Source organism: Ruditapes philippinarum, unplaced genomic scaffold (genome assembly GCF_026571515.1).
Source record: "Ruditapes philippinarum isolate M1 unplaced genomic scaffold, ASM2657151v2 ctg4398_1_1_1_1, whole genome shotgun sequence".
NCBI lineage: Eukaryota > Metazoa > Mollusca > Bivalvia > Venerida > Veneridae > Ruditapes > Ruditapes philippinarum.
Genome location: NW_026860344.1, coordinates 1 through 69,009, shown reverse-complemented (window position 1 = coordinate 69,009; position 69,009 = coordinate 1). Strand labels below are relative to the sequence as shown.

General features: G+C 33.2%; 5 protein-coding genes across 7 annotated transcripts; 3 read left to right on the top strand and 2 right to left on the bottom strand.

The window, feature by feature from the left end:
- Positions 1-1,953: 1,953 nt before the first annotated feature.
- LOC132759710 (nuclear pore complex protein Nup133-like) lies at positions 1,954-15,774 on the top strand (the record flags this gene model as incomplete). The annotated part of the gene is given in 13 exon segments (XM_060751530.1): positions 1,954-2,097; positions 2,491-2,704; positions 3,482-3,615; positions 4,076-4,115; positions 6,268-6,392; positions 9,126-9,185; positions 11,066-11,141; positions 11,438-11,499; positions 11,976-12,032; positions 12,469-12,549; positions 13,344-13,417; positions 14,069-14,154; positions 14,605-15,774. Coding segments are annotated over 13 exon segments (1,287 nt in total), but the record flags the coding sequence as incomplete, so codon positions are not given.
- On the bottom strand, positions 15,638-27,546 carry LOC132759709 (uncharacterized). Its single transcript, XM_060751529.1, has 13 exons — positions 27,431-27,546; positions 24,929-25,047; positions 24,359-24,503; positions 23,619-23,725; positions 22,974-23,071; positions 20,807-21,943; positions 20,299-20,402; positions 19,847-19,972; positions 19,458-19,549; positions 19,118-19,176; positions 18,472-18,532; positions 17,567-17,676; positions 15,638-16,097 (listed from the first exon to the last, which is right to left on the bottom strand). The coding sequence occupies exons 1-13, from the start codon at positions 27,488-27,490 to the stop codon at positions 16,042-16,044; spliced, it is 2,274 nt and encodes a 757-aa protein (XP_060607512.1). The 5' UTR covers positions 27,491-27,546; the 3' UTR covers positions 15,638-16,041.
- A 7,867-nt stretch (positions 27,547-35,413) lies between these two features.
- Positions 35,414-48,620, top strand: LOC132759708 (calmodulin-lysine N-methyltransferase-like). Its single transcript, XM_060751528.1, has 10 exons — positions 35,414-35,621; positions 35,984-36,045; positions 37,081-37,141; positions 38,146-38,200; positions 39,768-39,831; positions 40,499-40,559; positions 41,111-41,188; positions 47,080-47,143; positions 47,758-47,886; positions 48,519-48,620. Exons 1-10 carry the CDS (start codon positions 35,611-35,613, stop codon positions 48,606-48,608), a joined length of 675 nt encoding a protein of 224 aa, XP_060607511.1. The 5' UTR covers positions 35,414-35,610; the 3' UTR covers positions 48,609-48,620.
- A 2,790-nt stretch (positions 48,621-51,410) lies between these two features.
- On the top strand, positions 51,411-59,373 carry LOC132759707 (uncharacterized). Of its 3 annotated transcripts, none has more exons than XM_060751527.1 (2): positions 51,411-51,593; positions 56,663-59,373. In XM_060751527.1, the coding sequence occupies exon 2, from the start codon at positions 56,676-56,678 to the stop codon at positions 58,638-58,640; it is 1,965 nt and encodes a 654-aa protein (XP_060607510.1). In that variant the 5' UTR covers positions 51,411-51,593; positions 56,663-56,675; the 3' UTR covers positions 58,641-59,373. The 3 variants fall into 3 exon arrangements, with proteins under 3 accessions (XP_060607510.1, XP_060607508.1, XP_060607509.1); XM_060751525.1 differs by lacking the exon at positions 51,411-51,593 and adding an exon at positions 52,314-52,504; XM_060751526.1 differs by lacking the exon at positions 51,411-51,593 and adding an exon at positions 52,679-52,847.
- A 5,788-nt stretch (positions 59,374-65,161) lies between these two features.
- Positions 65,162-68,394, bottom strand: LOC132759706 (syntaxin-5-like; the record flags this gene model as incomplete). Its single annotated transcript, XM_060751523.1, is given in 3 exon segments — positions 65,162-66,950; positions 67,446-67,567; positions 68,327-68,394. Coding segments are annotated over 3 exon segments (350 nt in total), but the record flags the coding sequence as incomplete, so codon positions are not given.
- Positions 68,395-69,009: the final 615 nt, after the last annotated feature.

The window sequence follows — 69,009 nt, the reverse complement described above, 5'->3', positions numbered from 1 at the left end:
GACAATCGTTATTTTCCAAATCTAATCTCTATTGACAGTGGCACCTACCTGGGCACCGGCAATGAACTTGTATCAACAGTAACAACCAGGGGACCGATAATAATCTTCCTGCAGTGTTTAACAACTATGTAAACTTTAAGAAAACAACCAACTGAGCACCGGCAGCAAAAACTATCTATTCAACTATTACATACACTTTTATGAATAAATCACCCACTGAACATCGGTTATAAACTTTAATCAACTACTGATGTTTATAACCTCAACAAATTATAAGTTATATCTTTATCATCGATATAAACCTTTTAACACAATGATTCAAACTATCGAAACAAATGTCTCCCAAAAACCATTTAATTCTATCACCGTATAAACAGTATTCAACAAAGGGTGCTCTCCTGCTAAAATGTAATAACTTCTTCAGTATAAATAAACTTTAAACACAGCCCGTCACCGCTTCTATACATATAACTCTCTACTTAAACTCTATTGTACAGAGAGTTTACTTGTATAACACTACAACAGATTTATCGATTTTTGCCTAACAGCATTTTACACTGCTACATTTTACCAACAGATCGTAAATGATTTAAAGTTTAACAAAATTTTTATCAAAGTTTAACAAACAATATTTTGCCAGAAAAGATTCCAACTTAAAGAGAATATCCCGGACGAGCCCCCAAATTGTCAGGAGAAATGTCTGCCTTGATGTTATTTAATCTAAGAAAAGATTTAGTAATAAATACTAGAACCAATTTCCAAGATATGGAGGCTGGGCAGCACCGCCTGACATAAAAGTGAAATATTCTCAGTTGGAAAACTAGCATGTAATTGTTTAGTTAACACTATTTTTTTAGGTATTTTTATCTTTTCTATTTCAAATCAATATATACATGTAAACAATAAACTCTGATTATTATTTACACCCAAAACAAAGAACTCTGATCATTATTTACACCCAAAACAAACACACATCATTTATCAGCCACTTATATGAAATATCTTTTCACGTATACGTCTTTTACACGAAACAAGACACCTGGCGAGCCCAAGCTCTAAACAACTTATGATCAAACAACAATAAAATCACCACAAAATGAAGAACACAAAAAATGAATATTTTTACAACTCTAAGATACGGTATAAACCACAAACATTCATCCAACAATATTAACTTCACTCAATCAGCATCAGAAAACAACTTAAACTAAAGCACCCAATATTTACATATATCCTCAAAACAAAGCAGCAACTAATATAATCTTGATATAATACCAAACATTCAACCAATATCAACCAATTATATCTTCACAAACAGATATAACTCAACAACCAAAACAACTAATTACAACCAATAAACCCTGATCAATTATGATCACCACAATTATATTCAACCACTTCAACAAACCAACAAAACTGACTTCAAAACAACAAAATTCTCTTCAAAACAACAAAATTCTCTTCCCAATAAAAAAATAACCCCTCACACTATAAGCGTGTGTCTCCTAACTGATATAAAATCTCTCTCTAAACGCGCATATTTGCTAGCTAAACGATCTGACCTTTAAACATGTATACATACAGCGACTGGTTTAAACATGATATTTACACTCTACTAAAAACAATGTATCACTGTAAAGAAATATTAACTCGTTGTTTCATCTACAACAATATATCACTGTAGGGAAATATTAACTCGTTGTAAGATACATATCTACATATAAACTTCATGATTATTCTGACAGGCAGTCTTGTTTTATTTAAATTTAAATCGTGAAACTACAGATTTATGGGGTGCAAGGCATTATGGTTAGTAAGTAGGATCTAGAACCATTTGAATATGAATTATTTTTAGACTTGCAACTTTTTTATGATAATGAATTTTTTTTATTCTGCCTTTTGCTCTCTACTTCTGCAAATTTCTATTGATTTCCAAACATTTCAATATTTCAGGGAATGTTGCATGCAGCCATAGATTACCGTCAGAGTAAAGCATTATCATATGGAACCGGAATGGAACTTACGCGTACACCGGAATTTATGCCGTGGACATCCACGTCTGGAACATCTGGGGTCAGAACACTTATTCATAAACAGGTACGATCACTTTCTAACAACAGAACTCTTAGTGAATAAACCAAATCCAAACAAACAATTTACTTCATGGTAGCATCCACATTTAATAATGCATCTTGCTGCACTTCCCTGCCATTGAAAGTACCAGTATTAATTCTATCATATTGTTCAAATGGGTTGTATTGATTTATTATAACCGCTGTGGGTTAAAATCTTGCCAGACCCTGCCAGCTTATCAAATGTTGATGGCTCTACTTGGGGTGCCTACGTATGCCTGAAATAATACAAAGAGAGGCACCTGAGGTCTTGCTCCACCAGAAAAGCTAGAAAGTGGCCAAAGAATCACAACTTTGTTAGTGCGACAGAAAAACCCAACAACAACAAAAAAATTGATTGATATTACATAATTTTCAGTTCATGTTGACATTAGACTCAGCCATACCAGAGGTTAGAGATTTAGAAACACGTGAACAGCTGTTTCAGCATATGATAGCATTAGCTGACAATATTCTAGATGGTTACAACAGTCAGATAGCCTCAATATGTAACAATGAAGATATGGTAGAATACACAATGCAGGTTGAGGAACAATATAGACAAGAGAGACATAATCTGATTGGTCCTTTCTGTAAGTATATTATAATTTTACCAGTGTCCAATTATGTCAGTCTGTCGTGTTTTTGCTATAATACTAAGATATATAGGGTTTGTTGAGAAACAATATCAGTTTGCGGCAAACACTTGCAAATGATTGTTATAAGTTGTTGAAGCAATTGGGGGTTAAATCTTACGGCCAGCAATTTGGGTAAAATCTGTAAGCCAGCAATTTGGGCAAAATCTTATGAGCAATTGGGGTAAAATCTTATAAGCTAATGAGGTAAAATGTCATATATGATTAAGGGATATCTTATAAGCCATTGAATCTTGAGCAATAATTGATATATACATAATTCAATTTTAGGAAATCAATTGAAACAAAATCTTATATATGATAAAAAAATCTAAAATATAGCTGAATGAGTTAAATATTTTGTAAATGATTGGGGTAAAATCCTATTAGTAATTAAAATCTTATATGATAATCAGGCAAAATGTTATCAGAGATAGAGATAAAATGTTATGAGCAATAATTGATATATGCATAATTTAATTACATGTTAGAGGAACAAATATTGATCAGTTATTTTGTGTACTTGTCTGATTTAGCAGTAAGATGACATGATGGACATTACCATTACTGAACTGTAGAAATCTGGAAATAAATTCTATATCTAAATCCCTTAGATTTTTGCTAGACTGAAAGCATTTGAAATCGTAAATCCTATCTTGATTAAGTTTGTTATGTCAAGATGCGTCACAAATGAAATATCTGATCTACATGTCCTAAATAAACTTCATTTTTCAGTGGAACATAAACAGTATGAGAGGGCTGGTTCCCTGGCAGAGAAATACTGTGACTTTGAGATGTTGATAAGAATATGTGAGGAGACCGGAAACCAGGAAAGGATACAAAGATACCAGCAACAGTTTGCTGACAAAGTAAGATTATAGTGGTCATTGGTTGATATTGACATAAAATATGGGCAACCGTAACTTATAGGCCAAATTTGATAAAGCAGTTGGCTTTAAATTTTAAGCTTGCTAACAGTTATAATAACTTTTTCATGGCACCAGTATATCCCCAGGTAAACCTGTACATCTACACACACTGAGACAGTTCTATATTCTAGTTCGGCAATATTATTGAAACATACGAAGTGACAATGGACAAGTCTGAATTCATGAAGTTAACTTCACAGTTTTCTGTAGGGTAAGGGTTTACAAGTCACAGTAATGTTTCTAATTAACAGGTTTGACTTCAAAGCATGAAACCTTTTATTACACAAATTTAGCAAGGTAGTGGTAAAATCGTATCACTACAAAATTGATAATCTGTCATATGTTATATGACTACATTACTGAGTACCATTTATCTACCTCTTGTTTATTTTTGTTTCAGGGTTTCTCAGATTTCCTCTTCTCATGGTACATGAAAGAAGGTAATTATTTAGGTTCATTATATTTTACTATTTCAAATATCGCACTTCAATAAATTCAGTTCTAAGGGGTAATTTTTGTAGGTATATCTATATCAAAACCTTTTAAGTACACTTGTCTCTTCATACATGTTGTACATGGACAGTTTTTATACCCCCGCACAACAAAGTTGTAAGGGGGGTATACTGGAATCAGCTTGTCCGTCTGGCGTCCGTCGTTTTTTTTCTTGTCTGCCAAATAACTTAAGAATCCTTTGACCCACAGTCTTCATAATTGGCATGGAGGTTAGTCATAATTAGCATACATGACCCCTATTGATTTTGAGGTCAAAGGTCAAGGTCACAGGGGCCTTGACTTCAAAAAGCTTGTCCGCCCAATAACTTAAATATCCTATGACCCACAGTCTTCATATTTGGCATGGAGGTTAGTCATGATTAGTAGATGACCCCTATTGATTTTGAGGTCATCAGGTCAAAGGTCAAGGTCACAGGGGCCTTGACTTCAAAAAGCTTGTCCGCCCAATAACTTAAGAATCCTTTGACCCACAGTCTTCATATTTGGCATGGAGGTTAGTCATGATTAGTAGATGATCCCTATTGATTTTGTGGTCACCAGGTCAAAGGTCACAGGGGCCTTGACTTCAAAAAGCTTGTCCGCCCAATAACTTAAGAATCCTTTGACTCACATTCTTCTTATTTGGCATGGAGGTTAGTCATGATTAATACATGACCCCTATTGATTTTGAGGTCAAAGGTCAAGGTCACAGGGGCCTTGACTTCAAAAAGCTTGTCCGCCCAATAACTTAAGAATCCTTTGACCCACAGTCTTCATATTTGGCATGGAGGTTAGTCATGATTAGTACATGACCCCTATTGATTTTGAGGTCAAAGGTCAAGGTCACAGGGGCCTTGACTAAAAAAAGCTTGTCCACTCAATTGCTTAAGAAGGCTATGGTCAACAGTCTTCATATTTGGTATTGAGGTTATTTATTACTAGTAGATGACTCCTTTTGATTTTTAAGGTGACTGTGTCAAAGGTCAAGGTCACATGGATTTTACTATAATAAGCTTGTCTGCTCAAATGCTTAAGAATGCCTGTCTGCAGTGTATTGATTTTGACATTTGAAGCATGTAGAATACATAACTTAGCAATGCACTGGCTTAGTAACCTCAGATTTTGCAGGGAGGTTGTCCTTGGGCTCTAAATGGCCAGTGTTGATTCTGACAAAGTGGTAGGCGGGGGTATTCACGCCATGACAGTGGCAGTTCTAGTTTGTTTTGTTTCATTTTACGGCACACCAATACAATTTATGTAATATGGTGCCAAAACAGGAAAGATGATTTTGGCTAAAAACAACTTAAATAAATATTATATTAAAGATTGTTTTTAAGATGTTTTTTACACGATAGTAAGTTTTTTTTGTATCTATCTGATAATGTAAAAGCCTTAGAATTTTAGCAACAATAATTAATTGTTTATGCCACCAGTATATAACCAGGCCAGTCTGCACATCCTTGCAATCTGACAATACTGAGTACTTGTACTTCTCCACTCAAATTGAATATTTCAATCTTTAAATCTGTAAATGAATAATGCATACATGAAGATGTCAGCATGACCCTGATCTTTCTAATTTAAATTATCAGATTATTGGATTACAGAAAGAATTTCACCACAATATATTTGTTAACTAAAGAACATGCTTCAATGTTAGTGGTTAAATCAAATAAAAGCTCAGTGTACGTATCTGTGTACCGATCTATCTCATATGAAGTTGATGTTCTTAATGTATTACATTAGAATGGGAGATAAATATTTGTGGGCTAGTGGTATAGATAATCGTAGCCACATTGGTGGTTCTACTAAGGTACCCATTTGTGCCTGGAATAATGTACAGAAGGGCACCTGAGGTCTTACTCCACCAATAAAGCTTGAAAGTTGTCATGAGACCTATAAAAAAAATAATTAAAAACTTAGGGGAAAATTAGATCATCCCAAGTCCAGTTAGTCTGGTACTTGGATTAGTTGAGTAGAGGGTAAATGCTGACAAGATTTGTCTACGAAGGGAAATTGGCTGAGATTTTTTAAGGCATAAATGCTTAAGTGATTTACCTTTCTGGATATGTTGTTACATTTCGTTTCTTATTCTTTCAGGGAAACAAGGGCGACTTTTATCTTTACCAACACCCCAGCAAACACAGCTAAATAGTTTTCTTCAAAAAGACGAATTTGGCTATCTTAAATGGTTACATGACATCGAGTGTAAAGATTTTTTATCAGTATGTAATTCATTGCATTGAATTATCTTGTTTTCTGTATGTGTTTATAGAGTCAAAGATAATATTAAGTTATTGAATATATATGTGCACAAGCGTTGTAGATAAACAAGGAAAATATTAGTAGTTCAATTTATTTTTGAATTCTCCATTTATTTCTGTGAAATGTGTCATTTTCTTTAATTTTTTTCTAGATAAACATTTTTTATGCCCCCAGGCATATAGTAATTGAACCGTCTGTCTGTCCGTCCATACAAGGTTAACCTAGAACGGCAAGTTGGATTTTTCTTAAGTTCTACCTGTACCAATGGCTTCTAAGTTTACACACTTACTAATCAATACAAAGTACATGATCTGGGCAAGTTACATAACTCTGGCTTTCATATTTACCAAGTTATTGCCCTTTTCAGCACTTAGAAAATGAATAATGGTTAACCTAAAACGGCAAGTTGGAAATATCTTAAGTTCTATCTATACTAATGGCTTTATAATTTCCACACTTACTTATCAATACAAAGTACATGATATTGCCAAGTAATATAACTGTGTCATCCCTATTTCCCAGTTATTTCCCTTTTTAGTCCCCTACCGGTTTACCTGAGGGGACTTTAGGTTTACCCTCCGTCCGTCTGTCCGTCCGTCTGTCTGTCAGTCCGCACTCACAGGACAGTAATTATGTGGCTAGAGGGACAATAGGTAACTGTTCTTTCTCTTTGATGTCATTCATTCCGTAATGCTTTTATGTGGCTATTTTCTTTTGTGTGGCTAAAAAGAACAATAGAGAGAACAATAGATAGCCACATAATTACTCTCCTGTTAGAACGTCCGTCCACAAAACTGGATCCCCCGATAACTTGAAAAGTACTGAAAGTATTTTTATGAAACTTGATATATGGATAGATGGCAGTATGGAGATTATGCATGTCTTTTCTTTTCTTCCTATGTTGAAAATTCTGGTTGCTATGGCAACAAATAGGCTGAAAATATGGCAAATTTTACACATAAACTGGATCCAGTGATAACCCAAAAAGTACTGGAAATATTTTTATGAAACTTGAAATATGGGTAGATGGCAGTCTGGAGATTATGCATGTCTTTTTCTTTTCTTCCTATGTTGAAAATTCTGGTTGCTATGGCAACAAATAGACTGAAAATATGGCAAATTTTACACATAAACTGGATCCAGTGTTAACGCAAAAAGTAAGGGAAATATTTTTATGAAACTTGTAATATGGGTAGATGGCAGTCTGGAGATTATGCACGTCTTTTTCTGTTCTTCCTATGTTGAAAATTCTGGTTGCTATGGCAACACATAGACTGAAAATATGGCAAATTTAACACATAAACTAAATCAAGTGATAACTCAAAAAGTACTGGAAATATTTTTATGAAACTTGACATATGGGTAGATGGCAGTCTGGAGATTATGCATGTCTTATCTTTTCTTCCTATTTTGAAAAAATATTGGTTGCCTTGGCAACAAATAGGCTTAAAACATGGCAAATATAACAATATTTGTGATTAGTCAAAAAGAGCTGAACATTTTTATGAAATTGCATCTTTAATTCAAGAGTTATCTCCTCTTTAAGAATTTTGCTTTTAAAAATGTTATATTTTGGTAACAGGGATGTTTCAAATATTAACTTTAGAGTGTCCTTCAGTCCGTCTGTCTGTCTGTTCATAAAAACTGTTTCCTGTGATCACTTTTAAAGAACTTTTCCAACAAATTTACTTAAAATAGAGAAAAATTGAAACATTAGTGAATGGCCAATGGCCCTTCAGAATGTTGATGGGGTTCTAACCGGTAGGGGACTTATGGATTGCTTGCAATACTATGATAATTGCTTGTTTCACTTTGAAAATAGGACCTTGTCTGGTTAACCTATTTCGGCAAGTTGTATTTATCTTAAATTTCTCCTAATTGCTTAATTTCTTTAATGATATCTTTCATATTTAGTAGGTGGATACCTTTGTTGGTCCTATAATAATAATTTTTGTGGAGTAAGCAGTCTCTAGGGTCAAGGTCACTGGTTTAAAAAATAAATAAAAACATTTTTGCTCATACAGCCTTTATTTTTTAGTTGATGTCTTAGTTTAATACAAACATGCCATGGGAGGTCCTCCTTCTTTGGGTGTAGTAAGGGGTCATTTGGGTCAAGGTTAATGTTACCAATGTCAAGGTCACCAATGTTATTTATTGACATGTATTTCATATTTGGTAGGTAGATAACTTACATGGTATTCTTCTTTGGGATAGAGTTAGGGGTCAGTTTGGTCAAGGTCACCAGTGCTCAAAATAGATTTTTACACTTTTGCCCATACAGCCTTTATTAAATGACAGATGTATTTCATATTTGGTAGGAAGATAACTTGCATGAAGTTGAATATTTTTCAACTTCACAAGTCAGAGCAATGACTTGGCAACTTATATTTTTCACAATTACAAAATGCCATGACTTTGTCAAGCTATATAACTTGTGTTTACAATTTTTTGGCAATTTTTCTGTCCATGACTGAGTGAATGGGTAAACTTTTTTTTGAAATATTGCTACTGACAAAAATCTGAGCCGGGGTCATTTGTGTTTAACAAACACGTTCTTGTTTAACACAGAAGTAATTCTACAATCATGATGTAAAGTTGTCCTATGAAATGAAAGAAAGCTGTAAAGGTACACATACTAAGGACGTGGAATTAATTAAGCAGTATATAACATGTTTATGTTTTTATTTTTTCAGGCTCACAATACATTATTAAATCTTGGTAGGAATGAAGAAGAATATCTAGCTAAAAAGAAGGTAATTCTTTATTGAGAAATCAATAGCTTTCACAGTTCAAATCATAGTTTTTCACAACTATGGATTTTTGTTTTTATCTGATGGAATTTTTTGATCAATATAGGGAAGTATTTGTCAGTTTTCAGCAGGTGTTATTTGGGTGATAATTATTGAACATAACATGTACAGTACAACATATGCAGTGCAACACTCGATAGGAGACCAAAAAAAATGATTGCTGTTGAGTGATGTAGCTCTAGATTATTAGCTCGACTATACGAAGTATATGGAGAGCTGTCCTACTCGCCCCGGCGTCGGCATCCGCGTCCAGATTTCAGATTAAAGTTTTGGTGCAGTAAAATATTTTTCACTATAACTTTGTCATTTCTTAAGGTATCAACTTCAAACTTCAAATATATGTTCCTTATCATCAACCACATCTTATGTGACAAGGTTCTTAACTCTAGCACCAATATTTTCAGATTTATCTCCCCTTGAACTTAGAATTTTCCTCAAAAAATACTATTTTTTACTGTTACTTCTTTATTTGTTAAGGGATCAACCTCATACTTCAAATATATGTATCTTATCATCATCCCCATCTTATGTGACAAGGTTCATAACTCTAGCACCAATACTTTCAGATTTATCTCCCCTTGAACTTAGAATTTTCCTCAAAAAAATACTATTTTTTACTGTTACTTCTTTATTTGTTAAAGGATCAACCTCATACTTCAAATATATGTACCTTGTCATCATCCCCATCTTATGTGACAAGGTTCATAACTCTAGCACCAATATTTTCAGATTTATCTCCCCTTGAACTTAGAATTTTTCTTAAAAAATATTATTTTTTACTATAACTTTTTTAGATTTAAAGGTACATTTGTATCTACCTCAAACTTCAAATACTTATTCTTTATCATCAATTACATTTTATGTGACAATGTTCATAATTCTTGAAGCAATATTTAAAGATTTAACTTAGGATTTTCTTTAAGAAATATTATAACTTATTTACTTTTTAAGGTATCTACTTCAAACTTCAAATATATATTTCTTATCATTACACACATGTTGTGTGACAAGGTTCATAACTCTAGTGTGACTATTTCTAGAATTATTCCCCTTGATCTTGGAATTTATGTTAACAATTTTTTTTTTACTATAACTCAATACATAATTATACATAATTGATTTTTCTTTCATAGTTTTGTCCTCCTTACTGCGTCCAGTATTTTATTAGTCGAGCTTCGCTGTCTCCTGTGACAGCTCTTGTTTTGAATTTATTGTAAAGGTTCACTATTACTTTTGTTGTTAAGAGATAAATGCTCCACAGAGATCTCTGCCATTGTTATACTGTAAAATACAAATTAAAGTAGGGCTGGCAGAGAAATGTTTATAATATACTGAAAAAAATAACAGAAACTGCATAATATGTGAATGATTATGGAAGTTGTAGAACTATGATAGTTCAATGTTTGATGATGATAATTAAATGACTTACTGTATTTACATTTTTAAAGCAGCATGCCTCCAGATTCATGCTAATTCATATAAAAATTTATTTATAACTATAATATTGTGAAGTGGAAAAAAGTAATTAACACTTTACAAACGGCACTTCCAGTGCACATAAGTTACCAAAAATTGGTCAAAATATACAAAAATAGCCCTTACTGTGTTTGTCACGCAGTAGCAATATGGTGAATCACTGCAAAATCAGTTAATAATTGCACATAACATGAAAATTTCATTAACTTGAATCTTGGGACTTTTTTTTTAAAATCTTGGAACAATTTTCCCAAGTTTGATTGTCTTGAAATATTTTGGATCATCTGGAGGCATGCAGCTTTAACTTTTATCTGTAAAGTTTGTTTATTGTTCCTTTAATATTTCAGACCCTGTTAAGTCTTGCTAAGCTTGCAGCGTTGGCTCATGGTGATGCAGACGAGCAGCTTAAAACTAATATAAGTGGTAAATGTCTTTGTCTTTTAGAATTTTAAACCAGTTGCCCTAAAATGTGAAGTATAAGTACAACTTTTTTGTTCTTTATTCTTCTTCTCTTTTTTGACATTTGAACTGAGATGCTGTGTATCTGTGACTTAATCTTTTTTTTTTCTTCATGTTTTAAGGTAATGCAAAAGATTTTATAGCTCTCTATTGGATAAGAATGATTTGGAAAATTTAAAATTAGGTTGTGTTGGATAAAAGAAACTAAATTGAAGAGAAATATTGTTGATAAAAATGTGTGTTATTATTGTCATTTTCAGATATAGATGATGAACAAGAACTGATATTAAATCAAGAGTTACTTCCTACAGAGTTATTACAGGTAATACCTCTACTCTTGACAGAAACACACTTAAATTCACACTTTGTTTAATTTTATAGACAAAATAATGGTTTCTCAATTCTATGATTAATGAGGCTTAGGGATCACTGTATGTCAACAAAACACAAGATGTGTGTGTATGCCTAATGTTAACCACTTGCCCCTCACCACTTGGGGTTTGAATCCCAACAAGGACTTGAAAAAAAATTTCATGTGAGGAAGCTAGCTTACAGAACATTGTTGTTTCTACTCAGATGCACATTCATGCCTAAAATAAAGCACAGAAAGGCACCCAAGGTCTTTGCTCTACCAGTAAAGCTGGAAAGTCGCCTTATGTACTATACTGTGTTGGTACAATGTAATACCTTACCAAAAAAATAAACTCATTAAACACTCTCGAACCAACCAGCATAGAAAACATATGCTTAATTTTGTAAGAAAGGATTTTTCATGCTTATATGTATTGTTTTTTGTAGACAATGAATGTTGATGCTGATCATATGAAAGTTTTAACTCCATTAGAGTTATTACAGGTATGTTGTGTTTGATGTTATGATGTAAAAATGACAAATTAGATTATCTTGCTCTTTTTAAAGTGAGATTTTATTCTCATGCAGATACACAAAGAATTTACTAACCTTGAAAGAATGTTTGTAGAAGCACATCATTGTGTACATGTGTGTTAAGATAAATAACTTCCCTCTGTAGTATTATTTAAATATTGTACATTATAGGTTGAAAATTAATTAGTTAAGATGCAAAATGTATAATTTAATGTTGTTTTTTTTTTCAAAGTGTAGAATGCTTTGTTAGTATTTTTGAATTTAAACCTTGCAGTGTTAATTTTGTGCAAGGGACATGACCTACTATGAAATTGGGCCTGTCCGTTCTTTCTTAGTAATATTTCAAGCTATGGCATGGCTGGTAGCATTAAAACCAACAGTTGAACAATTTATTTTAATCCTTCAGTTATACATCTGTGACGAAAACACTTCAGCAACAGAATATGACTTCAAGAAAGCCCTTGATCTCTTGCAGTTTCTCAATCAAGTCAGTATATTTTCTCTAGCCTGTTCTGTTAGTCAAGATTATAGATGATTCATTTCAGTTTGATTGCGTCGGTAGCTATCAGCTTATTGAAACACCTTGAACCAACCAATGATTAGCAATGAGTGTTAAGTTTCTTGCTCAAGGAAGCAACAGCTTGCCCCTGACACGGGTTTGTATCATGTGGCCAGCAGCCTTTACATTATTAGTCTGACATGTTAACCACTTGGCTAGGCTGCCACTTGTTAGTTTAGACATTAAATATTCAGCAAATATTTGCTCCTCAATACATGATGTTGCACAATAATTACTATTAAAATGTAAGGTTTACATTAAAATGACTTACTTTATGTATTTGGAAAAAAAAATTCTCATAGTTGATATATTTTGTAAAATATAAATATATAGAAGCATGAAAACAAACAATTCAGTAAAAGTTGAAGCCCCATTGTCTTAAAAAACATTTTAGTAAAATTTCAGAGGGGCAAGCATTGTTACATATTTTAATCTAGAGATATATGGCGGTGTGGCCGAGTGGTCAACGCGTTGGACTAGTAATCTAAGGATTGCTGACCACGTGGGTTCAACCCTGTCAAGGGGCAAGCCGTTGTTTCCTTGAGCAAGAAACTTTACATTCATTGCTTAGTACTGGTTGGTTTCAGGAGTGTTTCAATAAGCTTATTTATAGCTTCCAACACAATCGAACTAAAATAAATTTGTATAAACTAATCTAGAGATAACTTGTCAGTTTTGCCCCTTGTTACCATCCCTATTTAAGTTCATTACCTTTCTTACAGGATGATCCAGCCATTGACTATGAAACTATTAGAATAAGTATATGGTGTAAAGCTATTCTTAGAGACAAAGCAATGTAAGTACAATCATTATTGTTTATATACTTAACAGCAATTTGTTTAAGTAGATAGATATTTATGTAGTTGTTTTCATTAAAATAATTTATTTTGGAGTTGCACACTGCCAGTTATTATAATCGTCCAAATAAGAATTCCAGAAAAGATATAAAAAGAAAGAAAAATAATAAATACTCTGAAATAATTCCCAATCTAAGTTACACTTGCAAAACAAGAGCTATTTTTGCATGGTTTTACATATTGGATTGTGGATTTCTAGTGCATAAGACTTGTTTAAATTATTTTATGTATATACTAGACAAAGGTTATGATAGCTAGAACTCGGACTTTCATAAAAATATGAGCATGTATTTAGGGGCTTGCTAATCTGTATGTGTTGCAAGGATTAAACTTCTAGCATAATTTCCATCAGGGACTTGATTCTTTATTATGGGGAAACTATTCAGCTAGCTTACAGAGAGTTGGTAGTTCTAGTCATGTGCCACCTCATGCCTGAATAAAGCATAGAAGAGAACCCGAGGTTTTCCACCATTAATATAGCTTGAAAGTCAGTTTATGGCCTTCTTAATGTCAGATTGACTTAAACACAACAAATACTTTTATTGGAAATATGAATGGACATGATCTGAAGTTATTATCATGTATTACAGATGGACACACACTGCGACAGGTGATCCTATAGACAGTATAAGAGATACAATATTCTTCAAGACAATTGAACTTGCTGTAACAGATGGTAATACTCTTGTTCTAAATTATTGTATTAACATGTATTGTTAAATACGTTAGAATGGATAAATGTGAATCTATGTTTTATGTTCAGTGTTAACATTTAAAAAAAAAACACACAACAAAAAGCGCATATATTTAAAATATTGTTTTCAGCTTATAGACATACACTAGAATCTGTTCCTGGAACCAGCAAGTTCTAAGCAATGAGTTTAAAGTTTCTTGCTAAAGGAAACAACAGCTTTCTCTCCCAGTAACAGGGTTTGTACCCATACAGCTAACCATCTTTAAAGTATTTAGCCTCTGCCACCAGTATAGAGCCAGGCCAGACTGCACATTCAAGTAGTCTGACCAGGCTCTATATTAATGGTAGCTCAAATTTTGTGTATTGATACCGAAGTTCATTACATAAAAACAGGTTAAGGGAGATTAAATTAAATTATTTTTGTTATTTCAGGTTGCGAACCTTCATCTCTTCTACCAGACTTCCAATCAATGCTCACATGTGACACACTATCTCCAGTATCTACAGATAAACAATTACAGTTCCTACTTGGTGCTGTGTACGAGATGGCAAACAATTACACATAAGAACTTGCAATAACTTTTACCATAGATACAAGTTTGATCTTGCTTTGAAAGAATATGGATGGAAATGGTCGTTGCTAAAAGGACGTTCAATAGCTACTTGTTCTACTTAGAATCTAGCAGTGTTGTTTAAAGATATTTGTTACGTTAGTGACACTGTTTTTGTTGAAACCACCATATTTGTTTCATGTTACTTTGACCCAGCGTGTAGGCAAATATGTTAACAATCTCCAATCACTGTTCAACTACTAAATCAACTTTAATTGCACACAGTACAAAATTAAATTAGTTTATAAGACTTTTATAAAGTGTGGTAGATTCTTCTGTGTAATTCTTAGCAGTTTATTTATTTATTGTAAAAGAACCAGTTGACTGGAAGCTACTTACATCAGTCTTATTAAGATGTTCTGTAAGTAAAGGACATTTGAAACAATCGTTGTTTCTGAGTAAGTGGAAAATATAAAAAGTACATAGTACTTAATGACAGTTGTGCCATAGAGCATTAACTACACACAGGAATTAATGATATACAGTCTGTACATTAATTTGAAATATGTTTTTTAATTGGATCAATGAAATAAATTTTGTGACTTTGGAGGATATTGTAATATTAAATTTTATTGTGCATTTGTTGTAGAGATAACATATGCATTGCTATGCATTAGTTTGGAACTGAGCAATCATAGTATAAGGGATTTAATATAAAAAACATTTAAATCAAAGCAGCCACCAGGATTTGAGTCTTCTCAGACTTGCACAAATGTACCAATTTGTATGTTACCATAATGGTGGCATGAACAAGTTAATGGAACAATTGTGCATTTTTTTAACTGCGATAAATGTCATTTGTAGACATTGAATGCTTGCTAGGTTGTGTAAGACAATGTATTAAAAGACTTGCAGCGATTTCTTCGTTTTATTAAATAGTTTTTTACACAAGTCACTAAAAATTACAACTTTTAAAATTGTCGCACTATATCAAGAATTACGACCAACACAACAATAAATTGGATTCAGCTATAAATGAAGCTAAAGTTTATGATTTTTCTTATTTCTTTAAAGAACAGGCAGTTTTGGCTGACAACTTTCCATTCATCTGTACATGAAATTCATGCCAAAATTTCTTCATTATTACCGTTCATATTTCTTGAGGACTATTGCTTGCTGATTACATTTCTACAGTAAAATTTCTGTTCATATTTGTACAGAATAATGGCTGTCCATATTTCTACAGTATATTTGCCGTTAACATTTTCACAGTAACATTTCTGTTCATATTTCTACAGGATAATGGCTGTCCCTATTTCTACAGGATAATTGCTGTGTACTGCTCAGGAAAAAGAATCATCTGTAATGATTTACCTAAAAGAAAAGAAAAAAAAAAAATGTTAACTATCATTAAAACTTTTAAGCAAATCTGTACTTTCATCTCAATTACTCTAAATCACATTTTTAAGACAAAATGCTCCAACAAGTAGCTAAAATTTTCAAATAAAAGTCATGGTGTAAAAATTAATTTTGTTCCTCGAGTTATAATACCCCCACAAACGAAGTTTAGGGGGGGTATATAAGAGTCAGCTTGTCGGTCGGTCGGTCCACATCATGGTTTCCGGACGATAACTAAAGTTTGGAGTGAGGTATTGTAATCAAACTTGGTATATAGCAACCTTATGTGGAAACCTCCGGTTGGTATTGCATTTGGACCCCCTGGGGTCAAGGTCACCGTTACTAAAAATAGAAAAATGGTTTCCGGACAATAACTAAAGTTAGGAATGAGATGTTGTAATCAAACTTGGTATATAGATAGCTTACATGAATACCCCGGTTGGTATTGCATCTGGGGTCAAGGTCACTGTTACTAAACATAGAAAAATGGTTTCCGGACAATAACTAAAGCTAGGAATGAGATATTGTAATTAAACTTGGTATATAGCAAGCTTACATGAATACCCTGGTTGGTATTGCATCTAGACCCCCTGGAGTCAAGGTCACCGCTACTAAAAATAGAAAAATGGTTTCCGGAAAATAACTAGTTAGGAATGAGATATTGTAATCAAACTTGGTGTATAGCAAGCTTACATGAAGACAGCGAATGGTATTGCATTTGGGCCCTCTTGGGTCATGGTCATGATCACAGTTACTAAAAATAGGAAAATGGTTTCCGGACAATTACTAGTTAGGAATGAGATATTGGAATCAAACTTGGTGTATAGCAAGCTTATGTGGAGACCCGGTTGGTATTGCATTTGGCCCCCCTCAGGCCAAGGTCAAGGTCACCGTTTCTAAAAATAGAAAAATGGTTTCCGGACAATAACTAGAGTAGAGATAACCGTTTCTAAAAATAGAAAAATGGTTTCCGGACAATAACTAGAGTTAGGAATGAGATATTGTAATCAAACTTGGTGTTTAGCAAGCTAACATGAAGACCGCCCTTGGTAGTGCACTTGGATCCCCTGGGGTCAAGGTCATGGTTACTAAAAATGAAAAAATGGTTTCCGGACAATTACTAGGGTTAGGAATGAGATATTGTAATCAAACTTGGTGTATAGCAAGCTTATATCAAGATCCTGGTTGGGATTGCAATAAATTGAAATAATTCTTTGTACACAGTGCTGTTGATACTTTATTTACTGTAGATTGAGTTTAAATTTTTCTTCAGACCACTAATTTTTCAAAAGTCAAAGTTGTTGGTGGGGGTATTGATCACCTTCAGTGATAGGTCTAGTTTAGAGTTGAAATAATACAATAATAAGAAATGATGTCTAGTTGTCATCTACAGAAGTTGATCATCCAAATTTTCAAAAAAATATATACATAATGGTAAGACCTACCTTTGAACACAGACTCGTTGGAAAGAACATGTACACTTCTTGAAGACTGTGGAATATATCCATGCCGCCTTAACAATGCACACTCCTCAAATCCTGGCTTCCACTCCTTACTACAAGAAGGAATAATTTAATTTATAAACAAGAACTGTCCGCAAGACAAAACGCCAGACTATTCTCAGTGCTTGACAATAAGAAAAGGGGGCATAATGCTTGTCGTGTTAGAGAATAAATCGTAGAGAATAAGTTTGTGAATTTTCAACCAATTCCCTTCAGTGGTGTTTGAGATACCAACTTGCATACAAAACCTTAACCAAAGTGTGACGTCAATACAATAGCTCGTGTTATTCTTTAAAAAGTCAAACTAAAAAGGCCTGTTACAACAAAAAACATTTATGCACAGAATGAATGATTAAGATTTGTACAATAAAATAGATCAGAGTTAAAATAAATAAATTTCAAGAGCATTTGCAGCAAACAGGACATGTCTGTGTGACTGTCAACAGTGCCTTTTTATCTATGCAGTGACTGTTCAATTTTTGTATATGATTAAGAATCACCCAATAGGTGACAGGTACAAATTCACAGCAGCACATTACACTTGTATAAAAGAAAGACTTGAAGAGCAGAGTAGAAAAATATATCACATAATAATTCTTTGAATGCTTAAAAAAAATAACAGACTTGAGCTATCAATATAAAAAACATCCAAGCATGTACATTTGACCAAATACTTGTGCCTTCTCTATTATTTTATATTTTGATACAATGTCCTTGAAACTACTAATAGACTGTTCTAAAATTAAGGCAGAGTAAGTTCATACCAAAATTTCTACAGAGTTAGGGTCAACTAAATTTAAGCATCAAACACAATCATTAGTACTACAGTATATACATGTATCACTCACTTGCGTAGATATTTTTCATCCATTTCCTTTAGATCATCTATCAACAGTGTTTCATAAGCACCTGAAATTGAAAGACACTTTTGTCATTATTAATGCATTAGTGCAATTCACACAGGCTAGAGGAACTACTTTTTGCATAAAAGACAAAATTCTCTAGTGTTTACAACAGTGATGGAAATGTCAGCTATATTTATAGAACCAGTTGTATGCTTTGAATGATGTAACAGCCTTGTTACCACAGTTACCAGCCAATTAATACCATCTATACCAGCAACCAATTAGTATATAATTTCTTGACTCTGTTTGCACCTTTTCAGAAAGTTAGTATGCTTGTTACAGCACAGATACCATACAATTTAACTTTAAACCTTAATTTACTGAATTTCTTAATTTGACGTTTTGGGACTGTCCATTATCAATTTTAGGGATATCAAGATGAAACCTTACAGTTAGCCCACAGTATAGAACCTGATCAAATTACACAGATGTGCAGGATAACCTGGCTTTATACTGATGGAAAGCGCTAATTACTTATATTTCCATAAGCCTAAATGATTTCGAATTCTTCATTCAAAATATATGCTGTCTGTCTAATTTTCTGACTGTTGATAATTAAAATCGGACACTGTTTTAAATAACATCTTACCTGACTGAACATTTACTTCAAATATAAAACTGGTCTGATACATCTTCTCTTGTCCTTTACTAAAATATAATACAACAATTTCTTTAGAAAACATACTCAACCTTTTACCCTTCTACTAACTCAGGACTAAAAAAATTCAATTATGCATCAAAAAATGAACATAAACACATTACACATTTATTTAAATCCAATTGTCAGTCAATGGTTGAAACTTCATGTTTACCACTTGGAATTCCGAACTAAAACCTACATGCAATTTATCTCATATTGCAGCAAAGCAATGTATTAATTTAAGACATGTTGAAACTATTTTCAAAGAAGACAAATACATGTATGGTACCTTTTCCTGTAGAACTTCTTCTGTTTGTTGTCTTCCTTTGCAGAAATCAAAGCAAAAACCTTTGCTAAAACTTCAGGTCTATCGGTGTTTACCTGGAAAAAACCACAAAATGCCTGTTTATTTCAAAGGCAAAATAAATTGCATGATATCAATAATATTAATACTGCAAGATTTCTCAAGATTAAAGCTGAGCCAATTGAGTATCTTAACATGACTTGACCAGCTTTCATTTTTGGGACTGTCCATTATAAATTTTGAGAATAATCAATATTAGATGAAAATTTTAATGTTATATTCCAAACGTATATAGCCTGGTCTGACTGCACACTAGCTTATCACTCATAACATTTGGTTCCAGAATGGTAAGAATTAAGGCAATTTGATCTTACATCAAGTATTTGAAGATCATAGTTGGTAAATGCTATATATCTGTCTGACCATTTGGCCGTTCCTCTTATTGCTTCCTCCATGTAGTGTTCTATGTCAAATGTCATTTGCTTTACACATATTTGTTCCTGAAAAAAAAACAAAAAAAAAACATAATGGTACCCTTGTATTTATGAAGAGTATTTTTTTCTTCTGAAATTTTTTGAGAAAGTGTCAATCGGTGCTTTTTTAAAGTGGTAGAGAATATTGTGAAATGAGGCAAGTATGGTCCGGGTAGGTATTAAATGTGGTAACAGAAGCAAACTGTGGATCTTAAAGTTGTTAGCTTGTGATTTCAGGAGCTAAAAGCCATTGGTTACATCGCTGAACATTATGCATATAACGTGAAAGAATTGTGTGCATAAATTAAAGACTATTCTTACAATATAAGTAAGTAAATAGTTTAATAACTTACCTTATTTCCATCATTACAAGGATCAAGACTAAGTGCTAATTTCCGATTTTTTGTACCCCGAATCTCTGCAGGTAAAACACTCCTATATGTCAAGTCAAAATCATCTGAAAGAATTTAATATTGACATCTTTATTTGTTCATTAACAACTTCAACATTTAATCAACAGAACCAAAAAAAAAATCTGATATTATTACAAAGTGAAGTATTGTCTTCAATATAACTTTAATTAAATTCCATACTCAAAAATAAAAATCTTCCAAAATATGTACAAACATAAAGTATATTCTTTTTAACTTAAAATATATTGTATTTTAACAACCATTAACTACCAAAAATATTTGGAGAATGATTTTAGTTCAAAAAAAGTTATATACAATGGAAAGAAATATACATGTTATTGTACATAAGAAAAAAAGAATGTAGTTTCAATTAAAACATATACATAAACTGTTCCTAAATAAAGATATGTTCAAGATGGTGATAAACACAAGAATATGCCAGACCTACCTTCTATAACAAGTGTTGAGTCAACAGCTGTATCACCATGATATGAAAATTTTCTCCAGGAATGAGTTACAGTTCTTGCATCATTTATTTGAACAATGACACTATCAGCACTACTACTTGTGCCTCCGAAACTATTCTCACTGTTGCTTGGAGAGAAAAATGATCTCTGAATTCCACGAGCGGCTAAAACATACTCTAAAGTTTGTCTCGGACTTTCGTTATTGATGGGGCAGTTCAGTGCTTGACTATTATTGAGTAATGGACTAGCTTTGTTTCCACTAAATGCAAACTGTCGTTGTAAATGAACACTTGGTGATATCACAAGATTATGGGGATGAGAAAGTACCTCCGCTCCACCTGTACTTTTAGTTTTCACAGCTACTTTTGGCACGCTGGGACACATAAAACTATAGCTGTTATCTTCACTATCATCCGAGTCAAAATTGTACAAGTCTTTTGACATATGTATGTCTGTGGTGCTGGTGCCAGCACGTACACGACGACTAGTTGACTGGGATGGAACATTTTGTGAAGGTGAGGTAGGTTTAGGCAGTGTTTGACACTCGAACCATTTGTCACTCGGATGAATAGGACTTCTTTGATTTTGAGACAACATATTTTTTGGCGACTTGGGACATTTGAGACGATCCAGCCTACCAGTCATATCAGTCTTGCTGCTCGATGTATTTTCTTTCTGAGATTCCCGGCAAACTCCGAAGACGGTTTCGCCTCCTGCTGCATTACTGACTTCACTTTTCATATTTGTAGCATTAAACTGCTTCTCTTGAGCACAACCATCAAAACTCAAAGGCACAGAAGTGTAAAAAGCACCAGCATTCCAAATAAATTCTTTATTCGGTTCAGGAGACGTACACACCATCTCCTTGTTCTTTTCACTGTTTACATTCTCCTTTGCTTTGAATACTAAAGGACTTTCATTAATTGACCTCTTTGGGTTGATTTCAATACCGTCCATGTCTATGTGGAGGGCAACAATTGAATCTCCAGTGTTCAGAATGACTTGACCGTCGTATTTTAACTGAACTCTTGGTGTGAAGACAGGAAATGGTGGTGTAAGCTCGTATTTTGTGTGAAAACAGAAACTGTGCTTCAGACACATCGTGTTGTCATCTGGTCCTGAAAAAAAACAACATGTAAATTCAAACCGTTTACCACAACATCAGCTTAATAACATCTAAATTGTAAGTGAAATATGAAACCAAACCTGAAACAGATCTGCTTTATACTTATTACGTTGCAAGTCAGAACAACACAGCTAAATTATTTAACATTATTTATTGCCTTTGGAAAAAGACATCATAAATCCAGAACCATCAACTTTCTGTGATTTATCCAGATTCTTCTTGTGAAAAAAAATCAACATAACTAGCAAAACTTGATATAGCAACCACAATCAATAAAGACCCACCATCTGACATATTTTTAAAAGAATATAGTGTGATGTAGTTCAAATACAAAGTAAAAGAGACTCATCTGAAATTATTTTGACATGTAAGGAATAAGTTGTTTTTCTAGATGTTTACACTATTTGCTTAATTTCAATATCATTGTTTTCTCAGAATAATCATTTTTATTGGCAAAATAAACTAAAATGAAAAGCAGGGTTCAAACAGGAATCTGTCAACTAAATTCAAGCACTTTTCAAGGGCTTTTTAAGGCCTGAATCCTACTAAATATTCATTTTCAATTTATTCTGGGTATATTACCAGTGTAAGAAATTCGGATTTGAAACCACTAGGCTGGTCGGACTACCAGATTAGAATATTCACAAGCCCAAAAGACATTTCACTAGCTTGATTCATTTGTTTAAAACAGTAGTTTACATGTATATTGCCTCTGAAAATACAGTAGCCTGGCCGGGCTTGTTACTTTGAAAAGTTGGTAGCCCGAGGAGAAATTTTGTAGTCAGGGGCTATAGGACTACTGCTAATTTCGAACACTGTATTACTTTTTTTTTCTTTTTTTCATATCGTTCATGATTTTCAAGTTTTACGTTTTCTGGCTTTAGACACAAGTGGGGTTCCTTATCAGTTTTACATTCAACAATACATAGGCCAGTATCTTTTCACCCTAATGAGTGATAGGTTGAACTTTTGAATTAAACTGCACTGATGTGTTTCAGAAACTTGAAACAAACTTCACTTACCAGATTGCAATTCCTTGCATGGTTTACATGGTGTGAGAGGTGGAAATGATGTTAATGTCAGATAACACTGACAACTTTCTTGGTCCCTGCTTGGTAAACTGAAAATATAAAACATAATAATCCATTCCAGCATAACCATATCCATCAACATCTTTTATCTTTTGTACTAAATGATTAATCTTTCCAGACATAATTGCCATATATAATAAATTTTTATGTACAATAAAGTTATCATACTTAAACAATTTGTTTTTTGTTGTTTATTTGGTGGGTTGGGGTGGGGGGGGGGGGGTCACAAACACAGTAGAAATCAGTGCAGCAACTTTCCAGCTTTAATGGTTGAGGAAGACCTCAAGTGCCTTTCTGTGCATTATTTCAGGCACCTGAGTAGAACCACCAATGTTCTATAAGCTAGCTGGAAAGCTTTCTCACATGAAAGTAAATCAAACATTGTAGAGTTGATTAACAATTAAACAATGTCACTATAACAAAATCAAATACTTTCCAAAGCAGAACAATTCCATTGTAAGTGTTCAGCAGGAGGGAAAGAGTGAAAGTAATTAAAGGTACAGATATGACAAAATGCAAGCTAGCAGAAAGCAGGTAAAAAATTAAGAAGGCAAGTAGTGTATAATATTAGTTTACCTGTGCCCAAACACTAGTGCCATAGAGTGGTCTTCCGGCCACTCACAAAACAATATATATAAATCCTGTAAGATGTCTTGCTCACCAAACAATTGGACCTCTGACACCTGAATACAAGAACCATATAAGCATTCAATCTAAATTTGGTCAAGGTAAGCAAACCTGTAGTTTACTATACATATATCAACAGTAAGAAAGAGGTAAAAATCAACTTTGACACATCCACTAGACAACAGAGTTTGAGAGAGACAGCTGAAGCATTAAAGATGGAAATTTAAAAAGAATGAGAATAACTTTGTTAACAAATCAGTCTCAAGTCAACCAGGGTTTCAATATTGTACATCAAGTGTATGCCATAGAGTAGATAATGTATCAAATTCAAATTCATCTGGATCAAATTGTTGACAAGTCAATAGGTATAAGCATTTGAAATAAAAGGCTTAAGTATTTTTTTTAACTTTTTTTAATTCATTTAATTATCATATTTACTATACATAGCAGAAAAAATTACTGGTCCATGCAAGCCAGCATAAAGCTATCTGTACTGTCTGACCAGACCAAAGTCTGATGTACACGTATTTTATACATGTACTTAAATCCCTCAAATGCACAATTTTCCACTCAAATCTAAAGCAGGGTTAGTCCACTGACTCCATTACTTAAATTTCTACAGGGCAAGGTTTAGTCAATAATGACTGTATTAATGTATGAAGGAAAGCGATATAAACTTTATAAATTACCTTTACTAGTGGTTTACTTGGGACAAACCACCACCATTGTAATTTGTACATGTAGAATGGCAAACCACTTTGCTCTTCTGCATCCATTTGACATGTATATGATACAACAAACTGTCCACACTTTGTAAATCCAAGAAAAACATGTCTGAAATTATAAACAACATTTTTCTTTATTTTTTATCCATGTCTTGAAATTTTATTTTTTCATTCTTTAATTAAATAAACTTAGATTTATGTTATTATTAGATTTAAGTCAATATCAAAGCATGTAACTAAATGTACCAAGAAAGTTAGAAACTACAGGGTCCTAAGTGACAGAGATAAACACTACTGGACTTAATAAATTAATTAATAATCGCCACTTCTGCAGCAAAAATGAAAAATAATCACCAATTTTGTAAAATGATCGCAAATGGCGACCATGGTGGTGAGCCCTGCTTTTCTACAAGCAAAGAATTTTGTAATACAAAACTTTACCCTTAATTTTAGTAATCAAGACCTCTTTGGTCAATATAATTCTTTTATAGCTGTTTTCATGTATGAATAATACAGTTAATAAAATATACATACCCTTCCTCTAAGACAGACTGTGAGACCAGTCCAGACAACCTGAAACAAAGCCTTTTTGGAATCTTTTTGAACAACCTTTGTGGTCTTGCCTTTCTATGACATTGATCTGAGCCATAAGTCTGAAATATACCAACATAATTTTTAATCTCACATATTCTAACAACACAAGGGCATTGAAACAGCATCTTTGTTCTTTTCAGCAACATAGAAACTAGTTCGTTGGACGATGGAAATGGCATTGATGCACGAGACAATTACATGGGTAAAAGTTACAAAATGTCAACAAAAAAACCCCTGAAAACTTTGAATTGATCCAAATTTTTACTTTTCATCAGTCTCTGCACAGCCAGGATGAGGTCTAAGGGGGTGAATTTGAATCGGCACCAACATGGCTTGTGATATGTCCAAATTGCAGTGTTGGACTTTCAGCAGGGATTTTACTATCTGCAGGGAAGTTTTATGGGGTTTGAAAATCCAAGCCAAAGCCCCAACTAATCTTTGAGATTGAAGGTGTAACTTGTGTATATAATTGACAAGAACATTATCATGTAGAATGGTGTCCTCGATACCACAGTACTTAATTTTTCCAAAAAAATGTAATATTAGAAAGAATATCATTCATGACATTTGTTTCTTTAATTTACTTATTATACATATTGCATCTTAATGTTATAGTATATGTACATGTTGTATGTATGGTTATAGATGTTTAGATTTAATGATCAAGGTAAAATTTTGGTCAATCTAGTGTTATGTTTATAATATCATGTGGCACATTTGTGTCTCAAGTAACAGGCTAGCGCAGTAATGGGTTGTAAGATATATAATATATAAGTATTGCTAAGCATACTGGTTGGAGACCACCAAAACTGGACAACCACCAAACCCGTACAGCCCAAAAAATGCCCGATTTAGTTTTTTATTTGTTCAGTGGTTGTTAATCTATCAGTTGCTTTTATATCAATAATAACTGCATGTTTGTTCTATAATTAAGTAATCAAATTTATTTCAATTTTGTAAACAGTAATATTTTAATGTCTTTTTCAAGAATGTTGACATTGAAAATTTGGATGTCAATAGTGCAATGCCTGACCGCCTATACTAGCTATAAGTATAATCATTTGCAGATCAAATAATAGAATATCCAAAACTTCAGTATTTGCTGCTGAAATATTTTATATCATGTTAAAAATAAAAAATTAAAACACCATTTTGAAGCTTTTATTGAATTAAATCAGCATCATGAACATATCTGTCAGGACACATGGTATTCATAATTGTAGTGTGGACAATTTAGATAATTTTGATACACGCCTTCACATGCCTCAGATGTCAACATAATTAGAAATAGACAAACTAGTTGGTCAGTTAGGAGAAGAACCTAGCTGTACTGTGTCAAATTTTCAGATCTCTAGCTTTAAAATTATGAAATCTGTATGAAAAAATGTTCAAAAAGTGTCCAGTTGGTGGTCCCCAACCAGTAGCAGTGTTCTTTTTTTCACCAAAATATTCGGCGAAATTCGGCCCCATTCCCGATTCCCCCTCAAAACAGTATGTTTCCCCCCCCCACTTAAAGCCGAAATTCCCCCCTATAATATGGCAGCCAGAATTTGCCTGCAATGAATATTAATTTTTTCAACTAACTGCCAAAAAATGTTTAGTTTTATGCCTGTAAGACTTACTGTTAAGCAAGGTTGTTTACAAATCATTCCCATGTAGGTAAGGGTAGCCTCTCCCTGTGTCCCAACAAGTTGAACATGTGATGTGTCAATATTTTAGATCCGTATAAAAATCCCCCTCCTATTGCATTTTCCCCCTCCAAAGGGCACCGACCCCCTTCCCCCAAAAGTGAAAAAAAAACACTGAGTAGTGTCAAAGTGTGTGAAAATATGCAACCTGACAGGGACACTAGTCAAAATATATTGACGTGCCAAAGCTTGATTCTGAGATATTTTCGTTCTGGGGCAGAATCTCGCTTTTAGAGGCGAGATATTGCCCAGACACGAAAATAGCACAATATCTCGTCGCGCAGTACAATTAGTTGGACTAACAGGGACACTAACCAAGGACCCTTGGAAAACTGTACTGCGGCTCTACCGACTGAGCTATCTGGCAGCTTACACAAAAGCTCCTATAATTAGTGAACCATTCAATTATCAATACTGTTACATAGGCAATAGACATTTGAACTGTTGAATTTGAGAAAAAACAGTTGTTAGGACACTTTTTTCACTTTCAAATTTACGTTTTGTCATAATTTTCAATGTACTAAAAAAATGCAAATAATTAAAGTAATAATTGACCATGCGAAGTTAAAATTTAAAAAATAATCACCCATTATATCTACAGAGTAGCCACGAACGACAACTCGTTCACAAAAAATAATTTCACATTGCTGTTTGCTTATGCAAATATAAATTTACTTTACATATATTTTACCAATAAATGGATCGTGCAGACAAAAAAACAATAAATGCAGCATACACTTCTTAAAACAGTTACCTCTCTCCTCATTAATTTGCTGAGCAAACTTGGTTCTTGCGTCTTCTTTGGCTCAGACATTTTTTATTAAATCGCACCAAATATAATTCGTACTCAAGCAAATTCGTACCATTTTTCATATAGGTATAAACCACTAAATATTTTCGTCGTATATTTCAAATGCTGAGAACACTCGGGCGATCAATCTCCACACAGTGATCTCCCCTTAATTCTTCGGCGTAGATTACAATTCTGCCAAGGGAGGTAATCACTGCGAGGAGTTTGTCGGGCCATAGATCGTACAGTCATGTAATTATTACTATCATATTTTAGCCGACATACAAACAATACCTAGGGAGCGGTGGCCTTGTGGTTAAGACGTTTGTCTCTCATCCCGTGGATCATATAGATTCGAGCCCTAATTAATGTTTCTTCATATAACACCAATACTGGTTGGTTCCAGGAAGTGGAACCATATAAGTTGCAATAACTTGTTTGACAATCGAGCTTACATAAATATGTTTAAATCAATTGTGAATTTCGTGACTTTTCAATTTTCTAGGTATAATGTATATATTCCCCTATATTTTCAGTAAAAAAATGTATAAATTTAGACCAATAACGGCCTTAACATACACAGTACACTATAGTGTCTTCAATTTATACATAGACAAAGAAGCAAATAAAACCGGGGAATATTTCTTTTTAAATTTTGCATGCTTGAAGAAAATCATAATTGAAGCAAATTACATACCCCTGAAAGTCAGTTTCATTTTTTTTCTGACTTCTCGGTCATTTTAACCCATTATACTGCCTAAGCATTTTGTGAAAAATGGCTGTTTTCATTGAAAAGTCTCCCGTTACAATTTCAAATTGCTATAAAACTATAAAAAATGATACAATACTACTCAAACTTGGCACAAATGTTGACTGGACCATTTGTTACAACATGCTCAGTATTAAATTTCCTGTTACCATGGTAACGAGGAGACATCTCAAAATTGCCAAAAATCACCATTTTGTCCATCAAAATTGATTTCAAAGTGCTGCAACTTCTCAATGGATTGAGATAGAGTCACAGGCTTTTCAGTGTTGGTTACACGTTATCTTATGATCGACCTGGGGTCATTTTTAGCCTCTCACAAGTCATATATTTTCTTGGCGATGAGGGGGGCTGCCCTCAAACCCCAAACCCCCTGATGTATCTAATGGATACGGGGTGGCGCCGAATGAGTGGTCACTTTTTAAACAACATTTCTCAAACAAAAACAAATGTTGGGGGCTAAAATAAAGCATTTTTTTCACCATTTGAGACAACAAATTAGGGGAGGGTGAAAAAGGCTTTAAAGTTGTGTATATCGGGTAATGGGTTAACAGAAAATGATGAAAATACCTAAAATTACCCAAAATCGCATTTTCCATGTTAAAACATGGCCTAACATGTAATTTTGAAGTAAAATTGTTGTTTTGTAGATTTTTTAATTTTAACAAAAAATGATGAAAATACCTGAAATTACCCAAAATTGCGTTTTCCATGTTAAAACACGACCTAACGTGAAATTTTCAAGAAAAATTGTTGTTCTGTAGAATTTCTTATTTTTTTCATTAAGTGCAAATAACTCAAAAGCAACCGTAATGACATCTCATTTTATTCCAAATCATTATTTGTTATTTTATTTTCTGTCATTATGAAAAGATAAAAGAAATAATTCTACCCAACATACGTTTTGCTCTGGAAGTTAGGGACAGACCATATACATTGACCATGTTCGGTCAATTCAGTAATATTTATATTATAAAGTCATGTATAACAACATAATTTTGATAACAGAAGATCTGAAGTGCTTAAATTAATTGGTAGTGATCCGTTTATTTGTTACAAGATGTTTCTATTTTCTGCTCTGTTGGCCCTAAACGGTGTTGATAAACGTTTAGCAAACTTCAATGAAGGTCAATGTGAAATCTTTTAAACCAATATTGTTGGTAGAGTACGTTTTTCTTCATGAGAATAATCTGTTTGAAGAAATGTATTTAATTTAATTTCATTTCCTTTAGTGACCTCTAAAATAAGAATTAGCAAAATATGTGAGATGATCACAATAACGCAAGGCGGCTTTTTGTGGCAGATTTTGATTATTTCTAAAACAATTTTATTTATCTTTTACTCATTAAAGTACTTTCTCTCTAAATTTCTTCTGTTTACGGTAAAGCATTTCAGATTCACTTAAAACCATGATTTTTTCAAGCGTAAGATTGGTCCTCTTAAAGTTTTGGTCATTTCTAGATTAACGATTTAATGTTACGCTTTTCTGTTTTTTTTTTCTTATTGATTGATAATGTTTTCTTAGTTAATTGTTTAATTTGAAACTACCCCTATTCCCTTTATTTTCTAGCACGAGATTTTTACCTTCTCAATTGCTTTTGCCTCAAGGACGCCAAGGTAGCTTTTACCTAGTCAACGAGATAAGCCACAATTTTTACCAATGTAGGGCTATTTTTTTGTTTCATTTTGAATAAGTAATCTATTTTTATTATATTTTCTCAGGAGTGTTTTCTATTCAGTTAAATAAGAAACTAAAATAACTTAACTTTGCTTTCATACTAAACTATGTAAATCATGTCGAACTTATAGATTGTAGTAGATTTTGAAATGTAATAAACTAAAATAACTATATTTGAGAAATGTAATTTTAAATTAATAAAAGTCGTCTAAAATTGTGAATGCTCTTTGTTGTAATTGAAACCTTAGAGTTTATAATTAACCCGAGTTTGCAAGGTTAGTAAACCAGACATGTTGTACAACTTGAAGGATGTGACCACCGTTGGTGCTGTCTGCATTATTCATCTAATAATTTGAGACTTAAACATGCTCAATTAAACCGAGACTCAATATTTAAAATAATTTTCAATAATGCCGTGTTGGACGTTCTTTAGGGATTCCGTTTTTCTCTTCCTTTAACATTACAATATTGTTTTTGTATCAAATGTCATAAACAAATTTAAATGTTTATAGGTCAATTGATATTAAAATTGAACATTTCATGAGAATTTTCTAGTGTAATGATATCATTTAATAACCCAATATAAAATATAATTCACAAAGGTAAATTTGCGATGTCAATTCTAGTAAAAGATACTATTTAACATTCCTTTCAATATTTTTATAACAAAAACTCTGTTTTGTTTATAGATACTGTACATAAATGCTCATTAAAATATACTTGTACAGGGAAGGCAAACGAGTGTAATTTCATTCTAACGATAATTATATACATGAGTGATATCAGTGTTTTACATGGCTTCATTTTCTCAGCCTACTTCTCCATGGTTAGTCTACAGTATTTGTGTTTACCATATGGATAACTTTTTAATGCACATATACTTATGTACAATAGAACTAAGCAATTCACAAAGTAGACGAACCTAAGCTATATAATTATTGTCATCAAATTTATTCATCTGTTATGTGATATAATCATTTTGATGTTTCTGAAGTTTTGACAGAGAGGGTTCGTTTCTTATTGAAGGCTTAACACTTAACCATACGCCGCCTTTCATGAAATGACACTACTGTGTCACATTGAAGGTTCCATGATAATCGCCGTATGAACACATCTGCGAATGTCTCTAAATTCAAAATTTCACCATTTTTCGTGTTAAAATGTTGAATTCTGCTTAAGCCGGTGCCAGGGGCGTGGACGGTAACTTGCACTTTCCAGTACCGTCCATGAACATGCTCAATCAAACCGAATCTGCAACAATTTCAATTTTGTCGCGTTGGACTTTTTAGGGATTCTGTATTTCTCTATTTTTTTAACAACTAGTTTCTTAACTTTTATGAAAGGGAGTGGATACTTTTTGTTACGAAACAGGATGATTTTCTACTTGACAAAAACTTGTATTCTTTTTTTTTAAGCATTTTATATTTGTGGTGAATGAAATAAAAAATGATTTTGTTAGACAATCCGATTTCCCCTAAAGGGGAAGATTTTACGAAAGTGAGCGAAAGTGATTTTAAAATTTGAATTTTGTCCCTTTTAAATAAAATTTTTTTACAGTGAATTTTTCTGTTTTGTAAAGACGTATATTTATTAGCAACTAAAAAATAATCTTTTCAAAAATAAATTCACTATGATGATTGAATCGCCTTTTTATTTGAAAATAATTTCTATACAAAAAATTTTGATCTTCCTTTCGCTCATTTTTAAAAAATACAAATTTTCGGCGTAATTATCAGTATAAGTAAATTTTTTAATTTTTTATAATATACGTTTACAAACTGCAAATTAGGTTGATTTTCAATTCAAACCTTATTTTATTTTTACAATCACTTTCGTTGTTTAAAGTAAGCGAAAGGGGAAAATCTCTGATTTGTTTTAGAAATAAAGGCCCCAAAAAAGGCGATTTAATCATGATTTGGTTTTTTTTATTATAATATATATCATTAGTTTCTAATAATAACGTCTACAAACAGCAATTTTACTGTAAAACTCTATTTTAAAAAGGAAAACAATTAAAATTTTAAAAAAAAAGCCCAATTTTCGTCAATTTTCCCGTCAAAAAAATTTCTAAATTTTTCCGTTTTTTTTTGGGAAAAAAACCCGTATTTTTTTTTTATTTTTTCTTTTTTTTAAAAAAAAGGCCCAAAAGAAAAAACCCAAAAAAAAAAAAAATTTAAACCCTTTTCTTTTAGTGAAAAAACAGTTTTTTTACAATAATTTTTTTAATTTTATTTTAAACTTGTTCCCCGTTTTTTTTTTACAGTGGTTACCCCCCTTTGGGTAAAGGAAATTTTTTTTGAAAAAAAATATTTAGTTGGGTTTTTTTTACCTTATTTCCCTTTCCTTTCCGCTAAAATTTCCCAAATAACAAAAAAACCAAAAACCCCAAATAGGGAAAAATTTTTTAGGGGACCCAGAAAGTTTATTTTCCACATTCCAACGGAAAAAGGGAAGGGCGAAAAACTTAAGGGGGGGATTCTATTGCTTTTCCCCAAAGGATGAAAGTTTTTTTAAAGAGAGGTTTTTTTCCATTAAACATTTTAAAATTGGGGCAGGGGAAGCAAAAGCCCAAGGGTTTATTGAAGCTTTTTTTTTTTTCGATTCGTCCAAAAAAAAATTTTCCCGAATCAAAACTCAAAATTTAAAAAAAAAAAAATTTCGTTGGGTTTTAAAAAGAAAAAACTTCTTTTGTTTCCCCCATTTTAAGCTAAAGTTGATTTTAATTTTGGGCCAGGATTGTTTTTTGATGAAGTTCTTTTTAAAAGTTGCCCCAAAAAAAACCCAAAAAAATTTCCCCTTTTCAGTTTTAAATTTTGGGGACATGGCAACTGAAAAAAAACCCAAAGGGCTGAAAAAGTTTCTTTTTGGTATTTTCTGATCTTTCCCAATCAAAATTTTAAGTACTGTAAAATCTGTATTTTAATTTTCCCGGGTTTTAAAATTTTTATTTTTTTAATTACTATCACATTAAAAAATAGTTTGCTTCGACTGGGTTTTTAAAACCCCCGGGGCCCTCCCCACAACTTTAAATAGCACTTCACCCTTGCCCCACGGGGTTTTAGTTACTGGCTTGCGAGCAGTTCCTTTTACGGGAAAAATACCCGTTTTTTTTTTCGTTCTTTTTCCCATTTTTTAAAAAAATTGTTTAATAAAAATTAAAACCCAGATAAATAAAACGAAACAAAAATTTTTAACCCGGTAAAGTTTTGGAACTTTAAAAAAAAAAGGTTTTCATTTTAAACCCACTTTCACCTGTGCATTGTAAAAAATTTGTGACCATATTAACTTTGGGGGATTCTGCGCGCATGAGCAACAATACTTGCATGTGAGGCCTATTAAAGGGTTTTCCGCTTACACCGCCTGCATACAGATAAGTAAGCAATGCGATGAAAACCTGATTAACTATCAGAATTTTGACCTATATTAAAAAATTTATGGCTTTAATGAGTAAAATATCACGCATACAAGCAGGTCATTGCATGTGTTTGTGTTGGGTACCGGTAACGGGTAATACGTGGTCTTTGTTTAATCTACTCTCTTTATCCTTAATTACATTTATCTTCCTCTGGGAAAATGGTCTCTTCAACAATCATAAATGAAAAATCAGCTGATAAAACAACATTGTATAAGTATAATGGGTTTTATTTTATGTACGGGAACTACTTCTATTAATACAAAATAATAGATAATTTCGGTACCCCCATATGAGGCCATATGAGGCCCCATAACTGAGGGTTATTCTATGTTTAGAACATAATGGAATTTCCATAACTTGTGTGAGGAGCTGAATTTTGATGCATAACATTCAATTTTTTGATGAGTGAGCGCAGGTATATATATTAACATACGTACCTGGTGAGCGTAATGAAATATAATTTTTAAGTAACTACGATTTTTGTACAGGAACTGCTCGCATGCCAGTAAATGAAGAAAGCTTGAATAAAATCAAATAATTCTAAATCTAGAATTTCCATTTAGGGTTTGTAATCCTAAATAATTTCGAGGTATTTTGTTCACGATAAACCTGTTGTTTAAAGCTGATGTAAATAATTTAGCGAAAATCTTCTGGCCAAAACAGTCTGACATGTATATATTCCACTACTCGACAGTCAGATTTATTTGTGTAATACGCTCTGAAGTCTTAGGTAAACGATTAAATTAAAGGATTAAATTATCGGGTGTAAAAATTGATTATCGATCGTCGGCTGCCCTATATTCGTCCCTGTCCTAGAGTCAACATAACATCCTTACTTTATTTTTCAGAAAGTCTAAATACCAAATGTTTATTTAGGAAGCTTTACGGAAATAACCGGGCAAATTTCATTGATTAAAATGATATTCGCGTAATTTGTGTTTGTGCATTTATTGACAATTTTATTGCTATCTGTGATCAGAAAATACTGCAAGGCTTAAGTTAAAGCTTTGATAATTTGAATGTATTGTAGCATAGTCTAATGCAATTCAATAAAGATGGTTCTTATCATGACTGGGGTAAATATTGGACTCATCCCAGAGATTACTTGATTTTACATGGAATCATATTTTTATATAGGAAAAAAACATTAAAAAAATCTTGATTCAGAAATCATGTGGAATTAGTAGTCAGTCAGTTGTGGAAAAATTGGTGGTTACTGGTTAGTTATTGAAGAAAGCCATTTGGGTGGCCCAAAAACCAGACAATGACTTTAGGGTCAAAATTGGTACTGCCAAGTATGCTAATAAATAACTAAATATTTTCATTCTTTAAAAGAGAAACTCCAAAGCATAACAAACATTAAAACTGGCACACAAGTAATGTCCGTTAAAATCAGTACCTGTATTTTTTTCGTTTCAACAATTCATGTTTATGCCCTTACTATGGGGGGAGGGTGCATTTAAATTTGCCCTCTGTCCATCTCTGCATCCGATCTTAGGGGATATGAATTATGGGGTTAGAGTTGGTGTACACCTTATTATTATAAGGCTTATTCTGTCAAACATAGTAAAAAAAGTTTATAAGTAAATATTTACTAACCAAGGCAGATCAATTTGATAAGAGGCTGATTGGTATAGGGATCAATCCATGATGTATCAAATGCTATTTAAATAATTAAAAAAAGGTCTCAGAGTTCTTGAGGTCAAAATCATCAGTCAGACATGACTCTGAATCGGGAAAGTTTTTGGTAGTTAAATTCATGAAAAACATTGTTCTAATTATTTGTTCAATGCTTTCAAAAAATAAGAATACTGCTTGTAAGTAAAGATTTTAAGTCCAGCAACTTTTCTGTTGGGTTAAGCCAATTGCAACATGATGGAGCATAAGAGGATCCATTTAGGAATCAAGAGTTTTAATATAAAAGATAACCGATTAAAATTAACAAGCATGTAGGCTAATAGCTCTAAACTAGGAATTTTTACTAAATCTTCTATTTTTTCAAACTTTTTTGCTTATTTGCTAGTGCTTATTTCAAATGCTGTTGGGGATTTTATCCCCATTAGTCAATAGAGGTGTTAACTGGGTTTTTTCCCATATATACTTTCATATAATTCTATTTTAAACAGATTCTCATCAGCGGAAGGTCTGCACTTCTAACCAGTGAGAATGCTGCATCTGTTAGAAGGTTCAAGTCCTTTAATCTTCTCCAGACCAAACTAGAAGATAAAACTGAAAATGATGATTCTTGGTTTCTCTACACATCTGACAGGTGGCCAAAATTCAAGATGTCTATTAGGTAAGAATTGAAATATCATAGCATGTTTAACCCTGAGGCTGCTGGAACCAATATTGATGAGTCTTTGCCATCACCATTATATAGAGTCAAGCCATCATGTGTATATTGAATTGTGGTAGCCAGACCTGAAGAAAAAAAAAAACACCAAGACAGAACATGTTCAGAGAGGTCCGAGGGCATGCTGACTAACCAGAATATTTTGTTTTCTAGGAGCAATTTCTTACATTTTAGAGGAGTTTTAGGTTGAGTCAACTGTATTAAAGATAAATAAGAAGTAAAATATGATTAAAATTTTACACCTTGGAATTTTACACATTTGCAATTATAATAGCTTGTGAATTAAATCTGATCTTCTATTTCAGTCACCTTTCAGACCATGTAAAACCAGAGGCCCTTACAGGATTTAACAATACAGGAAATGTTTGTAAGTACATAAGTATTTCATATCTTTTGAGATTGTTCATAAAGATTTATTATTATTTTTTTTTTTTTGCTTTAAACCATGATATATAATGGCCTAATGGGCATGTATATACTATTGGGTGCTTTGAGAATTTTGATAAGAAAATCCCTTTCATTAATATCGGACTAACCCAAAGTGAAAACTGGACAAATCTGTTACACAAACACATTATTAAAGGTTAGGGTTGAAGCAACTTGTGTCATCAATTCAGTTTTTCCTGTTCCATGAATTCTTATAGTATATTTTTAAGGGGGTTATTTCACTTTTTTGTTTGTTTTTGGCTTATTTAAGATGAACACAGAGGATTTTTATCAATGTGGTCATATTTTCTCCCAAGGTTCTTTACTCGTGCCTGTGTAAGAAATGTGAAATTTCAACCATTAAGCTTGAAAGGGGAGTTAATCAAAATTTAAATTGTAAAACAAAATCTGTATTACTTCCCTTTATTAGTCATAAAATATATATTTCTATTAAATTCTAGAATATGTTTATCAAAATATATATGTAAACATCTGGATTATAGTGTAATGGTATGTAAATGATATCTATCAATACTAAAACCTCTTTCTAAAATTTGGGTAACTTTGTGAATTGTATTTTCTTTGTTCTATATAAATGCACAAAAAACTGTGAAGGTTGACAATATGATGAAAGGTATTCTTTTTTCAAGTTTCTCTAGACAGGCAGTTATAACTGCCTAAAATACAATGCATATTCCATCAATGACTTATCAGTCTGGTTAGCAGCAAGCTGTTATGATGACCCAAAATGTGTGTTTAGTGAGCCAATTTTAGTATTTGGCCTTGGGTGGCAAACTCATAATCGTATGTAAGGCCCATAACTTTGGCAAGGTTATTTTTTTACTGAATTGTCCCATTGTGAACTTACTAAGGTTTGCATAAAGAAATAAAACAATGTCTACAATATAGTTTTATGTCATTTGTTGTCGTGTTTAATAATTATCTGTTATTATGTGTTGTTGTTATTTTTTTGCAGGTGTTTGGCCATCAGAAGAAGTACTTACATATTATTGTTTAAATCAACTTGAAATATTTAAGTGAGTATCTTATGCCTTATCAACTTTCTTTTATTTCCCAAACCAATATTTAGTTTATACAAATTTATTTTAGTTTGATTGTGTTGGAAGCTATAAGCTTATTGAAACACTCTCGAGTCTGTTCCTGGAACCAACCAGTACTAAGCAATGAATGTAAAGTTTTTTGCTCAAGAAAACAACGTCTTGCCCATACCCACGCGGTCAGCAATCCTTTTATTACTAGTCTGACACCAATATTTGAAGTGGAAAGTTTTAGTAGGAGACGTATGTGTTGCAAGTCACTGACTTGTTAAAATTGAGTTAAGGAAGCGCATTGTGTAGTCTGCATCAATCTTATATAGAAATTTGTTAATAAAAGAGTAACTTATTAAGGTCCCTGAAGGGACTATATGTTTCAGAGAACATAAAGTGACTTGTTAAAACTACCAGTATATTAAAAAGAGTATGTTGTGTAACTTGTATATGTTTTAATGAAGCTATGGGTAAAGTTGTAACAGTTGTGGGATAAGTCTATTCACTATATGCAGTAACTGTCTTATCCACCTGGTTTAAATCAGTGTACCTTAGAGAATATAGTGCTCTATTGATTTCATACTGGGTTTCTGAGTCAGTCTAATAAAATGTTGATATAAATGTCTATAGATTGACACAATTTTGTCTTGTTTGTTAGTCTGTTTGCATGTTGACAATATTTAACCCCAACCAAAACATCTTTGTAATACTGGAAGCTAGAGCCCTCAATTTCTATACATCGAATAAAAAGCTTTATTTTATCATCATTAAAATATGCATGCTTCTGACAGGTGAATGACAGATTTACAATGTTTAATATTCAAAATATATGACATTTTATTGTAACTCTGTTAATTTTGAAAGGAGACATGATATTTTGTCTTCATGTTTTTGTTATCTTTAAATTACCACTCATATTTTGTAAGTTATATTTATATTACCACTTAAATGAAGTAGAATGTAATAATTTGTCCTCTTTTTGTTATTTACAGTGGAAAATCAGTCATTGAACTTGGTGGAGGTATGACATGCCTAGCTGGAGTGGCTGTAAGTACATGTACAGTCATCATAATTATAAAATCACCACATAAATGTACACTTAGGTAGACTGTTATATTAAAACTTTAGTCATAGAGGAAAAGCTTTCACTTTTAATAGTTTTAACTTTTTCTATGAGGATTTCTATATTCAAAGAAAATAAAATCAGGTTTGAATATTAAGATCCCTGTCAATCATGTAAACAGAAAAATGGTGTATTTGTAAACTCAGATATTTATCAAAGGTATGATGTATCATCACTTTGGCAAAGTATGTGTTCATATAGTAATAACTAGTATTTTGTAACACTGAATGTTCACAGCTGTAACCTATTACTTGGCCGGAACCGTAAGTTATTATCTGTCGCCACCAGTATACAACCAGACAGCTTTCTGAACTGACCAGGCTCTATACTGTTGGCACAGTATCTTTGAAACAGAAACTCTAAAGAAATGAAAACCAGTCATTTCATCTAAGAAAATAAGCAGTTTAGGGGATATTGACTTGCTTATGTCACTATTATAGAACAATGCCAGTCTGCTCAACCAGACAACCTGACCATACTACATGTATATACAGTTTTCGCTCAATTTTAACATTTTGATTTTTTGTTTAATCCTACATCACTCAGGTTCATTTTTGTGCCCCCACTTTAGTGGCGGGCATTTAGATTTACCCTTGTCCGTCCGTCCGTCCTTCCCTCCGTCCGTTCTCTTTTGTGTCGCACGTAACTCAAAAAGTATTTGACCTAGAGTCATGAAACTTTACAAGAATGTTGATCAGCATGTGTAGCTGTGCACCTGTGTATTTTCGTCTGGATATTTTAAGTATTTTTAGAGTTATTGACCTTGACTTATTAAAATTTTGCAATTTTCAACTTGTGTCGCATGTAACTCAACAGTATTTAACCTAGAGTCATGAAACTTTACAGGAATGTTGATCAGCATGTGTAGTTGTGCACCTGGGTATTTTCGTCTGGAAATTTTTTCAGTATTTTTAGAGTTATTGCCCTTGACTTAGTAAAATTTTGCAATTTTCAACTTGTGTCGCATGTAACTCAAAAAGTATTTGACCTAGAGTCATGAAACTTTACAGGAATGTTGATAAGCATGTGTAGTTGTGCACCTGGGTATTTTCGTCTGGATATTTTTAGTATTTTTATAGTTAATGCCCTTGACTTAGTAAAATTTTTCAATTTTCAACTTGTGTCGCATGTAACTCAAAAAGTATTTGACCTAGAGTCATGAAACTTTACAGGAATATTGATAAGCATGTGTAGTTGTGCACCTAGGTATTTTCGTGTGGATGTTTTTAGTATTTTTAGAGTTATTGCCCTTTACTTAGTAAAAGATTTTTAGTTTTCAAAAAATATTTGACCTAGAGTCATAAGATTGACAGAACAGTGGCGCGGTGGGGGCACCCATGTCCTATGGACACATTTCTAGTTAAATTCAAAGTTAGAAAAGTCCAATGCAAAACTTAAGCATGATAAGGATTAGGTTCATTTTGTATATGTTAATATTTGTTTAAATAGCTTATGTTTTATCAGTAAATTCTTCTTGTGTTTGTTTGACAGTTGAGTATTATGTCAGATGTGACATATACAGAATTAACAGATGGAAATAAAGATTCTGTTTCAAGTAGGTGTTTATAATATCTGTCATTTATATTTACTAATAATTCTTTACACAGACATACACTGTACTTTAAATTTGACAGAAATTGAATGATGTCTTTAAATAAAAAGAAACACATATGGAAAAAAAATAAACATGAAAAAAATACTTTTATAACTGTCTGTCAGTATTTTTCAGATAATTGCTATGAAAAAAAAACATTCAGATTTTACAATTTTCTAAAATATTTGTACAGCCAAACCTGTGAATAAAGGTCATCTGAAGGAAAGACCATATTTTGAGTTTAATCAGTTGTATTTTTCTCAATGACGGTTTGCCAAAAAGTAGTCTTTATTATCAGGGTGGTCTTTAATTCAGAGCTGGTCTTTAATACAGGTTTGACTATATTTTAAGAAAATTTCTTATCAAAACTTGATGTGTACCAAAGATGAGATATTTTATTTGATTCTGTTTAATGTCTTTTAAGCCTCTGCATCAGTAAATATTGCACTTTGACTTCAACTCATGACTGCCCTTGACTTTCAAGGTCAGGTGTTCAAAATTCTTGAAAATTTTAGTGCAATAAAATTTAATGTTAACAAATTTGAGACTGGTGCACTGTGCTTTACATACACATTATGTTTCGAATTGTATATAAATAATTGCAAGTAAATCTATATTTTCTTTACAGATCTCGATAAAATTATTGCTAAAAATAGATCTCAATTTAACAAATCAAAGGTGACAAGTAGGTAAGTAAATTCTTACTAATTTTAAACTTACCACATGAAAATATTGTCTCCATAATTTCAAAATGACAAAAATGTCATGTATTCTCAGTTTCACAGAAATATCATATAAATGTCACGTAATCTTTGAAATTTCAAATTTTAACCTTATCACATGCATATATTGTCTCTCAGTAGTTTTAACATGTCAAAAAGTCATGTATTTTTCAATTTCATTGGAATATCATATGGCTTTCATTTTAAAAAAAATCTCTAAAATGTGGACCAATAAGACAATTTGGAAAAATAGCTAGCTATTTGTTATAGAAAGGGTAATATTAAATGATTAAAAATGAGAAAGTATATTTTTAAATACCATAATGTTATGGAGGCAGACTGTTACACAAGTTTGACTGTTTTTTCCTTTTTGTTACACTGAGGTTGGCTATTAGGGTGTGAAACAATTATCTGTATGGTTGTGTGTGGTCTGTATGGGATTCATCAAAGCCATTTCTTCAAATTTGGCTTGACATTTATGTTTAAGTGTTTATATAAACATGGTTGTTTCTTTTCAGTGTGGTAAGATGGGGTCCAGGTGAGACAATAAATCAAGACATGATTGAAGTATTTGACTATGTATTGTGTGCTGATTGGTGAGATTTTACTACTTTTCAGAATTTAAAACCTTTAGAATTTAACTGCTATAAACATAAGCCTACATTTATTTAAAGAATGTCTGTTCCTCAGACTGATTGAAATAAAGGATATTGAATGAGTGTAGGTTTAATACTAAATTTATTGAACAAGTTGAATAAAACAATTTTATGCGAGCCTCTGGCTAGCATAACAGAGGCTCGCATAATATTGTTTTTAGTCCCCTACCGGTTTACTGGAGGGGACTTTAGGTTTACCCTCCGTCCGTCCATCCGTCTGTCCGTCCGTCCACAAAACTTGATCCCGCGATAACGCAAAAAGTACTGAAAATATTTTAAAGGGATACACAGGCATAATTTTCATTTCTTCGTTTTGATTTTTTTTTCATTTCTATGTAAATGTCCTCAAAATGAATACACTAGGCAGTCACAGGAACAAAACATTTCTCCTTGTAAAGAATAAAATGGTGGTTTCCTAACTTGACCCACGCGGGTCAGGTTAGAGCGTTAAGATTTCACAATAATTGTTACAGTGATATCTGGAAACGTTAAAGAACATGTCAAATGAATGATTTAGGTTTGTTTCAATAATACTACATCTACAATATATGTAATATTGTAACTTCCATGGTTTGTTCAAGTCACATTACTAGTTTAAAAACTACTCGGTGATTCTGTCGGCGTCAAAATTTCTTTCAACATATATAGATATTTTTACGCTTCAAACCTAAAATATATAGAATATTTATAGAAAATCTTGCTGGGACATTTAAAAATGTCATTTTAGTGTGATTCGAGTACAAAAGATAAATTTGATATTTTTGCCATAAATTTGCCTGAGTATCCCTTTAATAAAACTTGATATATGGATAGATGGCAGTATGGAGATTATGCACGTCTTTTTCTTTTCTTCCTATGCTGAAAATTCTGGTTGCTATGGCAACAAATAGACTGAAAATATGGCAAATTTTACACATAACCTGGATCCCGCGATAACACAAAAAGTACTGAAAATATTTTTATGAAACTTAATATATGGATAGATGGCATTATGGAGATTATGCACGTCTTTTTCTTTTTTTCCTATGCTGAAAATAGTGGTTGCTATGGCAACAAATAGACTGAAAATATGGCAAATTTTACACATAACCTGGATCCGGCGATAACGCAAAAAGTACTGAAAATATTTTTATGAAACTTGATATATGGATAGATGGCATTATGGAGATTATGCACGTCCTTTTCTTTTTTTCCTATGCGGAAAATTGTGGTTGCTATGGCAACAAATAGACTGAAAATATGGCAAATTTTACACATAGCCTGGATCCAGTGATACCGCAAAAAGTATTGAAAATATTTTTATGAAACTTGACATATGGGTAGATGGCAGTATGGAAATTATGAACATCCTTTTCTTATCTTCCTATGTTGAAAATTCTGGTTGCTATGGCAACAAATAGACTGGATTTCAAGATTTCTGATTCTAGTTTTCTTCAAACTTTAAATATAAGTTGCTAGTCATCAACCACATCATATGTGATAAGGTTTACAACTCTAGGACAAAATTTATCATTATATTTATATTGTTTTTTTTTTAATAACTTCTTTTTTTCTGAATGTATCTACTTCAAACTTCATATAAATGTTTCTTATTATCACTCAATATTTGTGAGAAAGTTCAATACTCTAGCAAGACTATTTCCAGAATTATGCCCCTTTTGAACTTAGACTTTTTTCAGCTCAAGTGACAGGGTGAGCTTTGGTGATCGCTTTTCATCCGTCGTCCGTCTGTCCGTCGTCCGTAAACTTTTACTTTAAATGACATCTCCTCATAAACCACTAAGCCAATGTCATCCAAACTTCACAGGAATGTTCCTTTGGTGGTCACCTTTGAAAATTGTTCAAAGAATTTAATTCCATGCAGAACTCTGGTTGCCATGGCAACCAAAAGAAAAAACTTTAAATATCTTCTTCTAAAAAACCCAAAGAGCTAGAGCTTAGATATTTGGCATGAAACATCTTCTAGTGAGTGTCTACCAAGTTTGTTCAAATAAAAGCCCTGGGTCAAAATTGGCCCGGCCCCAGGGGTCATTGATTTTCCCTATATGCATATAGTAAAAAACTTAAAAAATCTTCTATTAAGAACCTAAAGAGCTAGAGCTAAAGATATTAAAATATGAACATTTTCTAATGGGTGTCTACCAAGTTTGTTCAAATAAAAGTCCTGGGTCAAAATTGGTCCCCACCCCAGGGGGTTCATTGATTTTCCCCTTATATGCATATAGTAAAAACTTAAAAAAATCTTTTTAAAGAACCCAAAGAGCTAGAGCTAAGATATTTAGCATGAAACATGTTCTAATGGATGTCTACCAAGTTTGTTCAAAATAAAAGCCCTGGGGTCAAAATTGGCCAGCCCCAGGGGTCATTGATTTTCCTTATATGTGTAAAGCAAAAACTTAAAAAATCTTCTTTGAACAAACCAAATAGCTAGAGTTTAGATACTAAGCACGAAGCATCTTCTAGTGAGTGTCTACAAAGTTTGTTCAAATAAAAGCCCTGGGGTCAAAATTGGCCCCGCCCGGGGGACATTGATTTTCCTTATATATGTATAGCAAAAACTTAAAAATCTTCTTTGAAAAAACCCGAATAGCTAGAGTTTAGATATTAAGCATGAAACCTTCTTTTAAGTGTCTACAAAGATTGTTAAAATAAAAGCCCTTGGGTCAAAACTGGCCCTGCCTCAGGTGTGTCATTGTTTTTAACTATATGTGTAAGAAAAAACTTGACCAGCTAGACCTTAGATGTTTAGCATGAAACATCTTCTAATGGGTGTCTACCAAGTTTGTTTAAATAAAAGCCCTGGGGTTTAAACTGGCTCCGGGGGCCTATATACAGGTGAGCGACTTCAGGGCCATCATGGCCCTCTTGTTTGAGAAATTGGTAATTTTTACTCCAACTTCTTCAATCATGATAGGATTTTCTTCAAACTACCACATTATAATAATAATTATGACAAGGTTTATAAATCTAGCATCCATATTTCCAGAATAATCTCCTCCTTAAACTTTTAATTTTTTCTATTTGTTTCTTTTAACTTTCATTTACTTCAAATTCAAAATAAACATTCATTATTTCATTACCTTCATATGACTAATTGTTCTTTGTTACACTCACATCGATGTATGACATCTTGCTCTTTATTTCAAGAGTTATCTCCTTTTTAAAAATTTTGCTTTTTTAAAAATGTTATATTTTTGATAACAGGGATGTTTAAAAAATAAAAAAACTTTAGAGTAACTTTAGAGTGTCCTTCAGTCGTCTGTCTGTCTGTACATAAAAACTGTTTTCCCTGTGATCACTTTTAAAGAACTTTTTCAACAAATTTACTTAAATAGAAACATAAGTGAATGGCCAATGGCCCTTCAGAATGTTGCTGGGGTTCTAACCGGTAGGGGACTTATGGATTGCTTGCAATACTATGATAATTGCTTGTATACAACAAGTTCAATAAATTTAGTATTGAATCTGCAGAAATATAATATTCTTTTTATCACATGTATAAAATAAAGAAAGGTAAACTTTGAAAAAAGAGTCATTTTTATACGCCCGTTTGAAAAACGGGACGTATTATGGGAACGCCCCTGGCAGGCGGGCGGTCAGGCGTATGGGCGGCGGGCGGCGTCCAATTTTGTCCGGAGCATATCTCCTACATGTATGGAGGGATTTTAATGAAACTTCATAGAAATGTTCACCACTATGAGGAGCAGTGTCGCGCACATGAACCAGGTCTCTAGGTCAAAGGTCAAGGTCACACTTAGAGCTCATTGAAAAATGCTTGTCCGGAGCAAAACTTCCACATGAATAAAGGGATTTCAATATTACTTGGCACAAATGTTCACTATTGTGAGGCGGAGTGTCGCGTGCAAGATTCAGGTCCTTGCGGCCAAGGTCAAGGTCACACATAGAGGTCAAAGTTCAGATAAAAATATGAAGATGTGTATATGGACCATTTAGTCATCATTTATTGGGGGATTGTAACACAAATGGTCATTATCAAGACTATGGCTGTGATACATATAATTAAGGTCAATATATACAAGGTCAAGGTCACTAAAGATGATGAAATATCCAGATTTTGTCCGGAGCATATCTCCTACACGCATGGAGGGATTTTAATGAAATTTCATAGAAATGTTCACCATTATGAGAAGCCATGTCACGCACATGAACTAGGTCTCTAGGTCAAAGGTCAAGGTCACACTTAGAGCTCATTGAAAAACGCTTGTCCGGAGCAAAACTTCCACATGCATAGAGGGATTTCAATATAACTTGGCACAAATGTTTACCATTGTGAGGCAGAGTGTCGCGCACAAAATTCAGGTCCCTGCAGCCAAGGTCAAGGTCACACATAGAGGTCAAAGTTTAGATAAAAATATGAAGATGTGTATATAGGGACGATTTAATCATCATTTATTGAGGGATTGTAACACAAATGATCATTATCATGACTACGGCTGTGACACATGTACTTTAGGTCAATATATGCAAGGTCAAGGTCACTAAAGATGGTGAAATATCCAGATTTTGTCTGGAGCATATCTCCTACATGTATGGAAGAATTTTTATAATACTTTATAGAAATGTTCACCACCATGATATGTATTGCTCCATGCATGATCCAGGTCTCAAGGTCAAAGGTCAAGGTCACACTTAGAGCTCATTGAAAAAGGCTTGTCCGGAGCAAAACTTCTACATTCATAGGGGGATTTCATATAACTTGGCACAAATGTTCACCATTGTGAGGCTGAGTGTCGCACGCAAAATTCAGATCCCTGCGACCAAAGTCAAGGTTACACATAGAGGTCAAAGTTCAGATAAAAATTTGAAGATGTGTATAGGGACCATTTAGTCATCATTTATTGATGGATTGTAGCACAAATGGTAACTATCATGACTACAGGTGTGACACATTTAATTTAGGTTAATATTTGCAAGGTCAAGGTCACTGGAGATGATTAAATATCCAGATGTTGTCCGGGGCATATTTTCTACATGCATGGAGGAATTTTAATGTTACTTTATAGAATTGTTCACCACCATGAGACGTAGTGCCCTGCACATGAACCAAGTCTCTAGGTCAAAGGTGAAGGTCACAGTTAGAGCTCATAGAAAAACGCTTGTCTGGAGCAAAACTTCTACATGCATAGAGGGATTTCAATATAATTTGGCACAAATGTTCATCATTGTGAGGCTGAGTGCCGTGCATAAAATTCAGGTCCCTGCGACCAAGGTCAAGGTCACACATCCTGTGCATATCTTCCCTACTGATTTGTTTTAAGGTTCATTTAACAACACAGTGCCAAGACTAAAAACTTGCTTGCTAGATAACACTTATCCATAATGCCCCCATCTCCATCTAAAGCTTTCGTAAACGGGCGTATTTTGTGCCTATGGCACCCTTGTTCATTAGTGTAATGCTAACATTAGCACACATCAATGCTATGTTTATATTTATATTTCACCTTTGAAATTACACTTATTCAATAGTCTCTATTTATTACACTCCTGCACCATGGTTTATGTGATTTATACTGTTATTTTTCAATTTCCATCCTTGTGTCTGTCTGACAAATCAGTTCTTGTGCACACGCCTTATCTTCATATCATGATTTCTATAGGAAAGCTTTTTAAAATAAAAAGTTAAAGCATTTCTGAGGTATATTAGGCCTTTAATTATCATAGCAATTATTTAAATAAAAAGGAGAGAAATGTACATTCTAGATTTTTCATACAATATTTTAAAAAAAGCAACATTAGACTCTATTGCTTGTACAATGTATAGATTTTTATGTGCTCCTCCTTCAGCTGATGGCATATTGGTATTTTTTCAGTTTTTTCTTTGAAGAGGGAAGAGAAGATCTGGTCAAGTTAATTTATAAATTATTAAAACAGGATGTGAGTATTCATTGTTTCTATAGGTTAAAGGGACTCCACTGAGTTTTTTTTATATGATAGGATTAGAAATATTTTTTTCAGATTCATTTTCCATTTGATGTAGGTCTAGACCAATAACGTGTGTACACAATTTCAGATCATTAGCTGTCTTTGTTTTTCCAGAATAATTATTCTAATTGTGAAAAATGCAATGCTTTTCACTCATACTGGGCTAGAAATTGCACAAAAAATATGATTTTCAATTTAGTCTGAGTATATTTCTTAGGTATCTTTTTTGTTTTAAATACCCCATTTGATCTATGTAAGAAATTATAAAAATTTTTTTTGGTTTTTTGGACCTCAGTGGAGTTCCTTTAACATTGACTTATTTAAGGGAACATGAATTGTCACAATTATTCTATCTTACCTACTACATGTAGTAATTTGTATTTTGCTTCAACCTAACCAATGATCAGTTTAAATGGAGACACCTAAACAAACATTTACCTTACTGGAATCTTATGTAAACAATTGTACTAATTATTTAGATATACAGGTGACTCCTTCAATATGAATATACGCTATGAATTTCTATAAACATGTAAGAAGTTATTACCTAGTTATATATTTTAAAGGGTGAAGCTATCCTATTTGCTCCAAAGAGAGGAAAAACTTTTGATGCATTTGTAACCCTTGCTGATGCAGTATTTAATACAGAGGTGAAGGAAAACTATGATGACACTATCTGGGATATACATTGCAAGGTAAATCATGCTCTTTTATTTGAAACTAGTAAACTGGTAGATACATGTCATGATAAATTGTTTATATCCTCACTCTGTTTAATTTGTATAATAGACTTGCCCTGCATTGCATTTTGAATCATTCATTGTTAATGGGTAACCAGGGTGATATTTGATATTTTGATATTGAAATGTCAAAAAGATAAGCAGTCAAAAGAATGTGATTCAGAGTCTGATGTGACTGCACAATAGTGCTGCCTAGCCTATAAACTAATGGAAAGACCATTTTCAGAATCGCCCCAAGCAGGCTGAGGGTTAAGTGGCTGCTTTAATCACAGTTCAGCTGAACTGTATACATGTATTATCAAACAAAAAATAGAAAATAAGTTGTCAGTCTTAATACTTGTTATATTCCATACCTTAAAGGAATTTGGAGTACATTTTGCAGTCCTTTTTCCAAAGTTCATTTTATGTTTATGTTTCAGCCTGCATTTTCTATTTCAAAATTATGAGTGATACCATATTTATTTTAAAATACATTTGAAATGGAGATAATTTGATTTATTTGAGGCATAAACTTTCCTTGATCGTAATTACGATATATACCATTTTGTTTGATTGATAACTTGTAATGAAGTACATTTTGTTTACAGATGAAGGAGAAAGGGACAGATGCATATGATCCAGATATCCACTACCCATGTTTTGTACATCTTTCTAAAAAAAGCAATAGTGATAAATAAACTTAAAAAATACATTTCTCTTCCTATTGATGTTGTGTTCTTGCGGTTCAGTTAATACTTAAGGCATCAGTTAGTCATCCCCCCATCTTTTCATTAAAGCAGCACACTTCTTGCGGGTTTTTTTACCTCACCTGAGCTTGCTCAGGGTGAGCTTTTAGGATTGTTGAATGTCCGTCATCCGTCCACATTTGTTCGTTAACACTCTAGTGGTCACTTTTTTGCCTCAATCATCATCATACTTTGTCAGGATGCATGTCTAGGTAATTGCTTGGATATGTTCGAACATGGGTCATCTCGGATGAAAAACTAGGTCACAGGAGCTAAAAATAGAAAAATCTTGATAACACTCAAGTGGTTACTGTTTTGATCCAAATATCCTGGAAATTGGTCTGAAAGTTTGTTTTGATGACTTCTAGGTCAAGTTCAAATATGTGTCACCTAGGGTCAAAAGCTAGGTCACACTGTCCAAATATTGAGAACCCTTGTTAATACTCTTGTCACAATTTTGACTTAATTGTCATCAAACTTGGTCAGGATGCTTGCCTGATGAGTTTGAATGGGCAGGTGAGCGATCGAGGGCCAAGATGGCCCTCTTGTTTGTTATTTTCTCGAAAAACTTAAAGTTGCTCTATTTAGTTAAAAAAGTAAGGAATGTAACCAAGCCTCGGCAACTTATTGTGTACAAAACTTATCTAAAACTGGTTGAAATTTGTAGAAAAGTTTGTCCAGACTACATCTATTAAACAACTTATCCAATTTCAATAATAAAACTTTACATGATTGATTGATATGTCAAGTACTTAGGCATTTTACACAGTTTTCCGGTTGAATGATTTTCGGCTGAGTTATGGCCCTTGAATAAAAAGGGTGTTAACAAAGTTTGTCTGGTATTCTCCTCTTATACCACTAATGCAATTTCATTGAAATTTTACTGGATTGATTGGTAGCTCAAGTACTTGCGCATATAACACAGGTTTTCTGCTTGAATGATTTTTGGTCGAGTTATGGCTCTTGAATAAAAATTGTTGATTTTTTTGTGTTGCAAGCTACAGAGAAGTTTGTCTGGACTACTCCGTGCAATTTCATCCAGACTTTACAGGAATTATCAATAACATGTCTACTTGTGCATCTCGCCAACATTTTCGGTTAATTCAATGTTTATCAGAGTTATGGCCCTGTACAGTAATGATTTTAATTTTTAAAATTGGTCCCGACTAGCTATCCAGCTTGCTTACGGAACGTTGGTGGTTCTACTCGGTACCAGTTCGTGCGGAAGGTTCCTCTCGCCACATAACATATAATGTGTTGGTGCGACGTAAAAACAAAGAACAAAAGAACATGCGGTACAAAGTCAAATGCTCTAATTTCAGACGTTTAAGTATGAAAACTTGTTGGTCAAGTTAATTTCTACAACATCTTATATATCACATTTGATGACGTGGTGAAGTAAGTTAGAAGTAGTTAAATCCGTAAATATTAATTATTGTGAAGAATAATACAAATTAAAAATGTTCTTGAAGAAAGTGCAGACATAGAGCAAATATATATTTTTAATTCTAACAAGTTTTACATTATCCCACCATCAAAAAGATAGGGCAATCAAGTGCAATTTTACACAGCTTAAAAAGGAATGCTTTCACGTCATATGACGTAAGATAAGACGTCAAAAAGCCAAAATGACGTCTGGAAAATTACTTCTATTCTCTACACATTATCAAAATGTGACGCCATATTACAAGGCTGTTAATCAGAAAGTAATGCCCTTTTTTACTTACTCATTTCTCAAAACTGTCATAAATATTCACTTAAAATTAAAACACTAAAATAAATTATTATCAAGACTTTAATGTGTATATAAAAATGTCAGAAAAAATATATCTCATTTTTTATTTATAATATTTATTAATTTTCTCAAAGTCCCCAAACTAACAACAAGGACGGGTTATCCTTTCAAACACTGCAGAATTATAATACCCCCTTTTCTACTTTTCTTTTTATCTAGCACGCACGGAAAAGTTGAGCGTGCTGTCCTCGGACATGTTTTGTTATGTAAAATGTCGCGAGTCTTTATCTTTAAAGTTAAAGTAATTGCACATAATATGTTCGGTCCTGTAGCGTAAATACTGATTACCTTCAAAATGCTTTTGATAAGTAAAATAAAGCACTTTAAATATTTTATAAATCAAACTGAATTGAAATATAGTGTACTTTATTGCATACTTTTTTCTCTATATCACTACTTAAGGCTAATCTATTTAAGCTGTACTTGTCTGAAGTACGGAGGGGAATCTTTGACAAGCAAATATTATAAGTTTGAAAACTTATTAATTACAATTCCTATTAATACAATGCGACTAGTTATTTTTGTTTATAAATTTACAAGAAGCCCCTGTCCATCGTAACCGCGACCAAACCGGGGACTTGACATTTTTTTTTTTACAACTTAACCTTAATAATAAGGAACCGCAAAGCATGCTGGACATGTCCCGGTTGTTTTGGTATCAAAACAAAACCGCCGTGTCGTCTCGACAAGACCGGAAAGTTCTGACTTGAATCCCTTAAACTGTCTATTGGGCGGCGGGGAGGGGTATACATTTTATTGATGGTGCGTTGCGAGTTTTTGACCATTTTCCAGTTACCTAGGTTGTGAAATTGTATAACAGACCTCAGTTCCAAAGAAAACGCTATTTTACTTCACTTATTGACAGCGAATAACTTAATTGTTACAATACTACATACTTGTGGCACTTTTTCGCTTCCGTAGATATGTATATAAAGCAACAATGATACAGTTTTACTATATTTTCTAGCGGATTATCTGGTTATCAATAGATTAATCCGTTGCAAAGCATTTTAACATTAAAGCCGAGATTTAAAATACATATCCGTTTTATTTTGTTACCAATACACCATAAGTTATAAGTAACGGAAAGAATGGATACGATTTAGAGGTTGTTTTTTATATAATACGGGATTGGTTCGTAGGTATGGGCATTTCTGTATTTTATAACCTTAATATTCCCAGAAAAAAATATATTCATAGCACATATAACTATTTGCCATCACAACACACTAATCTTGTTTCTGCCATTTATTTATTTACCCGCCTCTAACCAGCCTTTTCGTTCACTATATAATGTTTAAAGAGCACATGTAACAGTATAAACTATCAGAAATTTTACACTCAGTTGCATTCTTAAATATTAGATTTTCTGGCACTTTATTATTTAAAAACTTTAAGACCTCCAAAACGCGCGCTAGAAGATACTCCGCTCGTAGCTTAGAAAGTTAAATTCATTGTCCCTCTTTATTTTCAGTTTGAAAAAGTTCAAGGATTATTCCTTTTAGTACTTGTTCAACTATCGGCACTTATTTATCATTACACGTGTATATATCTCTATTTTATATTTATTAGACATACATTAAGATGAAATTAATATTACTGTTGGAAAACGAGCATTGTTCCCCTTACAATCGTATACAATTACAATATGTTTTTTATTATTGAATTTGCATTAAAAACCTTCATAGTCTGTCCAATATAAATGTATATACAAGAGAAATACATATATTTTTTCTTTAACACACATGACGTGTATTAATTAATCTTTGCCAATTCGACTATGCCGAAAAAAGTACATTTATCCGGCTTAACAACTATTTACAATAAACAACGATAAATCGTAGTGATGTGAAGAACTATGTATTAAAGCCGGCTGATTAAACAAATGGTTTAAAGAAATTTGAGCAGTATGCATGTAAAGATGTTATCTTTAAATAGTAAATATGAAACCATTTACTTCGTGCATGTGCGCCATGCATTTGGTCGGTGGAAATTCTTGTTTCAAATATGCGGAGTGACTTTATTATCGCAATTAGATAAATCTTTTTGAAAGGTATGTAAACTTATAGATAAAATGAAATTTTTACTCAAAAGTCTTTTTTCTCTTGATTTATATTGTCAACAATTAAATAAAAAACACATATAAATGATCTGTTAAGATTAAAGTATATAAAAAAGATTGGAATGATGCCAATTTTAACTTAATGACAATTACAAAGTCATAGATTTGAGTGACATAACTATAGATTTGTACTAACTAGTTGTTACCCAATTGATTGCAATACGATATTTTAACGATATGTGATTTTATAGTCGTTCGTTTTGAAATTAACCTTTTAGTTTTGAGTATATATAATCAATTTCGTATTAAAATGGATAGTTTTCAATCTGACAAGGTACAGGTTTGTAATTTATTAATTCATAATCGCTTAATCACGCTTTACATGATCATATTTTATATAATGAAATTATGTTGTTTTTTTAACCAACCACAACTGCAATAACTAAGGCATTTAATAAGTATAATTCACATTAAATTAGATATTATATACTGTATATAAATAAATGTGAATTTAGACAAAATGGTAGAATGTTTTCGACCGAAGAAACGATCCTTTATGATATCATAAATTCCTGTATTAATGTTTCTAAATAATTTGGATAAAAAGAATAGTGATAAGAAACAAGATACAGTAGAACTTTTTAAACCATTTGGTTTGCCATTTTGATAAGTTTTTCCCCTTTATTTTGCCGAAATGAAATCTTGCAACTGCTTTTCGTAAATATTAATTTGAAAATGTCGGATCAGAAGAATAAAACATCCGAGGCAATGAAATTGGGTACTGCAGAATACCTTGTATGTCAGCGAAACGAAATTATGTCAACGTTATGCTTCCATACATATGAGGGACATACACTTACAATGCTTTTATACTATTCTCTATTGTATCTAAATATCTCCAACAGAAACGAAAGCCAGTTTATGTAGCTTTCATCCATTTTCAAAAAGCTTTTGATTTTATAGATTGGACAAATTTATATGATATATTACGTAAAACAAAATAATTGGTTGTTTGTATAACACAATTAAATCTATTTATGTATCAGCTTTGTTAAATCTAAATCTGAAGTTTCTGATATTTTTATTGCCCCACAGGATTATGTCAAGGCTGTAGTCTAAGTCCGCTATTATTTGCATTATATATTAATGAATACATGATTTGTTTTAAGTAATAATATAAGGGATATTCAATTGTATCCTGATACTCTGGAAATATTTATGATTATGTTTGCAGATGATATAGCGTCTGTATCTGATACTATCGTTGGTCTTCAACGACAGCTCAATTGTCTCCAAGATTTTTGTAATCAATATAAACTTGTTGTTAACATAGACAAAAATCAAAGGGCTGCAAGCTCTGTGGTATTTTCTGATCTTTGCAATCTAAATCATACTGACTATCTGTATGTATTTTCCTGTATAAGTTTATTTTTATATACTATATTTCATCTTACGCAGCGACTGCGTTTAGATTTTTTTCTATAACAGTTTGAGATTGATACATATGGAAGTTTGCATGAGTTGCATCAAAAAATCATTTTTCATTTTTTATGACAGCCACACTTTATCCTTGCATATCGTGGCTACTTCCTTAAAAAAGACACTTCAAAAAAAAGTTGCCTCGACTAGGATTTGAACCTTAGGCCTCTCACACCCTAAACGAGCGCGCTACCTCTGCACCACGGTGAAGTAATGCGTATGCAGCTTGAATAAAAACAAATATCCCGGAACAACCAATATTCAATCAGTTAAGTTGTTTTCAGCCAATACTAAATAAAGGGGAAATTATGCTTTAAATTTATTTTAGATATTAATGCATCTATCAACATTTATTCATTTTAAGGTTGGTACATTTTCAACATGTCTTGATCTTTCTTAGAAAAACAATCAAAACGATATGACCCACTCAGGTCAATCCCAGGAATATTTTAATCTAAATTCAAACAGCAGTGTATTAAATCACCACTAAAGAATTTGTTCAAGATAAATCAGGGCTAATAAAAATTGTAGAAAATTTAACAACAGTCTATTCAACGATTTCAACTTTAAAAAACTTACACTAAATGTTATAACATATGAACAGTACAATGCATTGGTATGTCTACTGTTAATATGTATATAAAGGGCAGTTAAAGGTGTCACTTTTTAGTACGCTATTTCGAGTGCTAAATGATAAATGCATTCATTTTTTATTAATGCGTTTATTTAAGGTCGCCGCCGGAAAGCCCATATTGGCGACCGTACACTCAAGTCGGGTCATCCTAGAGCGTCCCGCCGAGATTTTTCGTCGATTTTTTTCCAGCTTTGTTGGTGGAGGAAGACCCCAGTTGCCCCTCCGGGCATTATTTCAGGCACGAGCGGGCACCTGGGTAGAACCACCGACCTTCCGTAAGCCAGCTGGATGGCTTCCTCACATGAAAGATTTCGACCCGAGTGAGGATCGAACCTACAGTGGTGAGGGACCTGTGATCTCAAGTCAGCGACTTTAACCACTCGGCCACGGAGGCCCCGAAAAATACATTCAATCTTTACGTTACCCATTTTATAATACAAACATGTATTACCAAATATGAAAACTTGTCTAGATCTGCCAGATGGTATCGCATACAACAGATTTATTTTACAATCATCACTTAAAAATTCTTGATTAAAATTTAAGATTTTATTAATAAGGACCCCTCTGTAAAGTCTGATGAATATTTAGTGGTACATCATATAAATAAATGTTTTAAATACACCTGAAACTGAGGTAAATGGTAAAACCCTGTACCCAATACTGACTTGCTTTGAATTTTTTTTTATCACTATGTTAAACAAGTGACTATTTTGATATAGTTTAAGTTGGGCAATTTATATTATGTCACTTAAAACAGGGTCGTTCAAATAGAAATTTGACCCTGCTTAAAACAAACAATTTCTTATTGTTTTTCTGATAACATCTGACAATTAATCAAGTATGACATTCCTGCAAGTGTTGAAGTTAATACGACAATTAAGTGGCTTTATATACTTTAGTCAGACATGGCATCAGCATCACGGAATCAAAATTTGTTTGAGTTTAGGTTGTGATTGAAAATTGGTTGTTTCGGGATACATTGTAATTTCCATTTCGTGTTTGTAAACCTTATTAATTTCGAGGTATTTTGTTCACGATAACACTGATGAAAATAATTTAGCGAAAATCTTCTCGCCAAAACAGCCCGACATGTATATATTCCACTACTCGACAGTCAGATTTATTTGTGTACTTCGGTAATCGACATAGCTATAAATAGCATTTTCATTGAATCCATAATCCGAAGCTTTACTGAAGTAGCCGAACATTTTTCATTGGGTAAAAAAGATATTCATCCGCGAAATTTGTGATTGTAACCTCATATTTCTATTGACTAATCTAAACTTTTAATGCACTGTAATTCGTTAAATGCCTACATTAAAAAATCATTCTTTCTTTTAAATTGCTGGTTTTTAAGCAGTTTTGAGTGAGAACTACTTTGCGTTGTTAGATCTGTTAGGAAATTTTGTGTTAGACCGTGGATGTTAGCTATGTATTTTCTGATCTTGCGATCAGAAAATACAATTATGTTTTTTTAAAAATGGGGAACAGTTGTCAAAACATGAGCATTGGCACTTTTCTGGTAGAAATATTAAAGTTGTTAAAGGGTTTGATTATGTTGGTGTTCATTTTACTAGCAAATTATCTATGTACAAGATGGCAGAGCATATGCCTATTAAGGCAAAAAGAGTGTTTCTGTATATTTTAAGTTCTGTTCAGGATTACGGTTGCATACCTTATTCCATACTTTATTTAAAATATTTGATGTTAAGATAAAACCCATTATGTTGTATGGTTCGGAATTATGGGGTCTTAGTGATTTTTCCTGTATTGAATCACTCCATATATTTTGTTGTGGTAAACTCTAATGCTTGTAATGATGCAGTTATGGATGACTTAGGACGATACCCAATCAAAAAAAATTGTATTAAATATTGGTTACGTCTGTTAAAAGTGCCAAACGATAGATATCCTAGATTATGTTATAATATTCTATTATATTATGATACGATAATGATTATATTATGATATGATAAAATGCTTCCCGAATCTTAAACTCGGTCATCTTATAAATTATATTATGTACATTTCAGATGTTTTCGAGAAATGGGCTCGAAGATAGAACCGTACTTCATACTCACGGCAGAGAAAGTGACCGATCCTAGAGAGTTACAAAATATCAGAAACGACGAAAATGACACCCCAGATAAACTACCGACCACTCCACCACCTTCCGGTGTATCGGGACAGACTGGTACCGATATTATTTTAAAGTTCGGACAAAAATCTTCAAGGAAAAAGAAGGGATTTGTAAAATACAAGATACCGATAAAAGAACTCCGAAGAAAGGATACTTTAAACAAAAAGATGGAAATTATTAAAGAAAAGCTTGAAAAGTCAAGAGAACGATTTAAAGGACAAACACGTAGCAATGAAGAAATAAATCTTATGTGCGGTCCAGCGCATTTGAATAAAGACCTCAGTTCATCCGTTGATACATTTAAATTAGACAGATCTAAATCAGATATGAGTCCCGTAAAACAAACTGAGGGAAGTTCGCCTTATACGTATTTTGTTGTGTCAGATGATATTAAAGAAGATGCTATTGGAAAAAGTGTGAGTAAAAGTGCTGATAAAAGGAGACGGGTGCGAAATGCGGAAGAAAATCGATGGAAAAGGGAAAGGACGGATGGACAGAAATCTCCCGTCAAGAAAGTTGGTCTAGCCAGAGAATTGGGAATTAAGTCAAGCATAAAATTGAAACCTGACTCCAGCGGTTCTAGCAAACCTTCTATTAGTCATATCATTTTTGAAGGTCCTGAGAGCCAAGAACAGCCAAAGTTTCATAATACAAATTCGAAGATTATACGCTCTGTTCATAGCCCTCCAAGGATTCCACCTTGCACCCCTTCTGTAAGCCTCTTTACACATTTAGGAGAAAGCAAGACCGAACAACCTGTCGAAGATACAGATGATAGTGTCCCGAGGAAACCGTTTTTATCAGGACCCCTTTACTCCGGTAAAAATCGTGGAACACATTCATTTTCGCTTCAACATTTGGAGTTACCGAATATATCAGCGGATCAGAAAAGGCGTGCATTGGGACTGGGCACAAAATTCGAGGAGTTCACGTATCCAAAACCTCAATCTGAACAAAGACAGAGGAATTTCTCCTTCCTAAATGCGCTACCGGTAGTTAAAGGAACCGGTATGCTTTTCAATTTTAATGAAATGAAAGAAAACATTGGACTTGAAATACCGCCACTTGGACCAAGGTCTATGACGCTTGGTAGCATCTTGTTGCCGTCCGAAAAACTAGATAAGCAATCTATGTGTCAGAAATATATAGCAGGCGACAGTATGGCAACAGCCAAAAGAGTTAAGAAAACTGGGACACCTATGTCCTTACCTAAAATTGACATAGTATCAAATGTATATGATGATATGATTATAAAGATGATTAAAGAGTATTTACAAGACACGGAGACGCCTTCCCGCCAGTCTCAATTAGCCAAGGAATTGCTCGTTCACTTACAGAAGCACAATGAACACATGAAAGAACTGAACGTTCCGAATCTTAACAAGAAACAAAAACAGAAGGTCACGAAAGAAGACATTTTGAAAAGTCATTCAAAGACTCAACAACTCATTAATGACATGAACTTTGTTGCTCCTCCAAATTCTGCTGAAGACTTTGAGGCCAAGGTTATGACACCATTGGCAAAAACTAGAGAAATTGCCAATTCTGGAATGTTAGAAGAACGTGAAGAAACAGGTGTTGATAGACAACTTTTAAAGAGTGCTGATAATCCAAGAAGTATACCTTTTGTGCAAATAACATTTAAAGATAGGGCTCTAGAAAATGATAGCCCGGGCTATCTTCTTGCTAAGGAGGATTCAACGCTTTCAAACTCGAAAGAACAAACTAAAGAAAAGAAATCAAATGAACGACCTATTTTAAGCGCTGTTACGCCCGTATCTTTCCAGATGGCGCCACCTGGACTTAGTAAGGAGGACAGTTTCATCACAGCTCAAGCTTCGTACAAAACACAATTACTAGCGAAGACATGAGTAGAAAAGGCAAATCTACTGATTACTGATAAAAATGTTTTTCAAAACTTTGTACTTTTCTACCGCTGGTTGATAGTTTTATGAATTTAAATTCATTCAAAGAATATATTCCTTCGTCCGTGTTTATCAGCAGTTTTGCTTGTGTTATCATAAATAAGAGTGCAGACTTCCGATTGGTCGCCATTCTGTGGATGCAACAAAGCGCAAAATGGCCCATGGGCCACCTATGGCATAAAATGGCGCCAAAATAATGGTGATACTTTTTGTTATTCATAGTGACATATGCATAGTGCCTATTACAAATGTTTAACGTCACACGATTTCCATATGTTCGCTACTTGTACAATCTCTTGATTTGTTTGTTTGTTTGTTTCATTTTACGCCTTTCCCAACAGTATTTCAGTCATATAGGCGGGTAGTTTCCTAACCATCGTTCCTGGAGAGTTACACCAGTACTAGACTACCTTCCTCCACGCTAAACTACCAAAGCATCTCCCGGGGATCTCTTGACTTAATTGTTATTGTTATACTCATATTGATATGTAATCATTTACAAGTAGGCCTATATTCACGTGAAAAGGAAACTTTTTTTGTCATAAAAATAAATGTTGAGTCACTATATCACCTATAATTTGACTGTTATTTATTAGTTAAAGGTATATCGCTCGAGATATGTTGTTGTTAAGTTATATATTCATGTATATCAGCTCTTATTATCGTCAAATATATATTTGAAAAAAAAATATCATCGTTCTCTCTATTGTATGTGCATTAGCGCTAGTCGTCTCAACAATTTAACAAAATAACAGATGCTGTAAATAGAAACTGACACAGCAGCAATAATGTCATACAAAGTTGAAACAAACATTTTATAAGCACATATGTCGTTAATAATAGTGCAATTCTAGTTTGAAACACAACACACATATTCAAGCATATGTTTGATGTCATTGGAAAGATCTGAATGTTGTATTCAGTAATTTCAGTTTTCTTTAAACTACTCAGTCATTTCAAATGTGGATTTTTACTCTCTATATGTAGTACAGAGTATCATTAGGAACCAACTTCCCTATGAAGAAACAAGAGCAATCAGTGATCACATGTGTCGCCTCATGATGGCCAATTTCATCTTGAGACAAATTTTGTGACAGACGGACTGTGCACAACTAGACTTGGTACTGATCATTCCTGTAAAGTTTGGATAAAATTGCACCAGTAGTTTATGAGGAGTAGTCCGGACAAGCTTTTGTGTATCTGGCAACACACAGAAAAAAACACCTTTTTATCAAAGGGCCATAACTCAACCAAAAATCATTCAACCGAAAAACGCGTGCAATATGCGCAAGGACTTGAGCTACAGATCAATCCTGTAAAGTTTCATTGAAATTGCATTAGTGGTATAAGAGAAGTAGTCCGGACAAATTTTAAAAATAAAAATTATTAAAGGGCCATAACTCTGCCAAAAATCATTGAACCGGAAAATGCTGACAATATGCACAACTAGACTTGGTACTGATCATTCCTGTAAAGTTTGGATGAAATTGCACCAGTAGTTTATGAGGAGTAGTCCGGACAAGCTTTTGTGTATCTGGCAACACACAGAAAAAAACACATTTTTATCAAAGGGCCATAACTGGGCCAAAAATCATTCAACCAGAAAAACCTGTGCAATATGCGCAAGGACTTGAGCTACAGATCAATCCTGTAAAGTTTCATTGAAATTGCATTAGTGGTATAAGAGAAGTAGTCCGGACAAACTTTAGAATTAAAAATTATTAAAGGGCCATAACTCTGACAAAAATCATTAAACCGGAAAATGCTGACAATATGCACAACTAGACTTGGTACTGATCATTATGTCTCCCCCACCTCGGGGGGAGACATATTGTTTTTGCCCTGTCCGTCCGTCAGTCCGTCCGTCCGTCCGTCCGTCCATTCTTCGTTTCCGGACGATAACTAGAGTTCCTTTTGACCTACAGCCCTCAAACTTCATAGGATGATTGGTCTTATAGAGCTGATGATCCCTATTGTTTTTGGGGTCAGTAGGTCAAAGGTCAAGGTCACACTGACCGTTGGTCAATTTCTCGTTTCCGGATGATAACTAGAGTTCCTTTAGACCTACAGACCTCAAACTTCATAGGATGATTGGTTCTTATTGAGCAGATGATCCCTATTGTTTTTTGGGGTCAGTAGTTCAAAGGTCAAGGTCACAGTGTGACCGTTGGTCAATTTCTCGTTTCCGGATGATAACTAGAGTTCCTTTTGACCTACAGCCCTCAAACTTCATAGGATGATTGGTCTTATAGAGCAGATGATCCCTATTGTTTTTGGGGTCAGTAGGTCAAAGGTCAAGGTCACAGTGACCGTTGGTCAATTTCTCATTTCCGGATGATAACTAGAGTTCCTTTTGACCTACAACCCTCAAACTTCATAGGATGATTGGTCTTATTAATCAACCCTTGTATATAAACCTCCGTCATTGGCCGATTAACTTGTTCCTTCAAAAGCTTACCCTTGTCTTGGGAAAATTCACCAACAGAAAACTGCATAGTTCTAGGAGACTTCAACATTGACCTCATTCAATATTTAGAACATCCATTGACCCACACTATGTTACGACATCGCTTTAAACAAATAATAAACAAGGCTACTACAGCACACAAGACACTTATTGACCATATCTACCAGAGAGGCTTGATTGTGAAAACGAGTGGAGTCATCCCAACACACTACAGTTATCATGATTTGACATACATTGAAATTTGAGTTGTCTTTCAATAGTGTAAAAAATCTGACAATATGAACGTTTGTTTCAAGTATCATCAAAATCCTTCAAAGGGTTGAAGAGTTATGGAGCAGACACAATTTCCTTTAATTTCGTTTGTGAAACTATATATGATATGACATTCAAGTGTCAAGTAGACCTTGACCTTGGAACCAGCCATACGAAACATGTACTCTACACGTTTCTCTGGATGTGGTGAATTTTTGTTTCAAGTATCTACCAGAGAGGCTTCATTGTGAAAACGAAAGGAGTCATCCCAACACACTACAGTTATCATGATTTTACATACATTGTAATTTGAGTTGGTCTTTCAATAGTGTAAAAAAATCTGACAATATGAACGTTTTTTCAAGTATCATCAAAATCCTTTAAAGGTTTGAAGAATTATGGAGCAGACACAATTTCATTTAATTTCATTTGTGAAAACTATATATGATATGACCATCAAGTGCAATTTCGTTTGACGCCCGCCTGCCATACGCTGATTGAATAACCAGGATTTTCAAAATTGAATACCTGGTTAAAAAACAAACAGTTTAGGAAGCATCTTCTCATACAACCTTAACAATAGAAACCATCCATAGACAGCCTTCATTGAAGTGACTACCGGGTATTTACATTATCTTATCTCCATTTCCATTCCTGTTTCCATTCACAGTTATTCTCAGCAGTGGGGGAGACATGCGCTTTTTTACAAAAGCATCCTCTAGTTCCTGTAAAGTTTGGATGAAATTGCACCAGTAGTTTATGAGAAGTAGTCCGGACAAGCCCTTGCGTATCTGGCAACACACAGAAAAAAACACCTTTTTATCAAAGGGCCATAACTCGGCCAAAAATCATTCAACCGGAACACCCGTGCAATATGCGCAAGGACTTGAGCTACAGATCAATCCTGTAAAGTTTCATTGAAATTGCATTAGTGGTATAAGAGAAGTAGTCCGGACAAACTTTAAAATTAACAAGAGGGCCATGATGGCCCTGAGGTCGCTCACCTGTATAGTGGCCCCCCAGAGTGGGGCCAGTTTAAACCCCAGGGCTTTTATTTGAACAAACTTGGAAGACACCCATTAGAAGATGTTTCATGTTGTTTAGTTTTTACTACACACATATAATGAAAAACAATGACCTGCCCCCCCCCCCCCCCCAGCAGGGCCAATTTTAACCCAAAGGCTTTTCTTTGCACAAACTTGGTAGACACCCATAAGAAGATGTTTCATGCTAAATATCTAAGCTCTAGCTCATTGGGTTTTTTAAAAGAAGATATTTTATGTTTTTACTATACAAATATATCTAAAAACAATGACACCCCAAGGGCAGGGCCAGTTTTGACCCCAGGGCTTATATTTGAACAAACTTTGTAGACACTTACTAGAAGATGTTTCATGCTTAATATCTAAACTCTAGCTATTTGGGTTTTTTCAAAGAAGACTTTTAAGTTTTTGCTATACACATATAAGGAAAATCAATGACACCTTGGGCGGGGCCAATTTTGACCCCAGGGCTTTTATTTGAACAAACTTTGTAGACACCCATTAGAACATGTTTCATGCTAAATATCTTAGCTCTAGCTCTTTGAGTTCTTTAAAAGAAGATTTTTTAAGTTTTTACTATATGCATATAGTGAAAATCAATGACCCCCTGGGGCGGGGCCAATTTTGACCCCAGGGCTTTTATTTGAACAAACTTGGTAGACACTCATTAGAAGATGTTTCATGCTAAATATCTTAGCTCTAGCTCTTTGGGTTCTTTAAAAGAAGGTTTTTACTATATGCATTTAGGGAAAATCAATGACCCCCTGGGGCGGGGCCAATTTTGACCCCAGGGCTTTTATTTGAACAAACTTGGTAGACACTCACTAGAAGATGCTTCATGCCAACTATCTAAGCTCTAGCTCTTTGGGTTTTTTAAAAGAAGATATTTAAAGTTTTTTCTTTCGGTTGCCATGGCAACCAGAGTTCTGCATGGAATTAAATTCTTTGAACAATTTTTAAAGGTGACCACCAAAGGAACATTCCTGTGAAGTTTGGATGAAATTGGCTTAGTGGTTTATGAGGAGATGTCATTTAAAGTAAAAGTTTAAGGACGGACGCCGGACGAAAAGCGATCACAAAAGCTCATCCTGTCACTTTGTGACAGGTGAGCTAAAAATTATTAAAGGGCCATAACTCTGACAAAAATCATTGAACCGGAAAATGCTGACAATATGCACAACTACACTTGGTACTGATCATTTCTGTAAAGTTAAGATGAAATTGCACCAGTAGTTTATGAGGAGTAGTCCGGACAAGTTTTGTGACGGACGGACGGACGTTCTCACAGGACAGTCATTATGTGGCTACTCTATTGTTCTCTCTATTGTTCTTTTTAGCCACGCAAAAGAAAATAGCCACATAAAAGCATTACGGAATGAATGACATCAAAGAGAACCTATTGTCCCTCTAGCCACATAATTACTCTCCTGTGAGTGCGGACAGACAGACAGACGGACAGACAGATGACGGAGAAGTGATCCCTATATGTCGCCACTACTCCGTAGAGGCGACACAAAAAGGCAATATACTACAACATTCTACTCAATTAGGCAAAATTGGATCTGGCTAGGCTCAAATAGGACCCAGGAGCTATGGCAACCTTTGATCATAAAATCCCTCATGTGCAATAAATGCCAGTGTGAGCCTTGTAGTTGCATAAATCATTAACAACAGATACTTTCAAGCAATTCTTTTGATGTTATCATGATTGTAATTTTTTCTCTCCAGAAAATGAACATGGAGACCAAAGTAAAACGAAATCTCTTATCTCCCTTTGAAAAAACAAGTCCCTATTATCTCCCTTGCAAAAAATTATCATAAAATTGTTAATAAAAGTCTAAGAGTTTCAATAAAAATCCGCCCTTTCAACAGTTAAATATTGATATATGTTTTACTTGCAGAGCCGGCTAATATTTTTAAGTATAGCATTAAAACTATTTTATAAGATTTGATTGTTGTTTCCTGAACACAAAAAGAAGTTCAAACACAAGTTATCTTGTAATGAATTACAATTTGACAGAGCGAAAACATTAACATGTCATCAAGAACTTTTAATTACAGTATCAGCTGTACATAACTCAACATTTTCTCATTGCATGCACTTTAATCTCTAACGTGCATGATGCAATTCAAATAAAACATGATGTTCATGTTGTTTATACTTGTACAGTATAAATCATGTGTAAATAGATCTAGCCAGTACATGCTCATTTTCTGTCTAGGTCCTCAATCTTAAAAACATATATGTACTTGAGCCTTTAAAATAAAGGATTTTTATTACTATGTAAAACTCGATTTTCTTCCAAAACATATCTAAAAAAGTACTTTGTAAAGGATATAGTGTCCCTGTGTAGTTGCTGTAATACTCAAAATTAGTTTTTTGATGTGCCTTAGAGGTTATATTAAGACCTTCATTGAATCTTGTATAAATTGCATTAACTTAAAGGACCTCGACTGAAGTCCAAACGCCTAAAAACATAAAATTTGAATTTTTTACATACATCAGCTCAGGTACTCAAAACAATGATAAGAAATATACTCAGAAATAAATTGAAAATAACATTATTGTGCTGTTTTTAGCCCGATTTCAGTTAAAAGCATTGTAATGCTTTTCAAATTTGGGTCATTTTTTACAATACATGTAAGAATGATAATTTTAGAAAAACAGAGTGCAGTATAACTTCAAACCAACAACCAAAACAAAATTTTGCATTCTTACAACTTTTATTTCATGAATATCCAATGATTCAATTTAAAAGATTTGTTCTTTATGTGAACAAATCAAAATTTATTAGTACCATAATATGTAATAGAAACAAATACATACAGGAACATAATCATAATTGAGCCTCGTCATGACAAAACCAACATAGTGCATTTGTGACCAGCATGGATCCAGACCACCGCAGTCTGCGCGCAGTCTGATCAGGATCCATGCTGTTTGCTTACCAACTCTATTAGTAGAGAAACTGATAGCGAACAGCATGGATCCTGATCAGACTGCGCGGATGCGCATGCTGGTCTGGATCCATGCTGGTCGCAAACCCACTATGTTGGTTTTGTCGTGACACGGCTAATTTTAACAAATAACAACAATACTATTATTATATGTATTGTTAAATGATAATGTCATAGCCCTAATTTAAGTTTAACTTAAGTATATAAATGACATGAAACTATCAATACTTTGATGAAAAGAATACTCAAGAGATAAAAAAAAAATTAAGATTAATGTAGCACATAAAATCGATTTAAAAGAAAATTTGAAAAAAAAAATAAATAAAGAGGGCAAACATGATCCAATATTGCAAGGAAACCATATATGTAAGAAAACCATATGTGACAAAACTAACATTTCCATCACATTTCTTACAAAGCTAAAAACATGAATATGATTTTTTTGCAGGGCAAAACAAAAAGCCTTCTTTCATCTTATAGAGCTTAATCTAATATAAGACCCTGGGTTAATTAACAAGCAATTGAGTTATACATGTATATATGAAAATTTTGTCAACAACTGATCAAATATGTAGCTGATATGATTGACATGTAGACTTTATACAATTCTTAAAACATTATTAATTACCATCCCTCTGATAGAAGTGATTTTTATGAGAATTTAGTGGAGGCCAAGGTACCAGAAAACAAATGGAAATGCAATTTATGTCAAACATACTAGCATAATGTGGAGAGGTCTCGCATACGAACAAGATTTATCACTGTACATTGTATTCAGAACACAATAAATAATCACATTATTATTAACTCACTTCAGCAACAAATTGTTTCTCGGCTGAAAATAAAAATAAAATGAAAGTGGAAACATTCAATTTATATTGTATGATTATCCCACACTTTTATCAGAGCATTTTACAAAAATATACATACAAGACCAAATAAATATCATCCAATGTGAAATACGATTATGTGCTACTTTTACTTCACTGTCATATTTTTTCTGTTAATATTTTGTAGACACACACACATATACCATGTTAACTCAGCATCTGACTGTTTATTAAACAGGCGTGCATGTACATTATTAAATCCCCTTAAATTATATTTTACCCCCTTAAAACAGGTTGATTATCATCATATTACTAGTATAATATGCAGGCATATATGCACAAAGCTTATTTGTGATGAAACACAAATACATCCCAACTATGATAACAAATGCTGTTAAAAACACACAAAAAATGTTTACATTTTCAAATTCTTTTTGATGGCTGTCGTTAAAATTCATTTTTCAATTTATTTCTCAAGGCACAGTTAGAGAGAATCCTTCACTGTTGTTTCTTTTTTTTTTCTTTTATTATTTAAAATTTCCACATTTAGGCCATAAACACTATGAAAATGATGAAAAATATTATCAACACAGCAAATATTTTTATCATTAGCCATCTATTGTTCGTCACTGACTGAAAGTATTTTAAAATTTCGCCATGAGCAGCTTCCACATTCAGTTGTGCATCCTCTACATTGGAATCTATCCTGTAATCACATAAACAAACACATATTATATGATAAAATAAGTTACAATCAAGACCTGTTCGCTGCAGTTGAAAAGTATAACTGACAAAGTTTATACAATGGACATTTTTGTAGTCATTTTTGTCAAGTTAATGTGAGGAAAGATCTGTAGTAGTTCAGGAAAAGGAAGTAAAACAAACAAAGGTTTTTATTTAACATACAAGTATCTTCTGAATTTTTACAAAATTCATCAAAACAAACATATAAGGAAAATATTGAAAATTAGAAAATCGTATTAGCCTTTATGTATGAAATATAATTTGTTCAAAAAAGTCAAAAAGTATTTTACATTTTGTCTGCATTAATGTTTCTTTCACACCCAACCACAATATACTGATTACAAATATGTCTCTACATCAGCTTATTTTTAAAACCAGTATCCAATTTTTTACTTTAAACAGAGTCATACAATGGTAAATCATTAACCTCATTAACCTTTAACCTTTGTGACCTTACCTTTGTACAGCTTCATCTTGTTCTTTCACCATATGAGCAAGTTGTGTAAATATCTGACCAAGTTCTACGATCGTTGACTCTATATTTTGCATTGTGCTTGCTCTCTCACTTATGTATGAGTCCTATGAAAAATCAAATCAATTCACTTAACAAGATGCTTAGTTTATGCTTATTTTACAATATATATGTGACTGGTCATCATGGTTCATACATGACTTCTCATACATAAATTTAAGGCCTTTTTAGGGCTTTTTCAGGACATTTTTACTAAATTTAGGGCATGATTTTATGACATAAACAAGCGTCTGATTTGTAGTTCTTTGTTAATCCAAGGTCTTTCAAAACTAATTGAAAGACACTGGTTAATCATACAACAGTTAACTCCTTTAAAGAAATGACCTTCAACAAGTAATGCTACCTAAATTAAATATTAAATTTACTTAACAATGTGCTGCATTAATTGTTGCCATGATGATAAGCTTATCACAGGTGCTTGAAACAAACTTTTTTTATGTTCTATATCGGCTATATACTATATGATTGTAAGCCCATTATATAAAATATTTGATAATGTGACTAGCGCCTATACACTTTACAGTACACTTAAAACTTATCCTCTGATTTAACGACCCAAGCATACATTTATATACACGTTACAGTACACTTTAAACTTACCATTTGATTTAACAACCCAAACATACATTCTGAACCACTGTTGGTTAAATACACATTTACTTTTTTATTCTGATCGCAAGTTTTCTTATGTCAACAATGGACCATTCCAAAATCAAAATAGGGCAAGTCCAATACATAAATAAAGCAAGATATAGGGTAAGTTTGGGAGAACTGGAGGTCAAAGTTAACAAGGTTGTCATGGTTACCTGCTCATCTATGAGTTGTAACTGTTGTTGATACCTGGACCTATCCATGTCCATGTTTATTGCAAAATCTCCCAATGGGCCTTTGTTTAGCTTTTACTTGTAACAAAACAACGGGCCTGTTCAAAAACATATTTCATACATTTAAAATTTAATAGCTAAATGGATATTTAGCATTTAATAATTTTTTGTTATCTTTTTTACAGATCAACCCGTCAAAAAACCCGACAGTAGAAATATGCACAATGTATAAACTTCAACAGAAATATCCAAAAATAATATAAAACGGAATTATTACTCTGGTTTCATGCAATAAACAGTCAACTGTGCATCATTTAAGCATAATAAATTTTGATTTATAATAATGCAATGGCAGGAGACATTTGTCATTTGCAAACAAGTTATGGTTACATACTTATTTTTCCTCTAAGGAAAGATTTTGTACCATGCCTTTGATTCAAACACACAACTGTACCTAAGCAAACAAACTTTTTGAAAAATAAAGCTCATAAACTTAAAACACTTACATTTTTTCCAAATGTTAGGAAATACTTTACATATAACAAAAGAATCATTTGAACCTTTAGAAATGGAACACTGTTAGCTTAGAATATGCTATATTTCCAAAACTGAATAATTGATGAAATTAGAAAAATCTGATCAATTTTTCTTCATTTTTAAGCCAA

Excerpts from the sequence above, each read along its gene's own strand:
- LOC132759707 (XM_060751527.1), top strand. The coding sequence starts at position 56,676 with ATGGGCTCGAAGATAGAACCGTACTTCATACTCACGGCAGAGAAAGTG.
- LOC132759708 (XM_060751528.1), top strand. Across the intron at positions 39,832-40,498 it reads AAATAAAGATTCTGTTTCAA|ATCTCGATAAAATTATTGCT; the intron begins GTAGGTGTTTAT and ends TTTTCTTTACAG. Across the intron at positions 47,144-47,757 it reads ATAAATTATTAAAACAGGAT|GGTGAAGCTATCCTATTTGC; the intron begins GTGAGTATTCAT and ends TATATTTTAAAG.
- LOC132759709 (XM_060751529.1), bottom strand. The coding sequence starts at position 27,490 with ATGTCTGAGCCAAAGAAGACGCAAGAACCAAGTTTGCTCAGCAAATTA. Across the intron at positions 25,048-27,430 it reads GCAAATTAATGAGGAGAGAG|ACTTATGGCTCAGATCAATG; the intron begins GTAACTGTTTTA and ends GGTATATTTCAG. Across the intron at positions 17,677-18,471 it reads GATGAAAAATATCTACGCAA|TAAGGAGTGGAAGCCAGGAT; the intron begins GTGAGTGATACA and ends TCCTTCTTGTAG.